Source organism: Setaria viridis, chromosome 3, assembly GCF_005286985.2.
Source record: "Setaria viridis chromosome 3, Setaria_viridis_v4.0, whole genome shotgun sequence".
Lineage (NCBI taxonomy): Eukaryota > Viridiplantae > Streptophyta > Magnoliopsida > Poales > Poaceae > Setaria > Setaria viridis.
In genome coordinates, this window is record NC_048265.2 from 14753037 (window position 1) to 14822698 (window position 69662).

At 46.7% G+C, this 69662-nt stretch overlaps 4 protein-coding genes, 1 long non-coding RNA gene and 1 other non-coding gene across 16 annotated transcripts in view; 5 read left to right on the forward strand and 1 right to left on the reverse strand.

Moving 5' to 3' along the window:
- The first annotated feature begins 30320 nt into the window (after positions 1-30320).
- On the forward strand, positions 30321-35266 carry LOC117850126 (BRCA1-associated RING domain protein 1). 6 transcript variants are annotated; one of them, XM_034731923.2, is made up of 15 exons: positions 30321-30562; positions 31189-31381; positions 31477-31662; positions 31751-31851; positions 32211-32403; positions 32487-32593; positions 32677-32772; positions 32867-32965; positions 33138-33230; positions 33315-33413; positions 33523-33621; positions 33739-33871; positions 34087-34252; positions 34449-34573; positions 34668-35266. In XM_034731923.2, the coding sequence occupies exons 2-15, from the start codon at positions 31193-31195 to the stop codon at positions 34998-35000; spliced, it is 2019 nt and encodes a 672-aa protein (XP_034587814.1). In that variant the 5' UTR covers positions 30321-30562; positions 31189-31192; the 3' UTR covers positions 35001-35266. The 6 variants fall into 6 exon arrangements, with proteins under 6 accessions (XP_034587814.1, XP_034587813.1, XP_034587816.1 ...); XM_034731922.2 differs by lacking the exon at positions 30321-30562 and having other exon boundaries at positions 30618-31381; positions 33321-33413; XM_034731921.2 differs by lacking the exon at positions 30321-30562 and having other exon boundaries at positions 30619-31381.
- A 401-nt stretch (positions 35267-35667) lies between these two features.
- Positions 35668-42518, reverse strand: LOC117850128 (probable NOT transcription complex subunit VIP2). Of its 2 annotated transcripts, XR_004639181.2 has the most exons (16): positions 42358-42518; positions 40001-40097; positions 39511-39616; positions 39256-39422; positions 38816-39176; positions 38165-38377; positions 37992-38093; positions 37504-37589; positions 37353-37424; positions 36833-37261; positions 36700-36752; positions 36587-36628; positions 36336-36480; positions 36164-36248; positions 35981-36075; positions 35668-35898 (listed from the first exon to the last, which is right to left on the reverse strand). XR_004639181.2 is itself a non-coding variant. In XM_034731927.2 (15 exons), the coding sequence occupies exons 2-14, from the start codon at positions 40016-40018 to the stop codon at positions 36165-36167; spliced, it is 1878 nt and encodes a 625-aa protein (XP_034587818.1). In that variant the 5' UTR covers positions 40019-40097; positions 42358-42518; the 3' UTR covers positions 35668-36075; position 36164. The 2 variants fall into 2 exon arrangements, 1 of the variants encoding a protein (XP_034587818.1); XM_034731927.2 differs by having other exon boundaries at positions 35668-36075.
- On the forward strand, positions 39511-39588 carry LOC117851087 (small nucleolar RNA snoR35). The gene has a single exon (XR_004639452.1). It is a non-coding gene; the product is annotated as a small nucleolar RNA snoR35 (small nucleolar RNA).
- Positions 42519-42751: 233 nt separating the features above from the next.
- On the forward strand, positions 42752-45281 carry LOC117850129 (uncharacterized). Of its 3 annotated transcripts, none has more exons than XM_034731930.2 (5): positions 42752-42908; positions 43028-43183; positions 43499-43550; positions 43635-43701; positions 44884-45281. In XM_034731930.2, exons 2-5 carry the CDS (start codon positions 43028-43030, stop codon positions 44972-44974), a joined length of 366 nt encoding a protein of 121 aa, XP_034587821.1. In that variant the 5' UTR covers positions 42752-42908; the 3' UTR covers positions 44975-45281. The 3 variants fall into 3 exon arrangements, with proteins under 3 accessions (XP_034587821.1, XP_034587820.1, XP_034587822.1); XM_034731929.2 differs by having other exon boundaries at positions 42753-42913; XM_034731931.2 differs by having other exon boundaries at positions 42755-42903.
- A 1183-nt stretch (positions 45282-46464) lies between these two features.
- LOC117850125 (leucine-rich repeat receptor protein kinase HPCA1) lies at positions 46465-52630 on the forward strand. The gene is made up of 19 exons (XM_034731920.2): positions 46465-47028; positions 47241-47364; positions 47503-47574; positions 48135-48209; positions 48303-48374; positions 48477-48638; positions 48751-48822; positions 48905-48976; positions 49094-49165; positions 49246-49314; positions 49418-49492; positions 49577-49648; positions 49746-49880; positions 49987-50477; positions 50578-50742; positions 50961-51100; positions 51253-51472; positions 51582-51814; positions 51930-52630. The coding sequence occupies exons 1-19, from the start codon at positions 46920-46922 to the stop codon at positions 52431-52433; spliced, it is 2934 nt and encodes a 977-aa protein (XP_034587811.1). The 5' UTR covers positions 46465-46919; the 3' UTR covers positions 52434-52630.
- Positions 52631-65524: 12894 nt separating this feature from the next.
- The window catches only part of LOC117849800 (uncharacterized), a 5317-nt gene continuing 1179 nt past the window's right edge, over positions 65525-69662 (forward strand). Inside the window, exons 1-3 of one of the 3 annotated variants that reach the window (XR_011897765.1) lie at positions 65558-66107; positions 66458-68985; positions 69164-69662. The exon at positions 69164-69662 is cut by the window's right edge and continues 1179 nt beyond it. This is a non-coding gene — a long non-coding RNA (uncharacterized lncRNA). Of the gene's footprint in view, positions 66108-66457 lie in introns of all 3 variants that reach the window. The other 2 variants (XR_004639092.2, XR_011897764.1) reach the window with 2 other exon arrangements.

A 69662-nucleotide genomic window follows, 5' to 3' on the forward strand; every position in this document is an offset into this window, starting at 1 on the left:
TCAACACCACAAGGCAGATTTGTCCACTGGCCAGGATTGCGACCATCTTTCCTCGACCGTGACTACGACTCGCGCCTCGTCGCCCATATAGACAACCTGCCATATCAAGAGGGCGTTCCACTTACATCCAACCATGAAGAAAGCTATACAGAGATCGCTACGTCCAGTTCCGGAAGCTATTACCCGGACAGCGAGATACTGGTTATCACTCAGAATAACAACCCGGGTACTAGCTAGAATAGAACCCCCAGGCGACTAGCACAAGTCGACAACATCTCTGAAGATGAATCTACAGCCGACAATGAAACTCCCGAACAGCGCAACCAACGAAGGGCGCGCAATACCACTCGAGCTGAGCGCCGACAGTTGATGGCTACAAATATCCCTGTTACAAACCTTGAACGGGCTTTCAACGCAGTTGAGGCTCAGGAGCACAATACTCCACTCGTGGCTATCGCTTCAATCAACCTTTTGACAACACTGATGCCTCAATATAAGGATAACGCAGCCACAGCTCAACTCGTGCAGCGTGGCAACAGACTAATCGCACAACTCGCGGAGCAAGCTTACAAGCTGCTTGACAAAGAATCACCAATCCCGTCCGTTCCTTGCATTACGGACGGAAGTAGGGAGGTTGCCGATAAAAATGTCGCCCCTCGAACGATCATGCAGTCAACCAACCCCGGCAACACAGCCAAGGTCCAAGCAAGCATAAAGCTCCTACTCAACAGAAGGATGTGGGTGAAGCCAGCTGTACCAACTCGGTTAAAAGTATTCGCCCCACTCGGAAAATTCGCGAGATGTCCAACATCAGCGATCTACGAGAAATCCTCAACAGTCGGCGCGAACGGGAAGTCGACAGCTACAACCACTTTCCTGCTTTCACAAACCGGGTAATGAAAACAAAATTACCCGAAAAGTTCAAACCGACCGGCATTACCAAGTACGATGGCAAGCAAGATCCAGTTCAATGGCTCCGCTGTTACTCACTAGCCGTCCAAGCAGCCAGAGGCAACAACGACACCAAAGTCATTCATTTCCCCATATGCATGGAACCCGCACCACTGACCTGGCTCGAGTCACTCAAACCCAAGTCCATCGACTCCTGGGAAGACTTGACAAAGGCTTTTACCAACAACTTCGCCGGCTCCATGGCTAGACCAGGCAACAAGATCGACTTACAACAAATTAAACAGAAAGAGGGCGAGACCCTGCGCGACTATCTATGACGGTTCTTCGAAAAGAAGGCTACCATAGTAGACATCTCCGAAGCAGACGTCATCGAGTGCTTCCAAAACGGACTCTATGATCGACGAACATACCAAGACTTCGGTCGCCGACGGCCAGCCGATGTCAAAGAACTCAAACTCATGGTGCAACAGTGGGCCGATGAAGAAGACAAAGAACGCGAACGGTTCGGTTCCCACCGTAACCGTGGATGCGACAACACCCACAACAATGACACAGATAAAACTCGTCATAACGATGCTCGGAATTCCTATCCAGGTAATCATAATCGCAAAAGGAAGCCCGACAACACTGTTGCTGCCATGACCAGCTCCGGGAAAAAGGGACAGCGCAGAAACGACGACGTACCAACCTTCACGGAGCTACTCAAAAAGCAGTGCCCATGGCACCCGACTAGCAAGCACTCCGCACTGGACTGTTACAGCATGCGTCGAGTCATGCAAGACTTGCCCGCACCACCAACTCCTGAAGAGTACGCCAAAAACAGAGATAAGGGTAAAAACAAAGCCTGCAACGATGAAGATGAGGACGGTGATTTCCAACCAGCCTCAAAAACCGTCAACGTCATTTTTGGTGGCATTCCTGGCACAGCATCCAAGCGAGCCAACAAACTCGTACTTAGGGAGATCATGGCCATCGAGCTGACGGACCCTACACCGCTAAAGTGGTCGGAAGTTCCAATTTCTTTCAGCAGGAAAGATCAATGGACAAAATTTTTAGAACCCGGCCGTTTTCCACTAGTCTTGGATCCGGTTGTGGCAGGTTCAAAGTTAACCAAAGTACTCATCAACGGCGGGAGCGGCCTCAACGTTATCTTCGCCAAAACATTAAGGAAAATGTGCCTCGACGTCACTAAAATGCTTACCCCAACAGACTCACCTTTCTACGGTATTGTGCCTGGAAATGCGCCCATACCACTGGGACAAGTTGTCCTTCTAGTCACCTTCGGAACTAAGGAACATTACCGCACCGAGTACATCAGATTCGAAGTCGCCGACTTCGAGACTTCTTATCACGCCATACTCGGACGGCCAGCACTAGCCAAGTTTATGGCCATACCTTACTATGTCTACCTGGTACTCAAGATGCCAGGTCGCAAAGGAGAGCTCACGCTACGAGGAGATCTCCGGAGATCCTACGAATGTGACACCGAAGCCGTGGAAATTGCTGCGACTACTCAATCTCCTAGTCCCATGCAGAAGGTCTTCAATGCTTCAAAGAAACTCCATCCAACTGAACTCGAGATCCCGGAAAACAAGTTGGGCTCCACAAAGGTGAAACCCGCCAATGAGCAAGACTTCAAATCGATCGACCTCCAGACCGGTGATCCTTCCAAGACAGCCCTGATCGGAACAGGGCTGGATCCTAAATAGGAATTCGCGCTCGTCAGTTTCCTTCGGGCTAACCACGATATCTTCGCTTGGAAGCCGGCCGACATGCCAGGTGTGCCCAAGGAACTGATCGAGCATTCTCTCAACGTCGATCCCAAAGCTACTCCGAAACGGCAACGACTACGCTGGTTCGCTCAGGACAGACGCGATGCCATCAAAAAAGAGTTAGCCAAGCTACTCGCGGCAGGATTCATCAAGGAAGTTTTCCATCCTGACTGGCTCGCCAATCCCGTGCTTGTTCGTAAGAAAAACAACGAATGGAGAATGTGCGTCGACTACACCGACCTCAACAAACACTGCCCGAAAGATCCTTTTGGGCTACCCCGGATTGATCAAGTGGTTGACTCCACCGCCGGGTGCGCCTTATTATGCTTCCTCGATTGCTACTCCGGCTATCATCAGATAAGCCTCAAAGAGGAAGATCAAGCCAAAACCGCGTTCATCACGCCCTTTGGAGCTTTCTGCTACAAAACAATGTCCTTCGAACACAAGAACGCAGGAGCAACTTACTAAAGGGCTATACAGATGTGCTTCGAAAAGCAGCTTCATCGCAATGTCGAAGCTTATGTTGATGACGTCGTCATCAAAACAAGACACCGGGAGGAACTCATTGCCGACTTGGAGGAAACTTTCTCCAGTCTCCGCGCTTCCCGATGGAAACTCAATCCTACCAAGTGCGTCTTCGGAGTACCTTCCAGCAAACTACTCGGGTTCATCATTAGCCATCGCAGCATTGAGGCCAACCCGGAGAAGATATCTGCCATTACAAACATGCAGGCACCAGCCAGCATTAAGGATGTGCAAAAACTCACAGGCTGCATGGCCGCTCTCAACCGGTTCATCTCGAGACTTGGAGAACGGGGACTACCCTTCTTCAAGCTTCTCAAATGCCAGGACAAGTTCAAATGGACGGAAGAGGAAGATCAGGCTTTCACACAACTCAAAAACTTTCTGTCAAAGCCTCCTGTACTCACCGCTCCCTCGCCGAACGAAGACTTGCTCCTATACATCTCCACTACTACTCATGTCGTCAGCACGGCAATAGTAGTCGAACGGTCTAAACCGGGCCACGCTTACAAGGTCCAACGACCTGTCTACTTCGTCAGTGAAGTACTCTCGGACTCCAAAACTCGGTATTCACCCATACAAAAGCTATTATATGCTATTCTGCTCACCTCCCGGAAGCTGCGCCATTACTTCCAAGAGCACAACATCACAGTCATCTCCGACTTCCCGCTTGGCGAAATTCTCCATAACAGAGATGCCACGGGTAGAATCTCCAAATGGGTAGTCGAACTCAGAGCTCTTACTTTGAGCTTCAAGCCAAGGACAGCCATCAAGTCTCAGGCTTTGGTCAACTTCATAGCCGAGTGGACCGAAAACCAAGTTCCAACTCCAGTCGAACGACCGGAGCATTGGGTAATGTACTTCGACGGATCCCTCAAACTTGAAGGGGTCGGCGCAGGCGTCTTACTCATCTCCCCCAAGGGAGACCAACTCAAGTACGTGCTGCAGATATTCTGGGAAGCATCCAATAACGAAGCCGAGTACGAAACACTGCTACACGGCCTTCGCCTCGCAATCTCCCTCGGCATCAAACGACTACTGGTGTACGGCAACTCCCTAGTCGTCATAAACCAAGTCAATGACGAGTGGGACCGAAACAAGGACAACATGGACGCTTACTGCAAAGAAGTCCGTAAACTGGAAAATAATTTCTTCGGCTTGGAGTTCCATCACATCGTCCGTGACAACAACGTTGCCGCCGACGTCTTATCCAAAATGGGCTCAACTCGTGCAGAAGTTCCAGCAGGAATTTTCGTACACGAACTACGCAAGCCATCCATACCTGAACAGGTCACACCGCCAGTAGTCCCGACTAATGACGTCTCCTGAGAGATCATGATGATAGAAGTCGACTGGAGGACACCCTTCATCGACTACATCAAAGATCACCAGCTACCATCCGACAAGAATAAAGCTGAGCAAATCTCCCGATGAGTAAAGAATTACGTTCTAGTCGGAGACAAGCTCTACAGGAAAGGTGCATCATCTAGAGTACTCATGAAGTGCGTCACCAGAGAAGATGGCCAAGAAATCCTAGAAGAGATTCACCGAGGAATCTACGGCAACCACGCCTCTTCGAGGACACTAGTCGACAAGGCTTTCAGAGCAGGGTTCTACTGGCCAATGGCTCTGGCCGACACCAAGCAACTAGTCCAGAAATGCAAAGGTTGTCAATTCTTCACAAAACAGCAATATGTGCCGGCTTACAAACTAGTCACAATACCTCCAACATGGCCATTTACCTGCTGGGGGCTCGACATGATTGGCCCGTTACCAACTGCGCCAGGAGGATTCAACAGAGTACTCGTGGCAATTGACAAGTTCACCAAATGGATCGAGGTCAAACCGGTCACTTGCCCCAAAGCAGACCGAGTCCTCGACTTCTTGGATGAAATCGTACATCGCTATGGTTTTCCCAATAGGATTATCACAGATCTCGGGTCAAACTTCAATAATCACGACTTTTGGGAATATTGCGAGAACAGCTGAGTACAGTACACCCGTGTCCCTCAGAAGACGAGTACTCAAACAGCATTACGACTACATGACACTCGGGACTACTACAAGCCAAGCTTAGCCTACATGTCGGGGGCTCCGACTACTCCGACCCCAGGACTCGGGGTCGGGCGAGGCGGAGTTCCACCCTCGAAGGGTCGGGCGCATCCGACCCCAGGACTCGAGGTCGGGCGCGGAGTTCCACCCTCGATGGGTCGGGCACAGCAGAGTTGCAATACTTCGGGATTCAACAACACTCTTCGCAAGACAACGACAACAAATCCAAAAAGCTTGATATTCAAAAGTATCAACATACTCGGGACAAGAACAAGGGTACACACAAAAAGCTCAAAGTTCTTCTAAGGAGACGAACTCCGACATCTTGGCTGCAATGGGCTCTGCCTTCTCAAGGTACTGCGCATAGGCCTCCTCTGTGCAGTTGCGAGCCACGCCATCACCAGCTGCCGCCAAGTCTGCCCTCGGGTAGTAGAACTTCACAACTGCAAGAACCTGTTTGCAAACATTCTTGCAAAGTCCCGCTACTTTACTCGAGGCAGCTCTTAGTCGCTCTACTAGCGATTGCGGTCATGCGCCTTCCTCCACGGGGGCTATGGCATTCACCAAATCTTCGGTCGCTCCAGACAGCTCTCGGAGTTCGCCCCGAAGTTTTCCCAAGGTCTGGGCATGATCTCCGCTCGCCACCATGGCCATGGCAAGCATCACACCATTTTGCATCTTTCGGTCTTGTTGATGCTCGCAAGCAGCCTGTGCTTCCATGAGCGCAGCCCGAAGATGCTCGGCTTCATCTGCCACTCGGTCATGAGCGTTCCTCCAATCAATAACTTGGCTCCTTGCAGCCACCTCCTGCTTCTTGAGCTCTACAAAGCACAAGAACTCAGGTCACATCCAACTACATTTGGACACACCCAAAGTAGTCGCCATGCTTACCTTGATACTTCTTGTTCAAGGACTTGTAGTGGCTCTCCAGTTTCTCCTGCAGAACGGCGTGATCCGCGTGTTCCACGGCAAAGGACTTCGCCCCGACTTCATGAAATCGTAGTGCTTCTGTCAGACGGGCGCATTCCTGCTCCAGCTGATGGCTTCTTTCCTGAAAAGATCCGAGTATGCTATGGTGAGTTTCACGCCTCACGACTACTCGGGTCATGCAGTAACATCAGCAATATCCACCTGGACGCCCCGGAACACATCCATGGCCCTCTGGAGCTCCAAGTCAGAAGGCGGGCTGAGTACTGGCCTTTGGGTACTCTCCACAAGATGAGGAATCGCACCCAGAGAAGCACCTACAACATTCACCATATCAGCTACCGACTATGATTACAATAACAAATTACAGACACTTACCTGGAGCAGTCGATTGTCTGGATTTCTCAACAACAGCCAGCACTTTGCCAGAGGATGATGATAGGCCGGCGCTCCCCGAGCCTGATGTAGCAGCGGGTTCCTCCACTGAGCGAATCACGTCTCGAAGCATCGACATAGTAGCTCCAAGACGGCCATCATCAACCTCGGGTATTTCTTCAACAATGAAGTCCTCCAGCGAAATAGATGTTGTAGTCAAAGGTTTCGGCACTATCCCTGTCTCTACAGGAATAGTTTCCTCTGCACCTCTGCACCACAAAAGTGTTACTACATGAGTTCAAGACACTTCAACATCATTCAAAAAGAAAAAGAAGGCTCACCAGGTTGAACGTGGCGGCAGTCGCACACGCTTCTTCTCGGCGACAGGCGGCCGAGTATTCGGAGCCGCAGGAACAGCCGCTGGCACCGTCTTCTCACCAAGACCTGCAAAATCGAAGTCAAGACCAACAGTACTACTCAATTGAAAACAATCAGAAGAGACAACGCTTACCACTGGCGATCACATTAGACAGCAAAGTGCCAGTAGCAAGTACTGGTGACACCTCCTTCGCTCCGCCAGCAGGCAGCCCAAGAACCGCTTGGTCGGCAATGGGCGGCATGGCAGCCGGAGGAGTTGGCGCAGTTAACTCGGGGGCTACCATAGTTTCTGTTGATGGTACCCTCTCCAGCACCGTGTCAACAGCCGCATCACCGACTTCAGGGTTGGACGCGGCTATTTCTTCAGAGACAGCCTCATCTACAGTCTTCGCGAACCAAGACAATATTCACCACATCAATAACGCATCTCAAGTTCATCAGTAATATACAAGTTATCGACTACATACCTTTGTACCCCGAGACTTTTCAGTGGTTGAAGCAGACTTAGCTGCAGCCATCATGCGGACTACTCTGCGTCTCTTGACAGGAGGAGAAGGCTCGTCCTCCGACTCCTCGACAACAGCTTCCGACTCTTCTTCCAACTGTGCCACGTAGCCGGCAAGAACTCGGGACTTCTAAACAACAAATCGGTGTCAGCAACAAGAATCACAAGTCAAAAGAAAACAAGTCAGGAGGGAAATACTTACCACCTCTGGCTCGTACCAGGATTCATACTGGAGAAGGGCTGCAGGGATTACTGGTACTCCCTAATAGTTCCTGAAAAATTTAGTCAGCAGCGCCTCCACGTCATCGTCAGATATGTCCTCATCAGACATACGAGATGGATCCTTCAGACCTCCGTACTCACTTCCCGAGTGAGCGCATTTTTGAAGTGGCTGGACCCTTCTCTTCAGGAAGCTGGCTGCCACGTTGATCCCAGTCAAACCGAGTACCTTCAACTCGGTGATCTGCTGCATCAGAAGATCAAGCTCAGGGGTGTCCTCGGGCTCGCTTATCCAATTTTCCGCATGCTTGGGCACGTGACCAGTCACCACAGGCAAGCGAGGATCATGGTTCCCGATGTAAAACCACCTTTTCTTCCAATCCCCATGGGAGTCGGTCAGATTATACTCAATATATGCATTCGAGTTCCTGAGTTGGAACCCGGCGCCTCCAAAGACTTCCGTCCGCTGGGCACTCGGCTGAGGCTTGCAACGGAACAGTTTCCTAAATAGCTCGAGACTTGGAGGTACTCCCAGAAAAACTTCGCACAGATGTACAAATATAGACATGTGCAGTACTCCATTGGGATTCAAGTGGACGAGCTGAAGATTGTAGTACTCAAGAATACCTCTGAAGAAGTCGGAGGTGGGCACGTCCAGTCCCCTTTCCACGAAGTGAGCAAGCATCACCGTCTCGGCGGGATGTTCCTCAAACTGCCACGCATTGGGAAACGCGGGGCGCCACTGCACAATTTCCTTCGGCTGAAGGAGCTTGGCATCAACTAGCGCCTGGACTGCTTCCTCCTTCATCACCGAGTGTTGCCAAGTTACCCCAGGAGGCGGCGGAGCAGTCTGGTTCGTCGGCCCCACCTTCGGCGCCGGCAGCACCAACTCCTTCCCCTTCTTGGATCTGACCTTGCCCATCGCCGGAGCCTTGCCTTGGATCTTCTCGGGTTTCTTGCCCATCTTCTTGGAGCGCATTCGATGGACTCAACCTTAAGTTAAGGAAGAGGCTTCCACTCGGATCTAACTCAAAAACAAGCGGCAATGGTGGAGGCGGCGGCACTGGCGGCGGCGAAACAGCGAGCGAAGGCGCAGAGGAGGAGGAAGAACAAATCTAATGCCCCTGTGGCGTCACAGTAACAAAAAAGGGCCTTTCCAGATTTATCTCCGCCAGCTCCGGTTTTGACGCGTCAGTTGCGCAACGGCTAAATTAATCACGTATTAATCACAATAAACACCCAACGGCTACTGCATTCAACGGATTGATGACCACTTCAATGACAGGAATCGCCTAAGTGCTCGGGGGCTGCGGGTACCGTACCCGTTGGTTAGTTTTTTCTTTTTCAAGATCTCCGAGGGTAAAATGGGCAAAAGCTGGTTTGACCCTAAGCCTGAGTCTTCGACTCAACCTAAGGCTCGGGGGCTACTCCATATGGAGTGCGATTGACATCGCACTACCATATAAAAATTACTCGGGACGGAGACAACTCGAAGCTGCAGAAAGAGTACCTTCCAGCCACGCGACAGTACTCGAGCACTTCAGTCTGCAAAAACTACTCGGATAGTGCCTGCAGTGCCCAAGACTATGGCGCACGACTACAAAGTACTCGGGGGCTTGTCGGGACTACTCCTCAGACCCACGAGTAGGCCTTGGACAGCCCACTAAGGGATTTACTCGGACATGATCAGAACAAGGATAGCCGTATCCTTCTCGAACTAGTCTTGTATGTTTATGGAAAACTACTCGGGCCGTTACCGAGTAGAACTCTGTAATAGTACCCGACTAGGACTCAGACTTGTAACCCTACCCTCCCGAGTATATAAGGCCGGGCAGGGACCCCCCTCAAACACGAATCCTCAGGACTAGAACATACATCAATACAAACCAACACACAGGACGTAGGGTATTACGCGATCTAGCGGCCCGAACCTGTCTAAATCGTGTTCCTTGCATCACCATTGATTCCTTGATTCTCGACGACCCTTACCGCATAAAAGACCACCTAGGGAACACCTAGGCGGGTTGCCGGTCTAAAACACCGACACCATCCTCCTGGTGATGAGTCCTCCAAGAACTAGAACATGCTATTACACCTAATAGCTAGTAAAGAAGCTGGTAATGAAGATTACATAGTTGCTTGGATCATCACAGATTGGTACGCAGACCATTAAATACATTAAAGTGACAACACATATGGCTCCAGCCGTGTTATCGTACGCGCGACACGCAGGTCACGAATGAGTTACACACATGCATCACATTCACAAAGGGGCCATACTGATCACAAGATACATACATCCTGCAAAATAGAGTTAGGCGTTCTAACGTTCCAAACTTTGGAGGCCCGAAACTTCATCTTCCAAGCCGAATTTGGGAAATCTAATTTCATCAAAAACGATGAAGCGGTTGAATTTCATGTGTAACTTTTTCTGTAGATCAATTTTCATATAAAATTTGCCCCGATCCGAGATCGTACCGAAAAGTTCTGGCTGATTTACCGAAGCACACACACACGGCAAAATCCCAACCCGGTAGTAGATCCAATCTACTATAGCACATCTCATGCGCCTAGTGTATGAACCTGGATTTCGTTTCGACCAATCACATTGATCTTCGCTCGCTGCAACTAGTATTACGTGTATCACTTAACTCCGATGGCGGAAATTCGACCGGTAGGAGTATGTCGTTACACAACCATTACAGCAAAAACACGAAACCAGGACATAGATCAAACTAAAAACTCGCATATCTCTATATGCACATATCTCAAATCCAAAACTAAACAGCTATGGCTCTGATACCACTGTTGGGATACGAGGTAGACTATACTAGCGCAAATCAAAAATTTTCTACTGCGTAAACTAGGAAAACTGTCGTATAAGGATCACGGGATTACCACTCGACGCACTGATGCGGAAGAAGTAGATTTGCGTCGATGCAGCGAAGTTGATCAGCGTAGTCGTACGTAGACGATCATGTTGACGTCCAGCATCTCCTCAGCAGCTCGTCCACGTGCAGCAAGATCACCCTCGTGCCGCGGCTCATCGTCGTTCATCGGCGGCTCGTCCAAGTGTTGCAGGCGCAACACCTCCAAGGTATCCACACGTGCAGGGAGGAAGTGTCGCAAGCTGGACTGCTAGGTCAGCAAGTTGCAACAGGTGAGGGCGTGAGAGGCGCAGTAGATGTGTTTCGCCAAAAAGGTGTAAACCCTAGGGCGCCCTCACCCCTCTATTTATAGAGGTTCCTAACGGGCCTCTGGGTCCGAGGCCCATTAGTACTTCTAAACCTAATCCGACTCGGATCACATCCGAATTGGGCTTCCAACCCCTTAAGTGTGTGATCCTATGGGTTCGGATATGTATAGACATGGCCTGAGTACTCCTACTCGACCCAATAGTCGGTAGCAGCCTCTAACAAGACGTGCCAACTCCTATACGCACACAAAGATCATATCAGACGAACCGTCACAACATTATGTACATGCTATGCCCTTTGCCTCATGATATTTGGTCTAGCTCCAAGCCGACCGCTCTTTCTCAATCCTTTGATTCGAAATCCCTTTGTAGGTTAACTCTTAACCGTACGTAGCATGGCAATGCATTTTCGGATCCGATCACTCGAGGGCTCCAGAGATATCACTCTCAATCAGAGAGGGGCAAATCCCATCTTGATTGAACATGTCTCATAGCATGCTTTTTGACAAACCTGAAAGCTACCTTTATAACTACCCTGTTACGGCGTAGCGTTTGATAGCCCCTAAGTAAGTCGATCCACATCTTGAGTACATGCGACAATCTCAGGTCTAAGGACAAAGCGTATATGTTGTGTAAAGGGAGAACTACTTCTCATGTTGAGTCAGTCCTAGCACATGTCTCCACATCTGCCCACATTATTAGTTCAACATCTCCATGTCCATGACTCGTGAAACATAGTCATCAACTAATACATGTGCTAGTCTAATATTCATGTGTGTCCTCACATGAACTCCGACTAGGGACGACTTTAGAATAACCATACAAGTAAAGAGTTTCACATAAAATTCACATAATTGCAAATCAATTCAAGTAGCCTTTAAGGGATATTCAAGGAACACAATATAAATCATGGATACAAATGGAATATCATCATCTCTATGATTGCCTCTAGGGCATACCTCCAACACAAATAATGCCACAGATCGAAATGTGAGGGAATTCCAACATATGCTTCACATAGATGGATGAACTCAGCAATGTCAAGAACGGACTTGGGATTAAGGTGTACCAACTCGATATGGTGGTAGTGGAGAAGGCCGCGGAAGAAGTTGCCATACGAGATCCCGAATCCGTGCTCGAAGAACAGCTCGAAGACCACTGTCTTCGTTGTGTCCTCTAACGGGAACTCTTGGCCAGCGGTGGGCTTCCACTCGAGCAGTACCTGCGGCCCGAGGAGGCCACGATTGACGAGGGCTTAGATGTGCTCCTGTGTCATGACGGACTTTATCCAGATGGAAGATGGCTCCGGGGCATTCGCTTGCGCCCTTTCTTCGAGCTCTAGGCCTTGAGATTTGGATCTAATAAAGGCTAGGGTTTTAGTGCGCATATGGCGGTGCGGTGGCTCGGGCAGCGGCGGCACGACGGCTCGGGTAGCGGCGGTGGTGTGCGCGCGAGCGGAATGAGGATTGCGGCGGCGCGACCTAAGGTTCACGAGCGCAGCGGCGAAGTGCTCAGTGGGCTCGAGCTGGCGGCGCTGGGAGTGTTCAAGATGAGATTGAAACGGCTCCGTGACCCCTCACGCTTTTGAAAGGGATGATGGCGTAACTTACGGACGGAAATCACGGGCCTCCCGTTATCGTGGTGCAATGTGCCGGGCAAATTTTGCACCTTTTTCCGTTAGCGTTACGTGTGTGGTATGGAATTTGCGGGATCTCTGTTACGCTTTTAACGGCGTGCCTCTGTGGCTCTGCCAGTCCTTGTCCTCCGGGGCTGGACGCTTAATTCTAGTCAGCGTGCCTACACGGCTCTGCCAGTCCTCGTCCTCAAGGGCTGGACGCTTAATTCTAGTTGGCATGCCTCCGCGGCTCTGCTAGTCCTCATCCTTGGGGGATGGGTGCTTAATTTTACTCGGTGTGCCTCTGTGGCTCCACCAGTCCTCGTCCTCGGGGGCTGAGTGCCTAATTCTACTCGGTGCCAGTCCTCGTCATCGGGGGCTGGGCACTTAATCTACTTGACGTGCCTCTGTGGCTCCGCCAGTCCTCGTCCTCGGGGGTTGAGCGCCTAATTCTACTCGGTGTGCCTCCGTGGTTGTGCCGATCCTCATCCTCAGGGGTTGGACGCCTAATTCAAGTTGCTTCGCCTCCGTGGCCCAGCTACTCCTCGACCTCAGGGACTAGACGCCCAGTTTTCAAGTCAATATGCCTCTGTGGCACCTTAAGTCCCCGAAACCAAATGCAAGTACATAATCTTACTCAGCAACAATTTTATTCCCTGGAAACATCACTAGCAATACATATTACAAGCGACTGTAAACAGCTCTGAGATAACTGACATCCCAGGATAAGAAGCTACAATGCAGAAAAAGAAAAAAACACAATACAAGAAAACCGCGTGAGACACTTCCCCTAGCGGTCTCCTGGACAAAGTGCGGAGTTCACGATACAGCCTCCTCACAAGGATTCTTCTAGCATCGTTACCTCCCGATTTCACCGTAGAGACTACGAAGGGAAGGAGCACCCGAGTTTTCTTCACGAGAATTCTTCTGGCATCAGGCTTCTGGGCGGGTGTCACTCCTATCAAAAACAACAAGCTTCAAGCCTATGAGTGCTATTATCTGGGTCATGGCTCTCCGAACATCCAAAGTGGTACAGTGGACTCGTGAGGGTGCACGACAAGGCTTACCCATATTGGTACAACTCTACAGTATTCATGTGATGCTTAGGCTGACCCACAACTTCTGCTAGGAATCTTGAAGTCGCACAGATGGAATAGTACTCCCGTGAGCAGGAATCTTTGTCGCTTACCAATCATTGCACGAGTCTCTATCTCCAGAGATTCGGACATGTACTTCTGGTCGGCAGGCCTCTGTGGCTGCACCCATCCTTGTGCTCAGGCACTGAGATCTGATTTAAGGGACAATTTCTTCTTCTTCTTCTTGCGACGCCCTTTGTAACCTTCGCTTCTACCTGCTGGATGCCAGCATCCATCAACTTGACACTTATCTTTGCTCTGTGTGTTGGATCTGCACTCACTCGGATTTTCTTCTTTTTTGAGTACCGCGCAGCCTCTCCGTCACCATGACGCCGTCACAGGTTCAGCCGACCTTATTTCAAGCTTTGCTGTGATGACCTCAAGTGCCTGTTCACCTACACATCGCTTGGGGGATTGAGGGATATGGGTATCTCATGGGTCCCCACTGACCAGGGTATTGGCTGGACCTGACAGGTGGGCCCGCCCGACCAAGGCGTGCAGGCCAAGGACATAAAGTTACTTGGAGTACACGTCAAGGCACCAAGACAGCCTGAATCTACCCGGAAATCATGGGACGCGTTTTGCAATCCGACTTAGATTGCTTTACATGTAATTACCGAGTAGATAAGATTCAAACCGACTTGTAACTCTTGGTCGTCAACCCATATTAGGTGGCCAAGGGCACCCCCGAGGGCACCGAACCTCAGATCAATCCTAAGCAATACAATCCACGCACATAGGATGTAGGGTATTACTCTCCGGAGGCTTGAACTTGTCTAAAACCCTCATGTCCCCTTCGTGTTCTCACGATCACCTTCGAGTTCTTGGTTTTGCAATTGCCCTCTCCTACAAATCAACCACTTGGGTAACCCCCTAGTGGATTGCTGGGCTTATAAATCCGACAGGAACACCCCAAGCCGACCGACCTAAGGGTGGCTAGGCCAATCGATGACCTCTGTTTCCCCTTCTTTTTCAACGCACTGGTGGTTGTCTCAAGGTCTTGATTTTCATAAAAACGCACTGAATAATCTTCCGAATCTTCATCAAAATAGTTTCCATACTCAAATTGGGTTGTGGTCAAGAAGGTAGTCACAAAAATGATATATTTGGGTTTAGGTTTGGATACCCATTGAGGTTTGTGAGATTTTCAGTGTTAAAATTCACAATGCATGGACAGAAAGGCTAGCAATAAGAGGTTACACAAAAAGGAATGACCAGCTTCTAAGTCTCATACCACAAAAGTAGATCCTGAATCAATTTACCTAAAAATAAATTTTGCAATCTACGTACCATAAATATTTGCCTTTGGATGGGTAGAGCAATTGCAAAAAGTATTATTGACAAGGTCAGCATGAGCTGTAACAAAAAATAAAAGAGCCTTTGATCCATTTAAAAGAGAGAGCAATAAACAAATATATGGGTCTAAATTATCATAACCTCCACAAAAAGATAACCCGGTATTTATGTCAATTTCAGCTTGTGTTAGAGAGAGCATTAGTTCAATGGTGCAATAACCAAGTACAAAAATTAAACAAAGCAGCAACGATCATCATCTTTCAACATGACAGAACGTTGCTCATCATCTTTCAACATGACAGAACTTAAACCATCACAATTAATCACATATCATTATGTTCAGGTGATGCATATTTTATTTAAGCATGGCATGGTGAAACACACGAACTGAAAATAAATATAAAATAATATAAAATAAAACAGAAAATACTACGCACACACAACACACATGTTGAAATAAATAAAAAGAAAAGAAAAGAAAACTCAAACCCATTGTTCACCTAAACAGCCGTTTAGTCCGTTTAAACAACGTTTAAATGCTAAACAGAGGCCTCCCGTGTTGTTTAGGTCCTAAATGGTGAATTAAACGGTTGGACCGTTTAAACCCGTTTAAACCGTTAAAAACTGTCTAAATAGAATCGAGTTAAACGTGATTAGATGAGCTAAATGACCATTTAATTCATAATTTAGTCAATAGGAGGATTACAACTACCACAATCAACACTAAACTAATAAACATCGTAAGTATATGAAGTGTTGTGGGATTTAGATTTCTTCCAAAAAGATTATTGGTAGAATACTTACATTTTACATTTGTAAATATGTAGACTTTCTAGCATATTTGACTTTTATATACATAAATATGTATATTTAGTAGTATTATACAAAACCGTTTAGGTCATTTAATCCCTTTAAACACCATTTAAATGGCCTAAACGCTAAACAAAGGGTGACCGACTGTTTACCGTTTAGCGTTTAGGATAACATTAGTCAAACCACACATGTGTGTTTTTATTCGTCCCCTTCAGTCTCTAATCTAGGTCATCTTGTTGTGGGTTATAATGTGGCTCTCCCTGCAGTGCATCTGCTTGCTGTTGGTACTCATGATACCCCTGCTCGTAGTGCTCCTACGCTCCACCTTGATACTGATCTAGAGGCACAATCCCCATCATGCCGAACTGATAGGCGATGGTCACGTTGCTATCCTCAATTCTGTCGTTGGCTTGCCTCACAATACATGCATCTTGTAAATTTCTTTGTATATACGTGCCTATGATGCGCGCACTTCTCTGTGGTTGTGATAGGTGGCTGAACTGAGTAGATAATGGAGCATATGGTGGGGGTCCCTGAAAAGGAGGTGACATGCAACCATGGAAAGCATATGGTGCTGGTGGAGGTGGTTGCACCAGCTGCTGAAATTCCGATCGTACTGGATACGCCTGCTGCTGGAGATGTGGTGCATATGGACCTTGTGCCCACGCTTATGCCGGTGCCTTCGACCACTGTTCTTGCTGCCATCCTTCATGGACTGCCTTGTAACTTGGTGCATTCTAAAACTCCGTCTACCAGTAGCTTGAGCTAAGTGGTGGCACTAGTATTTCTGGAGCTGCCTGTGATGATGAGCCTTCTTCTATTCTTTGTCCTCTCTTGTATTTCTTTGCCGAAAATAAAATTCCTTCTTCCCGCCAGTTAGTGACTCCAACTATATATCCTTTCTCCCCGTTGCCACCAATTAAGTGTGTATTTTTCATTGTCCTGGTATCAATGCTTGCTCCTTTAATGAACCAATCAGGGTCGCTTTCAATATCTAGCTTCAAAAATGATGCGATCATAGTTAGGTAGCAACCTGATCCAACAGTTCTGATCCCTGATGTAGCTTCAGCAAGCCATCTGTTTATCATCACCAAAGAGGGGTTAGTTACTTTCTTTCGTACTACCGCACAATAAAGCCAGTTTATCTCGGAGTCATTAATTTTAGTCTCCTTCATTCTTTACGAGACGCGGTGGCTCATCCAAAAATTAAATACTTGCATTATGGGATTGCAAATATTTTTTCGTTGCCCGTTTCCTCCTTTGCAATTTTGTTTCAAAATTCCTTTAAGTCTTCTTCTTCCACTTCTCCATATATTGTGGATTTTGGATTGAAATCCAACAGTGTTGCGATTGCTCCATACATAATAATCTTTACTTCATCCTTTATTCCAAACAATAGGAATGGAATTTCTTCATTTGTCTTCTTGTTCCATTGCATGACCTTTTTCATGGTCATGAACATCTCCACGGCCACATTCTTGTATACACTGACAAGGCCATTAAGAGTGAATTGCATCCACCCAATATTTCCCAAAAGCTTGTAAATATCATCATGAAATCCAATATCCTGAAGAAAGTCATCATCGAAGTCATGGTTGGCGACGATTCTCCCTTCAATATTCTTCAACCGCTCTTCCTCCTCCTTGCTCGGCATGGCTTCGGGAATACCACATGGTTCATCGAACCGCATGGAGGAGCTTCATGTGTTCATCCCACCAAGCAACATACGATCATTGTGTGGTGGCGTCGCGTCGACGTCCATGCCTCGCGGTAACTCGGAGACCGAGTGCTACCATGAAGCGCTCGATGTAGATGATGCTTTGATCGATGAATGAGACTTCTTGGACTTCCTGAAAATTGTTCCAAAGCTCTTCATGGCTACACACTCAAGAAAAATGACTTGCTAGGGTTTCTTGCCGATGAGAAAATTGCACAAGAGCAAGGACTAGCAAGAGGCGGTTGCTGAAAATTTTTTAGTAGCTGGAATTCTTTGTATGATTGGAGTTTCAAAAGTTTTAGAGGCTATTCAGAGGTGTTCTTGGTGTGTTGGACGAAAAATATGATGAACAAGTGAGAGAGGGAGGTACATACAAGGGGGACGGTGCCTGGAGGCTTAAAAAGACATCAGGCTGATCGGCCCGAGGCACACAGGCCGATCAACCTAGTGTCTTCCTAGCTCCTTTCCTCCTCTTCTTTCTTCACATGCATCTTAGAAAATAATTGTACTGAAATTTCAGCACCTCCAATGAAAGGCAACGTCCAAGTAATCTCCTCGACTCCTTTGTGTTGTCACTTTATTGAAAATCATGCACCTATGTGTCATAGCCTTATTGTTTTCTCAATTTCACTCAATGCTATGTCCTTTGTGCTGCAACAAACAAGTATGGCAGGCCACTCTTTATTTCTTTATGCATGTGTGGTAGGTGAGAGTACCTCCATGATTGTTCCCGTGATCACAAATCAAATCATTAGTGTAAATGAAGATCATAAACCCTCCAAATCACGTTTAGATGCTTAATCCTCCTCTAATTTCAAAAATTAAAAATCACCCCAGAGTTAACAATGACTTCAAATAAATATTAGAGGAGTTTTGAAGCATAAAAACATTTGTAAGTCGAAAGGATTTCCGACTACATTAATTTTGGTTGCACCGGTATCATTCATTCTCATGAATTGAGATGAAGCAATTTTGATTTCAACTGCGGGGTAATAGGTTTAGGTTCTAATTTTGGCCAAAAGTGAGAGAGGGATTTTGAAGAAAATAAATAAATATGGCTCAGAAAAATTCTAATTCTCAGAAAACCGATGAGTCTTTCAAGTTTAAGCAAACCAAAATCCTATGGTCACGCGAGCCCTAGCATGTGTAAAAATTTACAAAATAAGAACAACACGGGCTCTATTCGTGTGTTTATCATGAAAACAAGTCAGGCTAAACATCATGGTCAAGATGAAAAATCTGATAGGATAGGGATATGTGGTTCTGGTTTTCCAAGAAAAATCAAATATAAATTGGGATGACTCATGTTATTGGTTTATGAAAAAGAGAGGAATAGAAAATGACTGAGCGAATAAAACTCCAAATATTGTCTTGACCGAAGGTTCCACTTATTAAATGTTCACTAGGTATGACGTAGCCAAATCTGCGACTCACTTACTTGAAACTTCAAATTACTTCAGGGTTGTCCTCCAAGTAGCTTATTTTTGACTTGATGATCGAGTTGCCTCCTGCAAAATGCTTCGTTTATAGTCTATACCTAGACTCTTCAATTCTTCACTTCGGACTAGTGCTCGGTGTCGGCGCTGCAGTTTTTGGCACCCACTTCTTCACCATCTTTGGCTTTGATGCAGGCATAGGCTTGGCTATCCTTTTGGTCTTCACAGGCTGGCGTTCTTCCTTCTTCTGGACAATAACAACTATTTTTGCTGGCTTCTTTTCTTCTGCCTTCTTGTTCTTCTCCTCCTGCTTGACACGACGGTGTGGTGGTATATATTTGCTAGAAATCATGTTGCATACCTCAAAGTGTGGGTGAAACTTGAATGCGCTCATAGTGCCATTAATATCAAACTTGATCTCTCCCTTCCCAACGTCTATGTTTTCTCTTGCGGTCTTTAGGAACGGTCTTCCTAGGATGAGTGAGGATTTAGCTCCTTATCCCATCTTGAGTATCACGAAGTCAATAGGGATAAAGTGATTCCTGATCTTCATAGGTACATCTTCAGCAATGCCTACAAGATAGCGAATGGTGTTGTCCACCAACTCCAGGCACATAGCAGTTGGTTCTAGTTCCGGCAGGCATAGCTTCTCGAACACAACTTTAGGCATGACACTCACACTTACGTCAAGATCACATAATGCCCTTTCGAACATCAGCGCTCCAATTGAACATGGGATGGTTGGATATCCAGGATCTCTTTTCTTCTTAGGAGCTTGGTTAGCGATTGCAGCATTGCACTCTTCTGTCATCTTGATGTGATCTATAGTGAACTGCGAAATCTCTTGCTTGTTCGTCAGGATATCCTTGAAGTAGCGAGCGTAGGTTGGAACTTGTAGAGCCTCCAACAGTGGCATTTTGATGTTCAACTTGCGCACAACTTCCACAAACTCTTCCAATTGTTCGTCAGTTTCACCTAGATGATGGTGTGGTTTCTCTAGCAGAATCTTTGTGTCATCTTGATCAACCATCTCAAACTCTAGCTCTTCTGTTTCAATCTCCAGAGCTGGGGTAGGTGTCTTCTCCTTTGAACTCATATCTGCTTCTGCAGCTGGTTTAGGCTTCCTAACTCCCGCCAGACGTTCTGGATCTTCTATTTCCTTGCCTGAGCGAGTTTGAATAGCTTTAGCTGACTCTAGATTCATCAGTTGTCCTGGAAACTTCCCTTGATTACTTATAAAATTCCCAGCTAACTGTGTAACTTGAGTCTCAAGCATCTTCATCATGTTCATCACTTCCGACCTCTGTCACTTTGCTATCAATATTTTTCCATAATCTTGTCCATAGCCTTGAACTTAGTGATAGTGTCTTTGTTGATCTTGCCTTACTCCTCCATGAACTCCTTCAGCTGAATGTGTAGAGGCACTGTGTCCTGGCGTTGCCCTCGTGGACCTAGTGAATGGTGGACCATTGCCAAGCAATCGTGCGCTCGAGGGAGGTGAGGCCTGGGAATCTGAGTTTGAGGAAGCGGCGAAGAGCATGCTCAGCCAGGGAGAGCGCACGCTGATCTTGTGCTGCCTCTAAATGGAAAATCACCACCTTAGCAACCTAAATCTGCATACGGATGCTACCCATGAATTTGGTACTCCACCGTTTTAGTTCTTTAGCCGTCTCACGCAAGAGATGATCAACTATGTGAAGCGGGTCCGCATTTGGCCTCGGCCTGTCCCAAGTAGTAGTGACCGCATCCAGGTACCCTTCAAACCATGGCCAGAATGGTTCAAATTGAAAAGGTGCTTGGGGTGGAACCCATCATCAAAATGCAGCGACAACGGTGCATGGTCAGAACATCTAGTCGCAAGCACCTGTAACGAGCATCGAGGGAAGGAGCATTCTCAGTCGAGGGAGATGAACGCTCGATCGATATGCTCTAGAGTCGGATGCAGGTGTTCATTACTCCAGGTGAAGAGACGACCTTGCAAGTGGAGTTCCTTAAGATCCAGATCGATAAGGAACCTCCTAAAGTGACCCATCATTCGCCTAGATAGGCGATCATTATTTTTATCTGCGGCTTGATAAATCAAGTTGAGGTTGCTGCAAAGGAACCATGGGCTAGCCAAAGTAGCTCAGAGAGAACGAAGTTCCTGAAGGAACACAACTTTCCCCTCATCATCTTGCGGTCCGTAAACGGTGGTAAGCCACCAAGACTGCAAAAGGTTGGAGAGAGGGGCGACCTTGATCACGACAGAGTTAGTGCCTAAAGCCGAGTTGGAGATCAACCAAACGTTGACATTCCATGCAATAATAATGCCCCCACGGGTGTGGGTAGCCGGAAGTGCGACATAGTCAAACTCCAAACCTAACATATCCAAAATTAGTTGTTTGTTTACAGAATCAAGCTTGGTCTCTTGCAAGCATAATAACGAGACCTTCTCCGACCTAGCAAGCTCCATAATAGTTGTGTGCCTAGCTCGATGGTTCAAGCCGTGCACATTCCAAGTAATCAAGTTTTCATCCATATCAAACATACAACAACGACCATGACCAGGAACAAACAACCCTACTACGAGCACTGTCCTCCGACCACTGGCTCTTCTGGAGATAACTCCCTCATAGCCCCCATGAAGCTCCTCATTCGCAACAATGCAAATCCATGTGAAAGTCGCAAATCGACCACCAAATAGCTCTTGGATAGCTTGGCAGTGGTCATCTAAAAGTTTGACCGCGAACACCTTAATGTACTCCTGAAAAGAGGCTACATTTGGCACTTCATCATTCCCTCCAATGCCCAAGCGCCGCAGGATGACATTTTGGGCATTGGTAGCCGAGTTCGAACTGCGCCCCTTGGAGAGCGTTGTAATGCTGCTGCTGGCGTATGGTGAAATCGGAGGGTGGTGCCTTGGCGCAACGCACGCGTGGCCTTGCCGGTACTACTGGCTCCTGCACAGGCTGCTTCAGGGAGGAGCAAAAATCGGCAACGAGCTCACATAGGCTACCTGGCAAAGCCCAACTGGTATTGGTGATGTTGGTGAGGTCGATGACGAATGGTGGGGTGGAGGAGGGCACCAGGCTTGTGGCGGTGCCCGCAGCAGCGCCTGCAGCAATGCCTGGGCCCGGTGATGGCAGCAAGACAGGACCCTCCCACACAGATTGGGAGGGGGGATCGACCTCCGGGAAGTGCACAATCTCCAAGATGGGGCCGGCAATGGAGGGGCAGCCACGACGTCAGGCCAAAGAAGTTAGAAGTGATGAGAAGCGACCAAACACAACCTGAAGGGGGACATCCCTAAATGTAGTGACCTTTGCACAAGGGGGCGCGAGATCAGCCTTGGAAGACATAGGGTCAAAGGACATGATGGGCAACGGCTCATGCTGCACCGTCGAGTCCGGTTCCAAATCCAGAGGTGACCGTGGTAGGGGAGAAGATTGGAGGGAGTCGGACGCAACCGATTATGCGAGCTTCCCCCTTGCCAGACGCGCCTATGCCACCACCAGCCGCGTGCGTGGAGGTGGCATCCACCGCGAGGCTTGCTGACTAGGCCGTCAATATAGTGCCACCTGCCATACCGTCTTCACCCGTGATGACGATGCTCGTGCACGCCAGATGTGTCGCCCTACGATATGAAGGATGGGGCCATCGCAGAAAGGGCGCCACGACCACCGCCATAAGAAGCAGGGGCATGGATCCCCTGCAACCGCCAGGCCGAGTAGGAGCTATGTTGCGGATTGGGTGCCTGAGTGGCCACCATTGACCCAAATGCAGAGTGCCCATGTTCCACCACCCCGGAACCGGCGCGGCTGCGAAGCCCAAGCAGCCCACTGGGAGCAGTAGCTGATGGCGTGCCCCCACCATTGCCCACGCCGCTGGAAGAGGTCCCACCGACGGGGTTGACACGATGGGGAGCACCACCATCATTGTCAGGGACCCAAGAATCGCCCGACCATAAACCGATGACCTCTCGGATGTTGATAACCGCCCTATAGCGAAGGAAGGGCTGGTTGTTGGGCTTGTTGGCTGGCACCGAGGCGACCATAACTTTCTCCAGAAGCAGTAAATTTGGGTGTATGCAACCCACGGTGACCTTGAATTCCTTGAGGCTTGCTTTAGATTCTGTCTCCGGTGCTAAAGAAATGATATTGCACGAGGAACCGAGAATTTCCTGCGCAGTGCTCTGCAACCAAAGGTGCGACAGTACCCCAACCAAGCCGACCTGCAACCTGAAGTCCATCGATGTGATGCTCGCCCATGCGTCCTACCACCAGCGTCGGAAGACAATCCTGAGGCCACCATCTAGAGCAAGACTGTGAAGGACAAGGAGCATAGCATCAGCATCCCTAAAGACGACCAAGAAATCCTCAGGGTAGTGAGGATAAACAAGGAAAGACCCAAGCTCAACCCCAAAATGGTTCTCCAAGTAGGCTCTAACTTCACCAGGAGAGGTGTCTGTCCTGGAACCAGTGACCAAAGCGACCAGGGCTCTCTCGAGTGCGACCTCATTAGCAACAATCTCCGGCATGCATGGGATCACGCAGAGCTCCACCCTAGCATGCCGGCATTTGGCCTTAGGAGGAGGGGATGCCACCATTGTTGCAATGGGTTCTAGGCTTGATAAAGGGGTCGCCCGCACCGACGGCAAGTCCGGCGCGGGAGGAGTGGTGCACTGGGTGTTGGAACCGACGGCTGTCGACCCAGTCGTGGAGCTGCCACTATGCTGGCTATCATCATATGCAGGATGTTGGTGATGAGGTGGCGATTGGTGGTGTTGAGTGACCTGAGTTGGAGGCTGGGCAGGATGGCCTCGCGGCACCCCCACCCACTGCTAACGAACGGCAACGACTTGAGGAGCCCCGTGAGGGGAGAAGGCAGCGACTTGAGGTGCCCCTCGTTGCAGAGGAATTCCTCGACGACCATCCTGATGGACTTGGAGGCGGCGAGGTGGGCGGCAATCCTCTGCCCGGTGCCCAACCACATGACACCTGTAACATCTCGCCGCGCTTGGGCAACGAGTAGCACATGGTCATCCCCGAAGCAATTGAAGCACAAGCCGACAAGGTCAGCTGACACCGGGTAGTGGGGGTGGGGGCGGCAAGCGCATCGCCCTCCTCTTGCGCGGTCCGGTGACCTCCCACACATCCTCATCCATGGCCGTGGTGCCGCAGGCATGGCCATCGCGCTGAGCTTCTGCCATGAAGCCACCTGGAGCAGGGGTAGGCGAACCAGCCCGTGAAGGCGTGACCTTGGAATTGCTAGCAACATCACGACCTGCCGGTGACCTTGGCTATGCGGAGATGGCCCGAGCTGGCCGGCCGCCGCGCCGAGCATCCACCGTGAAAACACCCACGGCAGTCGGTGGCCGCGGGACCACGACCAACCGAGGAGAGCAGGGTGACACGACCCGGGAATGAGTGACCTTGGATGGATCATCGATGGCCTGGGAAGGAGCAACCTTGGATGGGCCAGCGATGTCTCAACCCACCGGCGACAAGGAGGGCGCCGAAGTCAGCCGTGCGCTGGGAAGAGGGAGAAGTAGAGTGACCGCCGCCGCACAGAGGTAGGAGTGGTTCCACCATGGGCCACCCTCCCAGGGAAGGGGGCACCACCTGCAACCGCCACCGGAGAAGGGCCGGAGCGCCGCAGAAGAGCAGGCGAGGACGATGGCGTCCTCGGGGGGATGGGGACCCTAGATCTGCAGAGAACCTCGCTAAAGGTAGGGGAAGGGGAGTGGACCGGCGACAATGGCGACGCGGAGGTGGGTGACCAAGAAGAAGAGTATGCCAAAAGGTCGCGGGCGGAGGGGATGGAAGGCCCCGCCTCTGACGACCCTGGCTCCGACGACCGCATCATCCCACCGGAGCTAGGGTGGCGTAGGAGGGAAAGGAGGAGGAGGGAAACTCTGGTAGCTCCAGATCCCGATCTAGCCCATCTAGATCCGGCATGTGAGGGGGGAGGGTGAGGGCTGGGCAGTGGAGGGGCAAGAGAGGAGGCCACCGGAGCTGAAGTGGTCGCCGGCGGGAGGCTCTAGATGCCGGGACCGGAGTGGTCACCGGTGGGGCGAGGGGGCGGCTGAGGGGAGAGCTCTCCATGTCACTATCGCCCATGAAATTCTCCATCAAACTCAATACATTCCTGATACTCCCTCTAGATTTTCTTACATGTCACATTAGGTTTGTCCTAAGTGAAACATGTTCAATTTTGATCAAGTTTACAATACCTAATTTGTTTCGTTGAATGCACCTAGGAATATACTTTAATAGCGCATATGTTTGGTAGTATAGTTGTTGTTGTAGTTTTCTATAAATCTGATCAAAGTTGGATAGGTTTGATTTAAGACAAACCTAACATAACATGTAAAAAAAATCGGAGGGAGTAGCCATGGAGCAGGGCTCTAGATTTTGTAGTAGCTCTGTTGACCAACCTAGAGCCGGTGATTAATGGAAGGTGATCTTTCCGTGTAAAGGAAAAGAGAAGTACGTAGTGTGTTGACTCCTGCCAAGAAACGATCCCCAGTTCTTGGGGAATACTCCGAGAGATAATTCTTTATTTGACACTAGACAAATGACCCGTTTCTTCCTTGGCCCTCAAATTTTTTTCCTTCCTTATTTGACACCAAGTTCAACTTTCATTCCTTATACGACACTCTATTGGATTTTCCATTCATGAATCATTAAATGCCCTACGAAAAGACATTTTTGCCCCTGTGGGCCCCACCACCCTTCTCCTTCCTCTCCTCCCCTTCTCCCTCCTCTGCTCCGCACCACACGGGCCCTTCTCCCTCCGCCTGGTCGTGCCTCCCCGTTGCTCCACACCGCCGCCCTTGATCTGGCCGCGCCTCCCCTGTTCCTCCGTGTGCAGGGGCCGGCGACGTCATCGGAGCGGTCGATGCAGTGGGACCGGGCGACGCCGGCACCGTCGTCGCCGGACATGACGCTGCCGGCCGCACTCGACAGCTGCGTGGTTGTGGATGCCAGGGGCAAGCTCCGGCCGCGCGAGATTCGGACCTCGTTCGCCCCCCATGGCGTGCCCCCGTCCCCGTCCATGGGGGACGAGTGGCGATCTCCCAGCGTCGTCGCGCAGCTCATAGGCCTCGACGCGCTCCCGCACAGCCAAGCGGCGGTGGTGGGGGACGGCGCGCACTCAGATGCTACCAGCCCAGCCGCGCTCCAGTGGTCGGCGTCGGAGCGGGTGCCAAGGGACCATCGCACTTCTGGTTCATCGACCTGGCCTTCTTCGAGCGCCTCGCATCGCCGCTCCCACCGCTGATGCAGAGGCTGTTGCCGTCAGCGGCGGCTGCGGCCACGGAGGCTGCGATGATGCAATGGGCACCGCTGAACTTGGCCTACCCGCACGCGTTCTAGAGGCGCAGCCGCATCGACACCCACGAGGTGTTCCTGGACCTCACGAGGCGTGCCGACCGAGAGGCCGCCGGCACACACGGCGAGATCGTGCAGTGTGGAGCAGAGGAGGGAGAAGGGGAGGAGAGGAGGGAGAAGGGTGGTGGGGCCCAAGGGGTAAAATCGCCTTTTCGTAGGGCATTTAGCGATGGTCGGATGGAAAATCAAACAGAGTGTCAATTTGGGAACGAAAGTTGAAGTCATTGTTAAATAAGGAAAGAAAAAATTTGAGGGCCAAGGAAGGAACGGGTCATTTGTCTGGTGTCAAATAAGGAATTATCTCATACTCTGACGTGCATGTGTGAACCGCGTACTGCTACACGGGCACGCGGTCGCTGGATACTCGCTGGTCACCGCTGCTAGTAAGCCCTACTAATTGGGCTGTAACCCAAGTTGTAACCCCATCAACCCATTCTCACAAGGGAAATAAATATAACCCACTCCAATTCGAACCTTCACAATCAGACACCATACCACCCCAACTTTCTAGTGCATAAGTTATATAAACTGATGGCCAAATATGATTACAACCCAATAAGAACCCATTAGGTAGCTGCTAGTAGCCAAACAAGTTGCAGGGTATATAGTTGGCTCAGCCGCACAGGGGAGTGGGCAACACACGCATCCAACAGTGAATCAGAAGAGCAACCATGAACATGATGATGTGCCGATACAAACAGGTTTGGCCATGCTGATTCAGTTAGCTTATGGCATATTGGCATGCAACAATAGTATCCATCGAGTACTGTATAGGCGACAGGTGCTGCTAAGAAGAGCAACCACACTACATACATGTCTAAGCAGTTAGTCTGACAACAGCAACATGTGCTACAACTCCTACACTTCTTCTACTCAATTACCCAGCATCCTTGGCTTAAACTCCTCAAAGCTCACACGTCCATCACCATCCATGTCTGCCTCCCGCATCATCTCCTCCACTTCCTGGTTAGTCACTTTCTCTCCTAAGTTGGTCATCACCTAACAAAGCTGCAGTTAAAACACAAGGGTAACGGACAGTTAACTAGTTTTTCTAAGCCAAAGACTACATCAAATGTATTGTAATGCAAAATTAGAAGATTTCTGAAGAACAAAATTATCTTAGTAACATGACAACTCTGATAAGCTCACCGCACCAAACCTGTAAACTGTGAAGATGGGGCAGAGTATTTAGGCGAAAAGGCATATAACCACACTTTTCAAACTTGATCCTCATGGTTGCAGCCAGATCTTGTAGTGCCACACTTGTCTGCCAAGAAGGGTTATCCATGGCATCCCGAATTGAAACAATCAAAGGCAAGAACATGTATGAAGTTGGTTTCCTATCAGCTGATATCGCTTTTGTAGCCTCTTCAAAAGTTTTAAGAAACTTATCAGCTATGCTCCATTCTTGTTCATTCGGAGAAATTTCTACATGTTGATTTGCATAGCTATTCAGGATGGTCTTGTACTTGCTTGCTTCTCCAACCATCTTGAAGGTGGAATTCCAACGGTTTGGTATGTCAAGAGTAATACCACGTTTTGTTGGAAGACCATTCACCACTACAATTTTATTAAAAGCTTGAATTCTTGAGGGCGAAGAGACAATGTGCTTCAAGAGCTCCCGAATCTTCTTTATCCCCTCATGAATAATTTTCATCCCATCTTGAACCAAAATATTCAGGATATGTGCACAACATCTCACATGCAAATGTACACCCTCAAACATCAACTCATACTTGTGAGCATCTACCAACAGGTCACATGCAGTGTTGTTGTTACTAGCATTGTCCACTGTTAGAGTAAACACCTTGTTTCATATGCCCCATTCAGTCAAGCAGCTCACAAGTGCTTCTTCGATAGCAAACCCTGAGTGTGGATATTTGACCTCTTTGAAACTTATTATCTTCTTCTCTATCTTGAAGTTAGGAGTGATATAATGAGCTGTTACAACCATGTAGCCTAAGTTTTGAATTGATGTCCACAAATCCGACGTCAAGCACAAATGGGAGTCTAGACTTTTAAGTTCATTCTCAATATCTTGCTTCATTCTCTAGTACTTCTTTAGACAATCATTGCGAATAGTTTGTCATCCCACACCACTTAGAGTTGGATGCATGGACTGAACCTATCGTTCGAAGTATGGATCCTCAAACTTGTTAAATGGGATTTCAGCATGTATGACAAAATCTATCATACGGTCACGACTAAGCTGAGGGTGAAACACAAAGTTCTCTATGGGCTTCTTTAAGGTTGCTATGAATCTGTTCCTCTTGGCTTCCCCAATTGCATGGCAATATTGAGAAGTGGGTTCTAAGGCTACTAGTTCCAGATTTGGTGCTTAACTGCATTCGACAATACTTGCAAACAGCTCTAAAACCATTATCCACTTCCACAAGATTCTACTCAAAATGTTCCCAAACCTCGAAACTTTTTGCACGCGTTTGAATTGAATTAGAGTCATCAGAGCTTTCCGATGTGGTAATAGACATGTTCACTAACAAGCTCATAGTTTTCTCTAGCAAGTGTGCCCTGGAATACACGGACACATTCTATGAAATACCCAAATGGCTTATTAGTGTTAGGTGACAAAAGACAAGGGCTGCTGATTCAGTCTACAGGCAAACAAAACGTAGAGGCAAGCAATATGGCTAGAATGCCAACAAACAACCAACTAGACAGTAGACAAACAAGCTAACCATAGTCTGTTCATTCAGGACCATAGCAGTAAAAAAATTAAATAGCTTCAGAACTCATCTCTTAAAATAATTCATTAGAAACTTTTGGCAATATAGGTTGTTCAAACAACACAAGCTATATGGGTTGTTCAAACTAAAATCATATATATTAGCAATTCACTTCCTATAGTAGATTGCAAACTATTTGGCAATAATATCCATTAAACCAGTCAGATTTATTCAGAATTGAATTTGGGAGGCTAATCCTTGATATCACGGAGGGAGGGAGTCACTAGCAAGAAAAGAAGGAAGAACACAGTTACTTTACTACTCATATCGACAAAAGGAATGTGTAGCCAGGCCCAAATACAGTATGCTCCTTGCACTAAGAGGTGACAAACTAAGAGGCAAGCTCTAAAGGAACGGAAAGAAGTGGATCTTTACCTGCAGCTGCAGTTGGCTGAGCGCCGAGAGCTCCGTGAGGTGGTAGAAGAGAGGCGTGGCTGCTACAGTGGTGACAGGGGGAAAGGAGGGAGGCGAAGCGAGGCCACAGGCGAGGCGAAGGTTGAGGTGTGGCGGCTGCTGCGGTGACGGCGGGGAAGGGAGGCGTGGCTGCAGCTGCGGCGGCGGCGGAGGGAAGAAGGCGATGCGAGGCCGTTGGTGCACCACGCACCCGCCAGGTGGTGAGGGTTAGCACTTAGCGGGTTGCGAGCCTGCGACTCGCCTCCAATCCATGTTGTCGTAACGGTGTGTAACCCATGGGCTGAAAGTCATTTGGATCCAAAACTAATAAATACACTCCAAATACACTCGAGACTACTGCTCCAAAAATCCAAATCTTACCGGACTATTTGATGGGTGAGCTCACTGTAGACTAATCAAAACAAGCTCCGGGGAAGGGTCACATCGGATATTGGGATGCTAATTAGGAGGACTAAACATGAGCTAATTACAAAACTAATTGCACAGATGTAGTCTAATTCGTGAGACAATCTATCAAGACTAATTAATCCATCGTTAGCACATGGTTACTCTAGCACCACATTGTCAAATCATGAACTAATTAGGTTTAATAGATTTGTCTCATATGGTTACTCTAGCACCACATTATCAAATCATGAACTAATTAGGCTTAATAGATTTGTCTCGCGAATTAGACTCCATCTATGCAATTAGTTTTGTAATTAGACTATGTTTAATACTGCTAATTAGCATCCAACATCTGATGTAAGCGGTGATAAAGTTTAGCAAGGGTATAAAAAATCCACCTCAATACAGAAACCTATCCATTAAAACTAATAAAACCAAACTGTGATTAGCAGGGCTAGCTGCTAGTAGAGCACGCGAAACGTTTCTCCCGAGTCCAGTGCCCGTGCGCCACGCGTGCGCCGCGCCCCCTGACGCGGCCGGCCACCACCAGGGCTCCCGCTCTCCGAGCCCTTTCTCTTCTCCCTGTCCCCCCCGCCATTTATTGCAGCCGCCTCGCGCACGGCACGCCGAAAGCTCGCGTCCTGTCAGTGGCCTCTCCCAGTGCGCAGCGGGACGGAACGAAGCCCGACCGCTGCGAGATTTCAAACACTGCGGCCGCGTCAAGCATCGTCTCGCCGCGGATGCGCGAGCGTGATCGTTCGGCCCGTCACGTTCAGGTGAGCTCGCTCGCGTCGCGCAGCACCCCGCGCTTGGCTGCCGCGCGCCTCCGTTCCTCTCTCTCTCTAGCCGCCTCGTTCTCCCCACCACCAACTCTCTTGGCGTGCGTGCGGTGCGCGGAGGGGTGCGGCCCCGTGTCTCCCGCGTCGACCGCCGGGTCGGTGGCGGTTCCTTGGTTGGCGTTCCCTCCTCCATGTCGCCTCGTCTCCTCCTCCGTACACGCGTGCTGCCTCATGGTCTCGTGTCGCCGGCGCCGGCGCCGGCGGAGGAGCACCGATGGCTGAGTCCAGTGCGGGAGCGAGATCGATGTGGATATGCCGGACCGCGGCGGCGGCCATGGGAGGCGTCGTCTAGGTTACAGCTGCAGAATTTGTGAAGGGGTCACCGGTTCTTGCCCGTTTTGGGGGCCCTTTTCACCTGTTTGGTCTTTACACCTGCAGAATTATGTATTATCATTTTTCTTTCTGACGCCCTTCACATCTGATTTCATCTAGCATGCCATTACCGGTTAATCTTGAAACAGACCTACTCCGCACATTGTTCGAGCTAAGCTTGTTGTAGCCACCACTCATTTATAAACAGGCTGACTTACGCTCTTTGATACCATGCCTGCTACTCATGTCAGCGTAATGGTCAAGACATTCGGAGAAATGGATAGTGGTACTGTTGATGTCCTTAATCGAGGCCAAATGCAGAGCCAAGTCTTTAAGCGAGGTCAAATGCGGAGCAATGTCCTTAAGCGACGTCAAATGCAGAGCGACGAATTGACCAGACAATTTAACTCTATAACTAAACCCAGCCTTGCTGGGGCAACAAAGGTTCTTACATTTATTCTTTTTTACTTTGGTTTATAAACTAGATGCCAGGATATCTGTGCTTTCGTTGATATATTTTATGCTGCATATTTATGAAGGCATCGCTGTTGAAGCGAAATAAGACAGGGCCAAATCAGCTTTCGTATAGAGAAAGCAATGTATCTACAAAACATGTCTTGTCCAAAGACATTGGAGGTACTACTGAATTGAAGAGACTGCAAACTCCAATCAACTTATTTGAAGATGAATGCATTTTTTGCCATTCGTTTAGAACGGATGAGGAGGTAATATGGTTTACATTATTTAACATCTATTGCATCAGAACTGATGTGTTGAAGGCATCACATTGGCATTGTTTTCCTCCTATTTCAGATTCATGGTCCGATGGTATATTATGTAAAGGGAAGACTTGTGTCCATTGAAGAGGGCAACTTATCAAAGGCCATCTACGTCCATAAGAAATGCCTGATGTGGTGGGGTTCTGTCTTTTGTGTAGACAGTGTTCAACTCTTTATACTCCGTTTCAAATTGTAGATCGTTTTGGCTTTTTCAGATACATGATTTTTGTTATGTACTTTGATATACATTATGTCTATACATATCAAAATCTATGTATCTAGAAATGCCAAAACGGCATACGATTTGGAACGGAGGGAGTACTAATTTACATAATTTAGGTTTATTGCATGCCATGCCATTTCAGTGCAGATTTAAGATGCAACAATGTTGCCCTTTTTTAATCTGTTCAGTTCAATGTTAACCTAAAGGACTGTATTTCTATGGTGATAAGACATTTCATGTTCTGTTCCTACTGACTTTTTTTTTTGTTAAGGGCTCCTGAAGTATGCTGGGACTTTGAGTCTAACATTGTTGAGAACTTGGAGTCAGAAATTAGGCGTGCTTCAAGACTGAGATGTGCAAGATGTGGACTCCAGGGAGCAGCCCTTGGTTGTTATTATAAACATTGCAGAAAGAGTTTTCACATTCCATGTGCAGTTCAGATAATTGATTGCCGCTGGGATGTTGTAAGCTCTTTTATCTTTGGTCCAATGGTTTGTATTTTTTACAATTTATGTGATGTTCTGAAATGCTTTCTTTTACATGGTAGGATAAACGTAATGTGCTGTGCCCTAAACATGTTTCAAAGACACTACCATGTGATAAGCTGAGTACACATACAAAGGAGAATGACCATTCTTCTTCCTTGTGTCAAAGGTTTGTGATCTTTCATTGCCCTCCTTGGAAGATATGTAGATGTTGCAAATTTTGTAATCTAGGTTTTGTGTTTTTTATTCCAGCCAATGTTCACAAGAAGATTATCTTTTCACTGATTTCGAAGAGGAAGGCCAACAATCTGATCAGCTTAAAACCACATGTTCATTCTTGCCTGTGGGGTACAAGATATTGCTCACCTTTAGATATATGTAAAAGGTTCATAGTAATGTAAGTAATCACCTATATTTTATTTGGATAATTTTGAGGTTTCAGCCAATGTACAGACAAGGAAGGGAAAATTGATGATCATCATAGGGAAAAACAACAAACAGATCAGCTTAACACTTCAAATGCTTCATCGTTGCCTCAGAGGTATGTGATTTTGTGCAAATACATACAGATATTGGAGTCCATGTGACCGAATACAATCTCTGTTTTGTAGTTTTGTATCCACCCCCCCCCCCCCCCCCCCCTCCCCCAAGTGTAAAGGTTCATGGTAATTTTGTTAATCACCCATTTTCACTCCTGTAATTGGTGGTTTCAGCACATATATAGACAAGGAAGCTGACAATCATCAAAGGAAAAATCAACAAACAGATCATTTTAAGATTTTGAATCCTTCCTGCTTGCCTCAGAAGTATGCGATTTCTTCTTCTTTGTTGGGTGATATTTAGATATTAGAGTTAATGCGATCAATATCTGTATTGTCTTTTTTTCCTAGCCAAAGTTCTCAAAAAGAAGGAACTTCCACCAATAGCTCAAGGGATGGCCAACAAATAGATCAGCTTGACAGCTCAGGTTCCTCTTCCTTGCAATTGGGGTATGCCATGTTTCTCCACCCTTCCTAAGATATTATAAACTTTCCTGGTTTTGTAATTATTCACTAATCTTTGATTTCTGCAATTTTACGTTGTATTTCGTGACTCTAGTCAGCATTCAGACGAGGAAGGAATTTCTAAGAATCATGAAAGGGATGATCAACGAACGCATAAGCGTAACACCTCAAATTTTCCCTCCTTGCCTAAGAGGTACATGATCTTTCGTAGGTCTTGGCCCTTCTTGGGAGATAATGTACATATTCTTGGTCATTGAACAGTCACTACTTACTAATTATAATTCTCTTCTCCTGTATCCCATCATTCCAGCTGTCATCCATATGAAGAAGGAATTTCCAATGTTTACAAAAGGGAAGAAATAAAAGCATATCGGGCTGACACATCAAGCTGCCCTTCTGATCAGTTGGTTTTGCTTGGTTTGTCTTTAAGCGCGTCAGAGAAGGTAGCATAGAATAAAGTAGCAAAATAAGCCACTTCAAGGATGGATAACATGTTTTCTATGTTCCATTTAAATCTGTCTTTATGGATAAATTTGACACAAGAAATTAGTTGTTGCATACATTTTTTTTAACTAAAGTTGCTGCATAGTGCATACATTACTAATGATTTCTGTTCCATTCCAGCTTGTGACCAATTTGCTTCACATGTGTTGGACAGGATTCCTTGCAGGAGTTTGTACGTTGGTCCAACGGGAAGCTGATGAAAGAGTGGGACAAAAATGTGACTCATGTCATTGTGGGCAAAGGTCCTGGTAGCTCATGGAACAGATCATTTGAAGTCCTCATGGCAGTACTGCTGGGGAAATGGGTTATCCATTTTGAATGTGAGTTCTCAATCCTTCTCCTGTAGTTCCATATACGAGCTTTTGTACGTTTTGGGTCTACACTTTAGTTGTTTGGACAAGTTGCTGAATCTTACTCTTATCTCCTTCATATGTACATATATGTCCAAGAGGTAAATTGGGGAGATCAGCAGAGCAGTTTACCTGGTACTGATGCTTTTGACCTTTGCTCTTATAGGGATCATGGACTGCTCCTCAGAGATGCGTCCACGTCCAGAAGCTTCTTATGAGGTAACATCCAGCATGGATTCACTCAAAACAATGGACGGGCCGAAGAAGGGAAGAATCCGAGCAGCCACAGGGGTACGTTATCCGGCCCTCATTCATTCAACAAAGGAGTTATATTCGTGAACTAAAAGCTGAGCGCTGCGTTTCATTCCTCACTTCTTGGTTGCAGGCACCGAATCTGTTCTCGGGACTGCGCTTCCGCCTCAGCGCCTACATGAACCCTGACGGCAGGCACCGCGTGCGAGACCTCATCGCAGCCGCCGGAGGGAAGGTCCTGGAGGGAGGATTTCTGGACCCGCCACTCGAATGCTTTGACGGCTCTTCTTCGGTGAAGCCGTACTTCGTCTTCGACGGCGACGTTCCTGGAGAATTTGCCCTGGGCACGCTGCTGAAGGAGGTGGAGGAGGCGAGGAAGCACGCGGCTGCGGGTGCGCGGGTGATCAGCCACCAGAGGGTGCTGGATGCCGTCGCGGCATACGACGCCGAGATCCTCAACCGCTGAACGAGGAGAAGGATGGCTTCGCGTCGTCGTGAATGACTGAATGTGCGCGCGAGTCGGGGGAAGTCTTCGGCGATTGCAAAAGTTAAGAGTACCCTTTTGTTCTGCGGGAGACGACGAAGGCTGGTCGATGAGTATATTGATCGGTCCATATGGACTCTCCCTCAGGTCAAGTCAGTACGCTTCAGAAAATGTGAGTTCGGGTGTTGCTCGTACTGTGTATTGTTCCGTCAGTCACGAGGCCGGCGCATTTGCCAGCGTTCCTCTGAGAGACAGACGCTGTCGCCCTACTCGTGCAAGATGATCCGGTGCTGAACACAGCACCAGCGCCTTAAGAGTACGTGACCCGCGCCGCCCGGCTCAGCGGAAGCGACACCAGAGGCCCAGGTCTCCAGGGGCCAGGGCTGACGATCTCGCGATGTGAAATGGACAAGCCATCCTTGTTCAACTAAAACCAGCGGTATCAGCTCACATGCTCTATAGTACGCTACACCTTCATGCTTGAAAGCCTTTCTCCGTGTTGCACCGCCCAACTTTGAACCGCACAGGGACCAGAATTTCACTCGTCTGACAATCCAACGCAGCTAGACTCCAATAGCCAAACGAACAAGAGATGAAGCTCACCGTAACAAAGAAAAACAACGAAGCGCCACTTCTCAAATCCAAAGTCTGAAAAAAAAATTTATGCGACTCAAAACGACCAAAACATGTACAGCCGTCACGGGGACCGCATCACAAAACAAAAGCAGGGAAAAACTCAAAACATAGTTACAATAAGCCCTACTAATTGAAAACAACGAATTATGAAGCGCACTAAATCTCAGCTACATGTCTACAGCTGCAACCTGGCAGGGCTGCCGGCCAACAAAGGGGCGCCATTTTCCAGAACAGCATGCATTTCCTGTTCAGGGAGGAAAATTATTTTTGCGCCAAGAAATTAATCTGGACATCAGCTACTGAATCAGTTTGCCAGGGGAGCTTACAGAATGATTTTCAATTAACTCATTCCGTCTATGACATCAGCTACTGAAGACTGACCAAAACAAACTAACTTCAAATGCAGGAGAACCTAGGGTAGCTGCGATTATAAAACAGCGCGTCAGCGAAGCAAGTCAAACATATAGAATAATTATACTTTCTTTTCATACATAGTAGAAGAATGCTACCTTATAATTCTCGTCTAAGATTTTGGGCGGCAGAAGGAAGGACAGGTCTCTTCTCCACTGCTTCATAATGGAGAACGAAGTTGTCCTGCAAAGCAAAAGAACCCTCAGATACACTTTCCCTGCTAATAGATAATGCTAGAAAGTCTGACATGTTTGATTCAGATAAGAAAACCTTATGGACAGTATCCCAGATGTTTGGATCAAAACAAATGTAGGACCCTCGTTCATGAAGTGGAGTTTTCACAAGAGGCGCGGAATTAGGAGCTCTTGTGAGCCAGACACGGTACTCTTTGTGGTAAAACCACCCTTTACTGTATCTGAAAAAAATGGACCAGCAATTTGCTCATACAACATGGCAGGGTGCAAGCTATATATCAAGGGTACAAAGAGTAATACTGCAAACTGTGAAGTTTCAATGCTTACAGTTCATTAGCAGCATACAACTGAGCTACATCCTTAGGCATGCTGCACAAGGAACAAAGTCAAATGATGCTCAGCCTAGTTACACTCAATGATCAGTTAAACTAAAAAAATACCTGTAGAAGATGTAGAACAGTGTCAAGGGGTGAAACTTCTGAAAATGTAATGGCTGCACATAATGAAAAAAATATGTAAAATGTAATGTCAGGAAGCAGGAGGCTACGGTAATTAAAATGTCGAGAAGCTTACTTGTAGTGGTGGTGGTGGCTCAGCAGAGAAACAAGCTGGGATCTGATAATCAGGTTCTCCTTTAGCTGGCTCATTTGACCATGGAGAGCCAAAAGTCTTGTAAAGATTATCTTGGGAGTTCAAATTCAACCCTAATGATGTCAAATCAATCCCTAAAGCAAGAGCTGTTGGCCCAGGCTCTTTCAATCTTATTAAACTCAACAATCCAAGTAAACTATATGGATCTGGCACAGCTGGATTTCCCTGCACAGGTTTTTGGCTCTGGTCCTTGAATGATTGTGGGCCTGAAGTCGCCTGCAACCTAAGTGAATTTTGAGTCTGCGGTTGATGGTACTGCTGCATAAATTGTTCATAAACTCCTGAATTTGATGACGGACTTGGGGAATTTGCAGTCCTTAATCCAATATTTTCCAGCCCAGCATTTTGAACCTAGTAAAGGATCATTATGGTTAATAGTCCACATTCAGAAATGTGAATTCCATCTTCACATGATGTAAAAGAAACCAGTAGCATTGCTTACTGAATTAGCACTCTGCTGATGTTGACGGGGCGGGTAGCTGCTTCCCAAGTTGAAGCCAGATGATCTAGCCATCTGTATTACCAAGTGTGTCAAAATATAAGAATAAGTAGATATAAGTGCTCAGGAAATCAAATGGTAAAACCAAACTCACAGGATAATGTTGTGCTTGCATAATGTTTACGTTCTCATGAAGGTGGTCCTTGTGATGCATATCCATACCATAATCTGAGGAACTACCTTATATTCCAAAGAAACACATAATTAGATAATACTCTGAAAAAAAGAAAAAAAAGAATGACCAAAAACTCAATCAGCATAAACCCAACGAATCTCTCCATATTAATTTTAGTACATGACCGGTGGAAAGTTGACTAGAGGATCAGGACATCAAAATATGTTTCAAACAAGAAAGAAAGAGAAAATGAATTAATAAGGTATCACAGATTATCATGTAGTGCTTTATCGCATATACTGCGAATGTAATTGTCCAAATAAAAAATAGAAATAATAATAGATGAAATGCAAGTGCACAAAGCTAAAAAAATTGGACTGGTAACAGTCATGCATATCATAACAAACAGCGGTAAGAGTTATCTACGACATGCATAATGGGATCAATGCTTCTTTGTGAACACGCACCTTTATATCCTGGTAAAGCTGGAAAATCTTCGTTCTGAATGCTGAATTCCTGATTTTGTTGCACGATGGCATTCACACTTACTCCATGCTTTCGCAGTGACCCTTCAAATTACAGAAGTCAGAAGTTATATAATCTAATATCATCTGAAGATTTGTTAGCATTGCAATGTTACCATATTGCCCTTGACCACCTCCAGCGGAATTAGGTCGTCCAGTTAGCTGAGGGAAGTCATTTATATCAAAAGGGGCATTGTCACCCGAGCTTCCATCATGTAGCATTCCAGAAGATCCTAAAGAATTGTTTCCTGCCTGTACTTGGTTCTGAGACAATGACCCTCCAGGTGTTGGGTAAGAACTTCCAAGTAAGTTCATGAATTGCGGAGATGCTGGCAAATAAACCAAGTGAAACATGAATTATTACATTAAAGCCACTGTATTCATACCTTTTACAAGAAGTTTTAAACTATTCATAAAACCAGTTCTATGCAATATTAGACCCATAGATTTAACACAGTAGTTTTGTTTTGTAATATATAATGACCTGGGTTACCACTTCAGTTCCCCTTGTCAGTTTTGAGTCAAAGTGGGCCAAGTTAAAAGCTTGCTCTTTGAAACTTAAAAGCAAAGTGTTTCCCCCTTCCTCAGCCTTCTTACTAAGCTTAGCATTTTCATATGACTGAAGTGTACCTATCGAATTATAACCAAACAATCATTTCACTATCCAGCCAGAATGAAAGATATAATGAGAATATACGTACACAGATTCATCAAACAAGCATGGGAAGTTCAACCAAGCGACATATTCCACAATGTCAACCACATACCTTGTTGAAGCATACTACTCATCCGGTTGGATCCTTGAATATTGATAGCCCCACTTCCAGAGTTGCCACTTAAATTCATCCGAGACGCTATACTGGGCATAGACAGCCCTGCAGAGCTTATACTTCTCCCAATATTGCTCCCACCCACAATATTCCCAGAACTTGTTATTCGTGGGCCTAAATTCCCCAAAACTGGAGAAGCTGCCAACCCAGGAGCAGAATTGCGGTTACCCACATTAGCCAAGTTTGAGGATAAACCTTGCATGGAACCACCAATAGCATTCATGCTACTACTAAATCCAGGATTTCCCCCAACGTTCATACCTCCTCTGTTGCTGATCCCAGAATGCCCATGAGGAATCTACAAAGGGGGACAAACAATATGAGAACAGCAAGAAATATCCCACTTTGAACAGGAATGTAGATGCTGGGAAAAGAACCTGAGACATGGAGGCTTGAAGATTATTTGAGGGGAAACGGCCACTGGAAATACTACCACCAGGTTGTTGAACCCCTGGTGACGGGATACCCGCCATTGAATTATTTCTTGGCGCTAATGACCCAGAGATATTTGTGAGGTTGAGATTTCCATGAATGTTGTGTGAGCCTTGCAAGCAAATTCAAACAAGTTAACAATAAAAGCAGGACAATGAAACGCATCAATGGACTAACAAACTACTGTAATCTTCAACAACCTGAGTGATGGAAGCCCGGAAGTGATCCAGATTGACCGGCAAAAGATGATGCAAATGACCTTCCTGTTGAATCTCGAAGGTTTGAGGTGGCCCCACTAATGTTTGACTGCAAAAGTGATGAAAATGTGTTCACCCGTCAGAGTATATAACTGGGTGACTTTAAGATGCATTTGTAGTTTAGAGGATACAAAAGGTAGAATAGTGTGAACAAGATGCTGTTACACTAATCAATCAAGCAGCAAATACCTTAGAAACAAGAGAAAACAAGACATGTCTGCTTCCTACTTACAAGATTTTTATATCTTAGTCATGAGAAGGAGAACTAAACCAAACAAAAAATTACCATATCTACAAAAGGACAAGCTACAGGAGCCATTGATAATTGATAACATCCAAGTGGATCTAAGAAACTGGACTACAATGGTTTACTAATTAAAAAGAAGAAGGAAATACATAGCCATATTAGTTTTGTATAAGGGTGAGGACGTACGTTCAGTGGCCCTGACATTTTGATGATGTCCAAAAATGAATGAGCCTGGAGCACCTCGAATATTATCCACCTAATCGCATGATATCGTTTATCCAATCTGAAGCATGAGAAGACATAATACATGTGCAAGTTATTTATACAGCAGTATTCTTTCAACAAAATGCATTTTACTCCGAATAAAGAAAAAGGAACAAGCACAACACTTGAGCATGTTTTATCAGTGAACATGGCCAGATTACTTAAAAAAATGCAAAGTAGGACCAGAAGCAGATTTCTAATTTGAAACAGTGCATGATAATAAGACATGGAGGCTCTATTTGGAACTTCAGTGTAATACTAGTTTACTGCTTGAAGCAAGGTGCTAGGCGCCTACAGAAGTTTGATACTATTAACCGAATATAGGGTGCGTGCGTTTGGTAGAGCTCCATCTGATTCTGATTCTCTATGGGAGCTGATTCTCTGAGAGAAGTGATTCAGTGGCTGAAAGTGATTCGCTTTGATTCTCTAGCATAAACTCTTAAAATTAGGATGGAGAATCACTTCACAGAATCAGGAGAAGCTACTTTTTTCAGCTCCTAGCCTCTTAGTTCATTTCAGAGGATCACTTCACAAAATCAACAGAGAATCACTTCTCTCTAAAAAACTGTTTGGTAGAGCTCCTGCTGGAATCAGCAGAGAATTAGCTCTGGGAGCTCTGCCAAACGCACCCATAGATATCCAAAATATGTTATAACGTGAATGATACTCATGCATAACTAGATATTGCATAGCAAGATTGAAGAAACTAAAACACACTACCAAACTATGAAGATAGAAACAAAAATATTCAGGATGGAGAATCACTTCACAGAATCAGGAGAAGCTACTTTTTTTCAGCTCCCAGCCTCTTAGTTCATTTCAGAGAATCACTTCTCTCTGAAAAACTGTTTGGCAGATCTCCTGCTGGAATCAGCAGAGAATCAGCTCCGGGAGCTCTGCCAAACGCACCCATAGATATCCAAAATATGTTATAACGTGAATGATACTCATGCAGAACTAGATATTGCATAGCAAGATTGAAGAAACTAAAACACACTACCAAACTATGAAGATGGAAACAAAAATATTCAGTCTGTTCTAGGATAATGAAGCCATGTGTAACCTTTAGGTTCAAATTGGTATTTTGAAAAATGCAACTAGAACTTTGAAAATTATAATTTTCAAGAAAAAAAAGACTTAAAAATCTTAGATATGATTATCTCCCAGTTTACTACAACCTGAAGACTAGCTGATTTCTAGAAGGCAAACCAAAGGTTCTAAGAACTTACAAAAACAATTTAGTCAAAGAAAATACTGAGCATAAGAAACAAAATTACCAATGGCAAACGAACACATGAAAAGCAGACAGAGGCTAGAACTCATGACTTGCCAAAGTCTAGGACTATATACCACTAACTATAGTGCTCAAACCTTATTATTTTTGGATCACACAACTGGCTCAGAGGACACTTATGCTTGTGGGTCTCCATACAAAGTCTATACAAAAAAATTACCAAAGTGGTACTAAAGCCAATAACATGTTAGGATAAGCATGAGTATCCAGGACAAAGAAACTTCCAAGTTCCAAAACCAGTAGGTTACTTCGGAGTATAGATGGCCAGGATCAGTCTACTTGATATAAGTCAAGAAAAACAAGAAAATTGACTTATATATTCATGGCTTCTTCCTATAGTTTCTTTCATCTCTACAAGCATCAAGTTTGTGCAGGCCAACACAAATGCGTTGTTTTGCTGGTTTTGTTGCCCATGTGGTCTCTCGATAGAAGGTCAAACTTACACGATTATCTGATTTGAGATTTATAACCCATCATGTCTCCAATTCAGAATCTAACTCAACAATAAATAAAACTGCAAGGTCTACACGATCTACACAGGTTTGTACTCTCCTACAAACACCCACCAGTCACAAACGTCTACAGGCTCCAACACTAACTACAAAATTCAGCCACTACGACTGCTCTGGTGCTCCTCATCGCACTTAAACCCTCGATCTGAGGTTGCGCAAGCCAAATCACCCAAAGCACGAGTTCAGATCCCATCCGGCCACGATTCCAAACAAATCGCCGCTCCAAATGTCAAAAGACCACCGCAAAAATCGAATCTAAGCTAAACCCAACCCAACCCAGCCCAATACGACGCGCAACACTTCCTCCAACCCGCCAGCGAGCTCGACACATACGCGCGCCCGATCGACACAGATCAGCTGGCGAACCCGAGCGCGGGCAGGGCGGCTGCCCATTGCCCTAGGAGACGGTCCTGTGAACCGCGGCAGAGTCGATGGAACACGAAGAAAAGTCGGGTGAGAGCTGATGAACTGACCGAGGTGGAGCGCGGCTGTGCGGCCAACGGCGGCGGATCTCTCGGCGTTGAGGCGGAGGACCGGCGAGATGGAGACGACGGCGACGGGGAACTGGAAGCGGTGGGGGTGGGAGTGGGAGGAAGCAGCGGACGGGGGCCGGATGGGGAGGAGAATGGGAATGTGAATATGTGATGTGTGTGGAGAGTTGTGGCGTCCACCGTGTCAACGCGGCCCGAACACCTCGGCTCCGCCGGCCCATATCGGATCGGATCAAGTGTGTGTTTTGAACGGAAGTCAGAAATCACCTTATATGGGCCATCGTCTGAGCTACTATATCATTATTAGGCCCATACCGACTAATACTATTTCGTTTTAGGCCCAAACTTACAACCGGCCCGCGGCCACATCATTGACTCTTCCCAAGCGATTCGACTCGGAGACGGCATAGATCTCAATCATCTCGCGAGATCGCTGAGGAACAGGGGAAGAAGACGAAGGAGTTCCGCAAAACCCTACTCCTGCGTCCTGCCCGTGCCCTGTCGCCCCAGATCTGCGATCCGGCCGAGGTGAGGTGAGGTGAGCGGCAGTCTCTTCTTGCGGGGTCGATTGTTTTGCTTTTCAGAGATCTGTCGCTCTGGTCTAGAAGAGAGGGAGGGAGATCTGTCGCTGATCTCTCAGTCCTGTTCTCAGATGGCGAGCACGGGGCGGTCGATGCTGCTGTCGCTGCTGCTCTTCGCGGTGACGCTGTCGCTGCTCGAGATGTACAGGGCCAAGTTCGCCTCATCGGAGCTCATGACCATCGCCGGCGGATTCATCTGCTCCCTCCTCTTCCTGCTGCTGCTCACCGTGCGTTCCCCCTCCTAATCCATGCTGTTTTTACCTTTGTTTCTCGTTCCAAATGGTGCATAAGACATTTCGTTGTTGTTCCTCTTGCTGATTTGATAAATTGAAGTTGTAGAAACTTGTACAATATAGTGAAGATATTGCAATACACTTAGTTGGTCCATACATTTGGTTGCCACCATCTTATGGCTTTATGTTATAACTTACAAAATTAACCAGTTCTGCACTCATCAACTCTTTGTCAACAAGACAACAAGTGTGTGTTGCTGCCTGGAATTTCGCCTCATGATGAATTAATTAGCGGAACAACTGTTGCAGTTTATTGGGAACTACCAAGAAGCTAGTGGAGATAGAACTGGGTGGGGTGCAGGTATGTGTGGAGTATATCTCATTCTCGTAGCATCGCGTAGTCTTTATTTGGCTTCAATTCATCTATGTCGCTCTTCTTGTGCAGTTGTTGTAGCACAACTTGTTGCTCTTATTGTAGCTGGTACTGTCCACCGCGTCTGTATCACAACATGGTATGTTACCTTCAACACACTTCGCTGCTTTTTCAACCAGCCGTTAGCATTTATTGCGTTGAGATTGTCAAGAGGGCTAGTCCCAACATTCTAATGGAATGTTTGCTTATGAGTTTTTTTTTAAAAAAGAATCCTGTGGAAAGGAATAGACATAACATTTCAGATAAAAGAAAACAATCCACTTGTTTGTGAGTAAACGAGTTCAAGTTTAAGTTAAATCATTTGCACTACTGAAGCTTTTTTTTATTTAATATGTTTTCATTTGAGCCTGGGATTTTTTTGGTGCTGTTATCTTAAGGTCAAAATGCACGGTTTTCATGTTCGATCTTAAAACTACCCTTCTATTGTGTGTTGATCAGAATTGATCTCTGGTCATCTGCCAGAAAATAAAGTGCAGTACCTATGTCCTATATGCAATATCTGCCTCCATTCGCTTTAGTATAACTATTATTTTTGCATGATGTAGAAACTACAGAAAATGCTAGTCACACCACTGCTATTCATGAGTTTCATGTTGTTGGATCCTAATAGATTCCTCATGTGGCCAGCACGATGTTTACATTTGTAAGTTGGATGGCTACTGGGCTAGGAGCTGGGTAAAATCCATTTTTATACTAAATGTTACATTAGTGATTGTTCTGTAATCTCTCAGAGTTACAGTGAGTTATTATTGCTTGCAAACTAAAGCACACTATTTTTTATTTTATTTTATTTTATTTTGGCAAAACTCAGCCACCTAACAACCATGACTTTTATGAGAATGCTTGCTATTTGACATTGATAAATCATATTGTAGGGCTATGTCGTGGTAAGATTTACTCTGTCCACCACAGTTTTGACATAGCATTGCGATACTGACAATCCATTAGAACTTTCATTTCTCTGGTACTTAATGAATCAGCATTTTCTAGTTTTATTCGTGTAGCAAGAAGGGCAATGCCCGGTAAATGTGTGTTGGTGGAACCTATATATTATAATGTTTGTGGTTATTTTCTCTGAAAGATCAGGTGATGGATAGACACCATTGTCACAATATTATAGAGTGCTCATCCAAGACCCTAGTGCACTTTTGCTTGTTTTGGTGCTTATCCTCTCCCTTGACCATAATTCTGCAGTTTTTTCTGCAACCTCATGCCGCAAACCCTGCGAACAAACTAACCCTTTTGGCCCACTCTGCTGCAGCTTCCTATTTTCCGCTGGACTCCTTTACGAGGTTGACAAGCTCTCCGGCATGATCCTCGCGAGGAGTGAGTCTAAAGTGAGGCGGCACTGAGCACAGAAGAGAAGATATCCATATATTCATGTACGATGACTCGTTTGTAGATCGAAAAGCGAAATCTCCGCAGTCCAACACCCTCCTTCGGACTTGAACCCATTCAGCTGTTTTGCCAGGCATAGAGGGGCTCTGAATCCTGGATGCTGGTGCGTCCGCACCGAGGTCTGATTCTGATGTTTGACTAGGTAATACTATGTACTATCACCTTTTCTTTTTGCCGGATATCACTTTCCCTTTTGACAAACTTCGTGGTGCCTTGCACTCCGCCCCGCCTAGTCGAGATGTTGCTGTGCGCTTTCGTTTCTGTCATGCTTTGTCGTTCAGCTGTTTGTCCACGCCGGGGGATTTCTATTCTTTTTTTTACTTGGGTGTAGAAGCGCTGTGAGACATGACGCTGTCAATACCTAACCCAGGAAGTTTTCATCGGGGTGTGGCGCCGCCGGGTAAAAGTAAAACGCCTGCGGCGGGCGGCTGGGTGACGTACGTGCGGGCGGGCGATCGTGTTGCGCTGACCGCTTCCCCCCGGCCGTGCATCCAGCATCCCCGTCCTTTCGGCCGGATCGTCTGATGATGCGTGCAGGCATCACGATTCACGTCACGTAGGGCACGAAACCACCGCGAATCGAGTCGGCAAAGCGCAAACCGCTGGTCGTGTTCCCCCTGGCCGTTTTCTACGCAGATGCACCATGCTCCGCTGATTGGACTAGGATATTTTTGTTCGTCAGAGCTGGCTGATTGCGAGAGTAGAAGAAGCCTAGGATCGATGGTGACCGGGATAGCCCGATTGACCCAGGAGGCAAGGGCTGAACAACCTCTACGCTGTCCTGTCGCGTCCCTCGCCTCTCCCGGCCCCATGCGCAAGTACACCCAACGTGCCGTTGTATTATCCAATCAGGAAATCCTGTAGTGAGAGCTAGGAGGAACAGTCCCCATCCGATCAGAAAGTCGTCTCCATCGTGAGCAACTAAAGTATTGTAACTCCCCAATCAAGAGGAGGATCCAGCAGGGCAGGGCAAGCCGACTGACCGACCGGTCGTCGGCCTGAACGAGCTCCTGCATGCCCTTCTCCATCATCCCGGCCGTCCGTTCAGGAACCCTGAATGAACCCTTGACACCATGTCGACCGCGGGACGCCAAATATAATACGCGCCCGGGCCTGCCGCGCATTATTGCCCCGATCCTTCGCTTAGATTGGCGTAAGCTTAGCCGTCGTCCAAACAAGACGCGGCCGGACGTTGGTTGGTTGGACAGCAGCACCATCCACGAGCGTGCCCAACGGCACAAGGATTATACAAAAAGAGAGCGGACGATGCGGCGGACGCGGGTAATCGCTATTGAGTAGCGTGCAACTGCCAATAAAACCCTAAGCTGATAGGAAAAACCTCGCCCGGGCTCGTCTGCGAAGAAAGCAACGTGCCACCCAACAGTCGCCGAGCGAAGGATTATATCTAAGCGAAACGTCCTGGCATCAGCGCGAATCAGAGCGTCCCGGTTCGCGGTCGGCACATTTTTCTTGCATCCCCTTTGACCGGGCCGTGCGCAGCAACATGGATGTTTTTCTTTTATTTTTTGCTTAGTTCTGAACGCATGGGCTCGCGTCCGCCATTTTGCTTGGGTTGACCTCTTCCCTCCGCGCGCGGGGCGCTAGTAACGGAGGGGAGGTAGAAGAAGACTAGAGGAGGCGGTTGGTGCCCCGCCGGCGCACATTCATTGCACGTATAGGCAAATACAGCGCGGCTCGGTCGCGTGGACTTGAGAGGGAGTCGCCTCGCCTCGCCTCGCCTCGCCTTTACAAGTTGCGAGCCGCGAGTCACGACCATCTCTTCTCCGATTAGTCCTGTTGCCTAGTTGGCCTCGCGACGACAGAGAGGGAGGGAGGAGAAGACAGAAGAGGCGAGCCAGCGTGCTTCCGTGCTCCGATCGATTGCCGGCGCTCCGGGGGATGGAGGCGGCGACGCAGCGGCGGCCCACGCCGCCGCTGGTGATGCTGGTGCTGGTGCTGCTGGCGGCCGGCGTTCCGGCGGCCTTCTGCGCCATCAATCCTCAAGATGGTTAGTATGGCATGGTCAACTCTGCTTCTTGCAGCCCGGCCTGTTCATCCTTTGCTTTAGCTTCCGTTTTCATCTGGGTTTACGAACGAAGATGCCAGCCCAGGAGCCAGGGGACGGATGTTCAAGTTACAAACCATGTTGATCCAAAATTCTGAAAAACCTGTTCCCACTAACTTCTCCCTGTTTCTGAAAAACCTGTGCTTCATTGGCAGCTTCCGCGCTCAATTCCCTCAAGAGCCAATGGACGAGCTTCCCGTCGAGCTGGTCCTCGAATAGCGACCCCTGCGACGGGGGTTGGGACGGGGTCGAGTGCAGCAACGGCAGGGTCCAATCGCTGTGAGTGCCAGGCCACGGCCGGCCGTGCCGCCGCGCCCTCGCCTATTGATCACGCGTTGTTGCCACGCGACTCCGCGAGCGCCTCTCTGAATCAACACTGATGGTCCATTTGCGTGCTTTGTTTTGTTGTGTTTGCAGGAGGCTGTCAAGTGTCAACATTCAGGGCACGCTCAGCAACAGCATCGGCCAGCTCAGCCAGCTCGTGTATCTGTAAGTCACCTCTCGTCTGCTTTCCCGACCTGGCGATCATTAGCTGCGAAACACCATGAATTACAGCATTTCAGCTTGGATTATGCTATAGCGTTTCAGAGGATTCAGGATAGCATGGTGTCGGATTTAGTGACCGTTAGCAACAGGGAGTCGTGCCCGGATCCGTTGCAGTTGCTCTGAATCTGGAAGGTTTTCCAGATCGGGCGCCGACCGTCCAGTGTCCTGGTCGGTGGGAACCCGTGGGTACCCTTATCCCTCACATGGTTTTGAATCGGTCAGAACTCAGAACAATTAGTTGAGTTTTGCTTCTGGCTTCTAGGTAGCTTATAAACTCTGCTTCCTTTAGGCTTTGACCAAATCAAGATGACCAGGTTGTAGGTTCTGACTAATCTTCTAAAGCAAAGTAACATGGATTAGGATAAGGGCAGGTTATCCAAAATGTAACAAAAACCATATGAACGTATATTGCAGCAAAAAATGATCTGTTAATTACTTAAGCGACACTGCTTTATCTTCATTTAGAGAAACTGCGTTCTGGCTCACAACATAAGCATTTGCAGGGATGTTTCCTTCAACATTGGTCTTGGCGGTCCGATGCCCGCTTCGATTGGGAGCCTTTTGCAGCTTAGCATACTGTATGAGCTGCACTACTCTTGTTGTTCATCCTATCTTCCTTGTATTCACCAAACAGGCTGACTGACATCCATAATTGTGACTGTACTTGTCAGGATCCTGGCCGGCTGCAGCTTCACAGGAAGCATTCCACAAGAACTAGGCAACCTGCAACAACTCACGTTCCTGTGAGTACTACTAGCTTGTTTATTCGGACGAAACATCCATTTTATTTATCGGTTCTTGCTCTCAACAGACAATTAACTGGTTTTGTCATGCATTTACTCTAGAGCGCTGAACTCAAACAAGTTTACGGGCAAAATACCGCCTTCACTTGGTTTACTCACGAATGTCAACTGGTTGGATCTGGCTGATAATCAGCTCACTGGATCAATCCCAATCTCAACAGCAACCACACCAGGGCTCAACCTACTTACCAAAACACAGCACTTGTAAGTGATGTCAAATCTTATTTTCTTCCCTCGATCAGTTAAGCAAGATCAAAATGCCTCCAGCTCCTTTCGGTCTGTTTCATCATATTCATAAATTCTAATCGATGAACAGCCATTTCAACAAGAACCAGTTATCTGGAACGCTTGCAGGCCTCTTCAACTCCAACATGACTCTGATTCACATGTAAGGGCTCACAAGACTTTGTCTGTAGTTCATATCATATCTATTACTGTATCCTGCTAACTCGTCTTGTCACCTATGTCAGATTGTTTGATAGCAATCAATTTACTGGCCCAATCCCAGCAGAGCTAGGGAGCGTTTCAACCCTCCAGGTTCTGTAAGTATCTTAGAATCAGTGGAATTCTTGTTTTTTTCCACAGACATTGTTTTAATATATTTCCCTTTGTTTAACAAACTTTTGTCATATCTTTGATTCACTTTGTATCTTTGACAGCCGACTAGATAGGAACGGTTTCTCGGGAGCAGTTCCTTCCAACATCAGCAACTTGGTCAATCTAAATGAGCTGTAAGTGGCCCATGACCTTAAACAATCAGCCCTGTAAGAATGGTGGTACCCGGTACCTTACAAAAAATGATCTTGCGCAGGAACTTGGCAAGCAACCAGCTTACTGGATCACTACCAGATCTCAGCAGCATGACCAAACTACATGTCGTGTAAGACACTTACTATAATGATGCCCTGCCACTTTGTCGGTTCATATAAATTGCCTTGATAATTACTAGTAAGTTACTGATGAATCCGTTCGTTCATGACCAGGGATTTAAGCAACAACTCATTTGCTGCTACCGTAGCTCCAGATTGGTTCACGACTTTAACATCCCTCACCTCTGTGTGAGTTATCTTAGACTACTCACTCTTCAAATAATCCTCTCTGCGAAAATTTTGCACTCATTTTTTTGTCTTCTGATCTCTCAGGTCAATAGCTTCTGGAAAACTTACTGGCGAGGTCCCCAAGGGTCTCTTCACATTGCCCCAACTGCAGCAAGTGTAATGTTTCTGGCAATTTATACTAAAAAATGAGTTAATTAAGCAAAAGAAAAAACAACTTTCTGGAGCTGACCTTTTTTTATTGCTGATCATACAGTGTACTGAGCAACAACGCATTCAATGGAACGCTTGAGATCTCAGGCAGCATCAACAAACAACTGCAGACTATTAATCTCAGGGATAACCGTATCTTTGCTGCCAACGTCACCACAAGCTACAAGAAGACTCTGGTGTAAGAGCCTGCAAACTCAACCCCAAGAGCCACAAAAATTTGCTTCTTTTATCCGCCCAACCAATTCAGAAACACCTCATTTCATGTATGCTAAATCTCCATACAGGCTATCCGGGAACCCGGTGTGCAGCGTGGACCCGGATTTTTCTGGAAAACCCTACTGCAGCGTCCAGCAGGAGAACATTATAGCATACACCACCAGCCTGAGCAAATGTACCTCGACTCCTCGATGTTCCAATGATCAGAGTTTGAACCCTGCAAACTGTGGATGCTCATATCCCTACAGTGGGAAGATGGTCTTCAGAGCACCGTTCTTCACGGACGTGACAGACACGAACAGTGCCACTTTTCAGCAGCTCGAGACAAGCCTCACGACTCAGCTGGCTCTGCGTGATGGCTCAGTGTTCCTCTCCGATATCCACTTCAACAGTGACAACTACCTTCAGGTTCAGACGAAGCTGTTCCCCTCCTCAGGGGTGTCCTTCAACGTGCCCGATCTGATAAAGATAGGCTATAATCTGAGCAAACAGACTTACAAACCACCAAAAAATTTTGGACCTTATTACTTTATCGCAGACCCATACCTTCCTTTGGCAGGTACCTTAGTTTCACCATCCAAAACTCCCATCTGTATTTAAAAAAATATGAAAAATAAGTTGTGTGGTTGTATGAAACTCACTGTGACGTTCTGTGCCAGGTGCGTCTTCTCGTGGTGGTAAGAAATCACATATCAGCACAGGCGCGATTGCTGGAATCGCGGTAGCTGGTGGACTACTTGTGATTGCCCTTATTGCCATGGTATTATTTGCTTTACGACAGAAAAGAAGGGCTAACGAAGCAGTGACACAAACTGACCCTTTCGGTACGGATTTTGAATACTTACTTATTTGCATTTCAATTCTTGTCATGTTACTGACACATCTTTAAATAATCATGTGGAGAAGTGAACATAGAAAATAATTGTGATTTTAGTTTTGCTTAGTGCTTGTCACTGTTTGCAAAGAGTAGTAACCCGAACCAATCATGCCTAGAACAGTACTGTACCTGAACTGTGAACTGAATTTTATTGTAAAATTGCAGCCTCGTGGGCAGTTTCTCAGAAAGACAGTGGAGGTGCTCCGCAGCTGAAAGGAGCAAGGAACTTCTCTTTTACTGAACTGAGGAACTGCACCAACAGTTTCGCAGACACCCATGAGATAGGCTCAGGAGGCTATGGCAAGGTATCAAACAAAAAACAACTTACTATTGATGTTTCTTAACGAGGATCTGCACAAACAGTTATATTGGATCAAAATCCAAAGCTAGATAAATCTGTCTATACTTCACAAAGAAAAGGCAACTTACAAAATATCAAAATTGGTAAATTTAAAAGGTCTACAAAGGAACACTTGTGGATGGAACCCGGGTGGCGATAAAGCGAGCAGAGCGTGGATCAATGCAAGGCATAGTGGAATTCAAGAACGAGATCGAGCTGCTTTCCAGGGTTCATCACAGGAACCTGGTGAGCCTGATCGGCTTCTGCTACGAACAAGGGGAGCAGATGCTGGTGTACGAGTACGTCTCCAATGGAACACTCAGAGAGAACTTGCTAGGTAAGTCGACTGAGCTATCCCCATATAACATTGTCAGAAGTTTGCCATCTCTTGTTCAATCAAAAGCGATCAGTCAATTCAACCTGTGTGTGTGCACGGCCATATGCAGTGAGAGGGACGTACCTGGACTGGAAGAAGAGACTCAGGATCGCGCTCGGATCGGCGAGGGGGCTTGCGTACCTTCACGAGCTGGCCGACCCGCCGATCATCCACCGGGACGTCAAGTCCACCAACATCCTCCTCGACGACCACCTGAAGGCCAAGGTCGCCGACTTCGGCCTCTCCAAGCTCGTCGCAGACACCCAGAAGGGCCACGTCTCCACTCAAGTGAAAGGAACACTGGTGAGCAAGAGTAACCATGCATTATTTTGTCATTCGTTCATAAACTTTGCACACAGTGAAAACATCATAGAAACCAGAACATGTTTAATCGGTTTAACTTGGTGCTTGATGATAGGGTTACTTGGACCCTGAGTACTACATGACGCAGCAGCTGTCGGAGAAGAGCGACGTGTACAGCTTCGGGGTGGTGATGCTGGAGCTGGTGAGCGGGCGGCAGCCGATCGAGAGCGGCAAGTACATCGTGCGCGAGGTCCGGCTGGCAATCGACCCCAACGACCGCGACTACTACGGCCTGCGGGCACTCCTCGACCCGGCGATCCGGGACTCCGCGAGGACGGCCGGGTTCAGGCGGTTCGTGCAGCTGGCGATGCGGTGCGTGGACGAGTCGGCGGCGGCGCGGCCGGCCATGGGCGAGGTGGTGAAGGAGATCGAGGCCATGCTGCAGAACGAGGTGTCCGGGGCCGACGGCGCCAGCTCCGCGGGCTCGTCAGCCACCGAGTTCGACGGCGCGGGCGGCGGCGCGCGGGCGCACCCGTACAGCGACACCGAGATCACGAGAGGGTCGTACGGGGACAACGCATCCGAGTACATGCCCTACTTCGAGGTCAAGCCCAAGTAGAAATTCAGGGGTGTTAACGTTCTTGCCCCCACCCCCTTTTTGTTGCAGATTGTGAATGAGTTTTAGGTTTGTAAGTGATGTGTATATCCATTGGTTTTGTGGAGGTTAATTTTACGATGCTACTCGCGATCGATCCTGAGACGACAAAATGTACATGCCTTGAAATGTGCACTTGCCAACGTGCCAGTTAGATTTTACTCTGGATTGTCCAAGGTCTGTCTCCTTGATAGGTGGTTTCATGCATTGCTACTAAGGCTAATTCCAGTGGGAGTTTCATAGAGGTTTCATGCACATTAAATACGGTGACACATCAGCATATGTGATGACATGGCATGGTAGTTATGAAGTGAGAGAGGGAATGAGTTTCATCAGGATGAAACTGTGTATACACTGTTTCCAAGACTATGAAACCTATTGAAATTTGCATCGGGGGCTATAGAGTTTCATTTCATCTAACCATATCTAATCACATGCCCTCACAATTAAATGTCATGGGCATCCTATGAAATTGTGAAATGAAACTGTGCCATGAGACTCCTTGTTTCATTCATAAAAATACACCTCATAGGATGATGTGGCATCCTGGAAACAGTGCAATGAAACCTTGCACTAGGACTAGCCTAAGAGGACGTAACACACAATTCTACAATTAGCCTAAGAGGACGTAACACACAATTCTACAATAAGTTGTTTCAGAGTAATTGCTCAACCTCTTAGTGTTGTGCTTGAAAAAAAAAGAGAAATGGTTTAAGTTGCATCGCAGCAACAATTCACTTAACAGGACTATCCCTTCTTAAAAAAAACAAGACTTTATGAGGCGGATGATTCATGAAACAACCACCGTTTTCTCTCTCTCTCTCTTCTCGATATCATAAAAAATACCATATGAAACTCCTAGAGTCATTTGAGTCTAAGATTGATGCCTACATTTTCTTTGTCGTGGTGAGAATTAATTTCTAGGATTTACTTTTTGTAGCGCATCTTGTGAGAATTAACTGAAACTAGTAATGGTAAGATAAAAAGGATGACTTATATGTTTAACCTTTTTAAAAAATCAAGCGATTTTGATTTGATTAAAAGGCTTAGTAAGCTAAAGTAGTAGTATTACTATAATATAAAAACATAGAAATATAATTATAATTGAACACTACTATGAAGTTTGGTTGGCTCAAATGTAACGTGATCCGATTATTGAAGGTAATGAATCCCGTTATATATGTTTGGTTGCGGTGGTTTGTAATTGTCGGTGTTTAAACCCGGCAACCTACCGGGGGGGGGCCCGAGGTAGTGTTTTGGTTAGTGGGGCTCGTCAAGATCAGGAACTCGAAGGTAAACGCAGACACATGGTTTAGACAGGTTCGGACCGCTAGGTTGCGTAATGCCCTACATCCTATGTGTTGGTTGGATTGAATTGCTTTGGAGGGGGTCCCTGCCTCACCTTATATTACCGGGGGCAGGGTTACAGGTCGGTTGGTTACAAGAATACTAGTCGGATACGACTAGAGGAGTTCTAGTCTTATTACAACGAGTACTTTCCTAATCCTCGACTAGCTCATGTCTTTCCATATAGACTACGCCGTCCTGCGCTATGGTCTCCATGTTAGATGCGTCTCGGTGTCCAGCCCCATATTTAGGACTGTCTAAATTTTCTGGTGGGCCATAGATGTATGTACGATAAGCCCTCGAGTACTTTTTAGTCAAATGCAGCAGTTCCGAGTACTTTTGCAGACTTCACCGACTAGTTTTGGTGCTCTTCGAGTACTTCATCTGGTTGAATCTTCAAAGGTACCCAAAAACTGTCATGCGGCTAGAATGTGCTCAAGCCTCATTTAACTCAGTCTCATATTCTTCAATCTTGAATTTTATATGGAAGTGCGCCAAAAGTCACACTCCATATGGAGGTTGAATCGATAAATAACAGAGGAAGTTATTCTATCCATTTTACCCTTGCCATTTGCCTTTCCAACTTCCACACTTTGGCCCTAGCGCCGCCGCCATTGTTCGATCTCCGAACACTAGCGCCATCCTCCCCACACCAACAGCCCCTAAGTGTATGCGACAGAAGAATCTCGTGACATCAAGGATGGGTAGGAAAGCTGTTGCGTCCAAATCAGGCGAAGGCAAGAAGAAGAAAACATTTGACAAGAAGAAAGAGCTACAGTTGCCGACGCCCAAGTACGGGAAAACCGATCAGACCGCGCCGCCAAATCCCGTCCGTGCCTGGAAGCGGTCAACTCTGAAGGAGGAGGATATCAAGGTGCTCGTAACCGCCAATTTACTCCAAGATCAGGACTTCATCAATTGGCGATCTGCATATGGCAATGCCTGCCCTCTGGAGTCCTATCCCGATGAGACGGTAATTTTTGCCCACTTCATCAAGCGAGGCCTTCCATTGCCCTCTTCAAATTTCTTCTGGGGTTTACTGTATTATTATAAATTGGAGTTGGTGCATCTTAACCCTAATGGGATCCTCCGTACTACAATCTTCATTCATTTTTGTGAAGCCTTTCTGGGGACCACACCACACTTTCAATTATTTCGGATTTTTTTTCCGTGTGAAGCCACAACCCTCAAAAAATCATACTCTCTTGGTCGGAGGTGCCAGGATCTAGATGCGGGAGACAGCAAGCGGTCAGTATCTAGATTACGAGTTGATAGACTCCAATGTCGGGTGGAAGGAAAAGTGGTGCTACATTGGCAACCATGATCCAAAACTACCCAAACTAACAGAGCATCGCCCCTCATGGAACAACCACTGGCTTGATGAACCAAAACATGGAGATTGCCTCCAACTACTTGAGCTTATGGGTAGAATAACGTAGTTGAAACAAGAGGGTCTTACTGGAATTGGAGTGGCATTCAGCTTTATGAAGCGACGCATCCAACCCCTGCAACAGAGGTGCCACTATGGCTATCAATACACCGTCCTGGACGATCCCTCCAGGTTCTCTTCAAAAGAGATTAGCACTGATGAAGTCATGGCGAAGCTCAAATAGATGTTCAAAAATGAGGTGAGATCCCCACTATTGTGCGGGAATTCAGTGCCGCCAACCCTCCAAAGCCTGTAAGTACCCGTGGCCGTAGCCCCCGAGTACTTATTTGAAGTTGTTGGGTTTGCTAACTTATCTTTCTTTGCAAGAAGATGTTGCTTTGTACTTCTCCGCTCCTCCTCCTCCTACTGGATCTAAAGATGCTTGTGAAGCTGCCCCTCACGTGTTTACATGTGAATTTATGAGAGGTGATGCCTAGAAGGAGGAAGTAGTTGAGTGCTCAAGCGGCACTAGTTCTGATGCTGTGGAGAAATATGAAGTCAAGGCCTGACCATCTGCGAAGGCCGGATCATCCTCTGGGTCGAAGAAGCGCTTGGCTATAGATGAGCTTGAAGCCGTAGTCCCTCCGCCATCGAAGAAGAAACGGACCATTGTTGCAAATGAGCCGTGAAGAAATCCATCGCTGCGGATAATGTGCCTCCCAAGGTAATTACCTATAAGGACGGACAAGGTTCTGAGTATCATATACTCCCAAAAGGTGTCTCCAATGTCACCACCATGTCTAATTTAGATGATACTAGTGGTTTGCAGGCGATCGAGCTGGCGACGGACATGGAGAAGGCAGCTGCTTTAGCTGCTCAAGATAGGTCGCCAGTGAACATTGAAGTCAATTGAGATTGACGATGGTCCGTCATCTCACGGTGCTGCTAATGACCATTCAATTGGTCAAATGGTGGATCCTGCTGGTGCAAAAACAACTCAAAGATCAGAGAGAGTACCACAGGCTGGTCAAGTTCGCATTGTGGAGGAGTAGACCGCGCCCAAGGTACCCTCCCCGAGCATCAAGCCCTTCCGCTTAACGAGAGAGCTCAAGTTGAAGTTGAAAAGATCGTCCAGGTAATTCTGGTTCTCTCGCAACTACTTATTGTATCACGTTGTCTTCGCTACTCAACTTTGTGAGTTCTTGGTTTTGTAGGAAATCCTCGGACATGGAATTTTTGGGGCCTGGCGAAAAATCAAGTACTGATGGCCTTGGGCCCTCAACAAAAGATCTTGCCCCAGTGCCGCCAACCCATGCCTCAAGAGCAACCTGAAGGGACAACGACTACTCCGAGTGCAGTAGCCAATGTGGCTGCGTTAATGCACAAGGTAGTTGAGTTGGTGGCAATTGTAGAAGTGCCAGCCCTCGAGCCAATGCTCAAGGACCCAGTGAGTATTCCTGGCATCATGGCCTCTCTTGTAGCCCCTGAGCCAGTTGTAGAAATTGAAATGGCATCAGCTCTAGAATCCATGGTGACAGAATCTACCACGACTGGGCCATCAAGTAGTCATGCCTTGGTGCTGCAAGGAGAATTCCATGCAGAATCTGGAACTGAGAAGGAAATCCGTCTAGAAGATATTCAATTGATTGACGACCCATTGCTGAACCCATAGATGGTGTCATTTATGATGGAGTCGCATCGTCGACTGGGCAACTATATGCAGGTATATCCTCCTGCCCTTCTCTTGTTGGAGATAATTAATAAATTTGTGCTCATGAATTGACACAACTACTTATTTTGTGCTACAGGATATCATTGAGTGCTCCCACCGCAAGCCACACATGCTTGAAGTGTATGGTGATACAGTGCTTCGTATGGAAGCATTGGAGGAGGAGCTTGCCAAAGAGAAAGAATACTCATTGCAACTGCTTACGAAATTTGATGGGATAGCCGTCGAGTACCGCAATCACATCCAGGAGATTACTGAACAAAAGGATCACCTTATTGGGCAGAAGAGGTCCTTGAGCTAGAAAGTCAAAGGTAATCCTCTTCTCTTGCAACTTGTGTCTATTGATTCCACTCTGTAGTCTTTGACCCGTTTTGTACATCAATGTATAGCTTTGAAAAAGGCCAAGAAGGATCTCCAGGCGCAGATCGCGGATTGGAAAAATTCTTATTACCATGTGACCGACTAGCATGACAAGCTTGTACTTCACGTGGAGAAGCTGGAGCATCACCTTGAGAAGGAGAAGAAGATGCATGAGGATGGCAAAATCGACTTGGTCAATGGCATGAAGATCATCTAGGAGCGCAAGGCTGAGATGATGACGGCAACATTCACTTTGAGCAAAATTGTCAAAGCTGCCCAGCCAATTGCGGACATGATTGAGCCCCAAGTTGAAGGCGTGGAGTCTCGTCCTCTAGCATATATACTCAAGGATGTGCCGAAGAAGCTTTCCGGCTATATTCAGAAGATGGCCAAGTCGATATCCTAGCAAGTGTTGAGCTTCGTGAAGTTGTTCTACCCAAAAGCCGATTTGGCACCCGTTGTTAAGGGCATGGCGGACGACTGCACTGATGAATCCCTTCAACAATATATGCAGGAGATGGCCCCAATTGTTGAAGAAGTGGCTAAGCAATTGAACCTTGAGTAGATATGTATCAAGCAAACATTAATATTGTAAAAAAACGATTATGGATGCTCGATATGTAATATATACATTAGTCTTTGCACAATTATTTTTTGTTTTGCGACTTGTTATTTTTAGTGCCTCTCACAATTAATCATGATGCTTGCTCGTACGATTAATGTGAGTGTCTACGCACAAGGCTTCTTTTGTGAGCCTCATCAGATGCAAATTGTAGAGTACTTAGGATGTGTGTCCTTTTGTGGAGTGCGAGTACTAGAGCTATTTGGATAATAGGCTACTGGGCGAATAATCTCTTCAGGATTTCGACAACTAGAGCCTATCTTTACAACTTCCCTGAGTTGTATTGATGTTATGCTCTGGAAAGCCTAGAACTACAGACTTGTTATTACAAGCCGCGACTAGACAGATTTGGCTAGTGAATAGTCACTAAGGTAGTTAATTAACTTCTGAGGTGCCAATGGCTTCTTTTCTGGAAGCCGCCAAGGGACAGGTTTATCCAATGAGTTAACTAACTCATAAAGTTCACTGCAGACTTTGCAAGCCACGATTGGACAATTTTGTCTAGTGAGTTGAATAACTCATTAAAATTTTGCAGACTTGTTATTACAAGCCGTATTTGGGCAAACTTTGCCTAGGGAGCTGAATAGCTCGTTGGAGTTGTGCAGACTTGTTATTACAAGCCGCAATTTGGGTGATTTTTCCCAAGGTGCTAAATAGCTCATTAGGATTACTGCGAACTTGCTTCTGCAAGCCGCGATAAGGTAGAAATAAGTAGTCAAATTACGACGAAAATATGACTGCTTTGTTGAGTTGTAATTCTACAACTAGGGCTGATGGCCAATTTACATGAATATGCAAATCTAAATTAGGGATACAATCGATAGAGTTGCTCGATGTTCCATGAGTTGTCGACGTCTTCACCAGAGGGGTGTTGTAATCGATATGATCCAGGTCCATTGACCTTAGAGATGATAAAAGGCCATTCCCATGGTACGTTGAGCATGTGCAGCCCCTTGGTGTCTTGGATACGGCGAAGGACCATGTCGTCTATGTTGAATGATTGTTCTTTGATGTTTCGATCATGGTAGCAGCGAAGGCCTTCGAGGTATCCTGCGGACTGGACGGGTGCTGCGCAGTGAGCTTCTTCGAGGCTGTCAATGTCTAGACACCTTGTTTTTTCTACTGTGCCTTCCTCGTACTGCTTGACTATTGGAGATTTCCACATGACATCGGCAGGGTAGGACAACTTTGGATCCATAGACCAAGAAGAGGGTGATTGCCCTATAGGCTTGCATGGCTGGGTACGTAGCCCCAGAGTACATTTGGTAGCTCCTTGAGCCACTTGCCTCCCTTGGTGTTGGAGATGTCGTGTAGCCTTTTCTTGAGAGCGTCAAGCACCATCCTGTTGGTGCGCTCAACCTAGCCGTTAGCATGCGGATGAGCGACGAAGACGTAGCGGACATCGATCCCACTATTCTCGCAGTATTCCTAGAATCCATGGTTGTTGAAGTTTGAACCCAGGTCTGTGATTATGCGATTGGGGAAGGCGTAACGATGAACAAGCTCGTCAAGAAAGTTGAGTACTCTGTCTGCTTTTGAGTAGGTGACTGGCTTCACCTCGATCCACTTGGTAAACTTGTCAATGGCCATGAGGACTCGTTGAATCCTCCAGGAGCCATGGGGAGTGGGTCAATCATGTCTAGACCCCAGCACACAAACGGCCAAGAGGGTGGTATGGTGATTAGCATGTCGGTAGGGATGTGATGCTACTTGGCGAAGAATTGGCATCCTTAGCATCGGCGGACTAGTTCCTTAACGTCAGCGAGAGCTGTTGGCCAATTGAACCCTGCTTTGAAAGCTTTGCCCACGATTGTTATGTCCTTCTCATCTTACCGTGAGACACACTTCATGAGTACATCTGTCGATGTGCCTCTTCTATAAAGCTTGTCTCCGACTAGAACATAGTTCTTGCTACGTCGTAAGACTTGCTCAGCCTCTGTCTTGTCTGACGGTAACTTGTGCTCTTTGATGTAGTCGATGAATGGGACTCTCCAGTCTACGTCAGTCATCATGACCTCTCGATCTGGTGTGGTAGGACCTCGATCAGTGGTTGTTGATGGTGTCGGCTCTGTTATGGATGGCTTGTGTAGCTCATGAACGAAAACCCCTACTGGAAGTTGAGCACGAGTAGATCCAAGCTTGGATAGAACGTCCGCAGAAATGTTGTTGTCGTGAACTACATGGTGGAACTCCAAACCAGAGAATTTGTTCTCTAACTTGTGTACGTCTAGGCAATACGCATCCATGTTCTCCTTGTGGCGATCCCACTCATTGTTAACTTGATTGATCACCATCAGTGAGTCGTCGTAGACCAACAATCACTTTATGCCTAGCGGGACTGTCAGGCGGAGCTCATGCAGAAGCGCTTCGTATTCAACTTCGTTGTTGGACACTTCCCAGAAGATTTGCAGGACGTAATTGAGTTGTTTGTCTTTGGGAGATATTAAGAGTACGCCTGCACCAACGCCCTCGAGTTTGAGTGATTTGTCGAAATACATGACCTGATGCTCTGGACGCTCTGCTGGCATTGGTAGTTGATTCTCCCGCCATTCTACCATGAAATCGACTAGGGCCTAGGAATTGATTGCAGTCCTCGACCTGAATTCCAAGGACAATGCTTCAAGTTCTACCGCCCACTTAGATATTCTTCTTGTTGCATCCCGATTGTGGAAAATTTCTCCCATGGGGAAGTCGGTGGCAACAGAGATCTTGTGCTCGTGGAAGTAATGTTGTAACTTGCACGAGGTGAGCAGTATCACGTACAACAATTTCTGGATCGACGGGTATCTGGCCTTGGAATCTAACAACACCTCGCTGACGATGTAAACGGGCCTTTGTACTTTGTATACATAGCCTGGTTCTAGTCTTTCAACCACGATCATTGTGCTGATGATGTTGGTAGTCGCGGTGATGTACAGCAGCAAGTCTTGGTTGGGGTTTGGCGCCATGAGTACCGGTGGTTTTTGATAGGAAGTCCTTTAATTATTGTAGGGCCTGATCTGCCTCTTCAGTCCATTGAATTCTGTCTTGTCGTTTGAGTAGTTTGAAGAAGGGTAGGCCCCATTCTCCAAGCCTTGGGATGAATTTGTTGAGGGCTGCCATGCATCCAGTCAGCTTCTGGACGTCCTTGATGCCTGATGAGGCATGCATATCGGTGATGGCGGAGATTTTCTTAGGGTTAGCTTCAATGCCTCAGTGACTAATGATAAACCCGAGTAGTTTCCCGGAGGGCACACCAAAGACGCACTTTGTCGGGTTGAGCTTCCACCAGAATTCTCACAGACTTGCAAAAGTTTCTTCTAGATCTGCAATCAGGACATCGAGATTTCTGATCTTTATGACCACATCGTCCACGTACGCCTCCACGTTGCGGTATAGCTGCATCTTGAAGCACTCTTGAATGACCCGTTGATATGTGGCGCCGGCGTTCTTCAATCCAAAAGACATTGTTGTGTAGCAAAAAGTTCCATATGGGTGATAAACACGATCTTAATCTAATCTTCCTCCTGAAGAGCTATTTGGTGATACCCCGAGTAGCAATTGAGGGAGAGCGCAACTAGCTGTGGGGTCGATGACTTGATCGATCCTAGGAAGCCCGAAGGGATCCTTTGGACAGTGCTTGTTGAGGTCTGTGTAGTCAACACATATCCTCCACTCATTGTTATTTTTCTTTCATACCAAGACGGGATTGGTGAGCCATTTTGGATGATAGACTTCTTTTATGAAGCCTGCCGTGAGTAGTTTGGCCAGCTCTTTCTTGATGGCTTCCCTTCTATCTTGTGCGAATTGTCGTAGGCATTGCCTTTTTGTGTAGCATTTGGATTCACGTTGAGTGAGTGCTCGGTCAATTCCCTTGGTAACCCCGGCATGTCCGCTGGTTTCCATGCGAAAATGTCTCGATTGGACCGGAGGAAGCTAAAGAGCACGCTTTCCTATTTAGGATCTAGCCCTATGCCAATCAGGGCTGTTTTGGAGCTGTCACCAGTCTCAAGGTCAATGGTTTTGATGTCTACTTCACTTGTCAGCTTGACCTTGGTTGCCCCTGACTTCTTTTTTGGAATCTCGAGCTCTAACGTGGACAGCTTCTTGGATGTAGTAAAGACTTGCATCATTGAGTTTGGTACTTGGGTAGTTGCTGCTAGTTCCATGACTTCTGTGTTGCAGTCATACAACTTCTTCAAGTCTCCGCGCAGAGAGAGTACTCCCTTGGGTCCTGACATCTTGAGTACTAAGTACACGTAGTGCGGGATGGCCATGAATTTGGCCAATGCTGGTCTTCCGAGGATGGCATGGTACGATGTTTCGAAGTCCGCTACCTCGAACCGGATGTATTCTGTCTGGTAGTGTTCTTTAGTCCCAAAGGTAACTGGCAAAATCACTTGTCCGAGGGGTACAGCCGCATTGCCCGGGACGATCCCATAGAATAGAGAGTTCGTTGGGGTGAGCATACTGTTGACGTCGAGGCCTATCTTCTTCAGTGTCTTGGCGAATAGGATGTTGAGACCGCTACTACCGTTGATGAGTACTTTAGTAAGTCTGGAGCTAGTGACAACTGGATCCAGGATGAGGGGATACAGTCTTGGGTCTGAGAAACTAGTCCATTGGTCCTTCCTGGAGAAGGTAATTGGCACCTCGAACCATTTGAGGAACGTTCGCATTGCAGGTTCAATGAATATTATCTCTCGAAGAGTGAGCTTCTAGGACTGCTTAGTAGCAGTACCCGGGATTTCGCCGAAGATGACGTTGATGATGTTGGAGGGATTCTGGAACTTGCCATTGTCACCATTGTCTTCGTCTTCCTTGGCCTTACCCTTGTCTTTGGTGCTAGATAGCTCTAAAAGGTCCATTATGACTCTTCGTAGACTAAAACAATCTATTGCAGAGTGCTTGTGGTATGGGTGCCATGTGCACTGTTTCTTTAGGAGCTTGTTGAACAAGGGCTTGTCTTGATTCTTGCCGCCACCTTTCTTGGACGACTGCGAAATTCTTATGACAGTATTTTCTGGTTTGTGCTTGCGGTTGTGACCCCCGAGTAGTTATTTCGGTTGTCATTTTTGGGGCGATCATTGCGGTTCTTATCGTTGCGTTGGTCATTGTTCTGATTGTTGTTGTTCTAGCCCTTGTTGTTATTGGACTCGAACCTTTCAATCTCCCTATATTCTTCATCTGCCCACGTCTGTATCATGATCTTGAGAGATTTGACACCAGCGGGGCATCTTCTACCAAAGTCTTGGAACATCTGGCGGTCGTGGAGGACATTCTGGAAGCAGTCTATAACGTCACGCTCTGTGACATCCATGATTGTGGCCTTCTTGTCGAAAAAACACCGTAAGTAGCTCCGCAAGGTCTCGCCTTCTTGTTGTTTAACGTGAGATTTGTTGTTTAACGTGAGACAAGTCGATCCTGTTGCCAGGACGCTGCATTGCCCCTACGTAGTTGTTGATGAATGCTACCTTGAGGTCCTTACACGAGTCGATAGAGTTCTTATCCAACGATTTAAGCTATGTGAGTGGCGCCGCCTCCATGCAGATGGGGAAGCAGATGACTTTGGTGTCATCGTTTCCCCCAACTGCTTGTTTTGACAGCGAGTAGCACCGAAGCCATTGGACTAGCTCCTGCTTGCCATCGTACATGGTGATATCCGGGGGTTTGAACTTTTCAGAGAGAGTTGTCCTCCTCACACATCTTGAGAAGGTAGGGAACCCATCAGTATCATCTCCTGGGTGTTCGATTTCTTGCTCGCGCTCACGGCACCATCCGTCGATGATGGTACGGGCATCGCGGCTGGCGTTGATCTTGTTGCAGAGGTCTTCTACTGGGCGTTCAGGCTCTAGGTTAGCCCCACGGTGGCCACAGCCTCCCGAGGGTCCTGCCCGACTACCTTTAGCTCCAGCTTGGCTTGGTTTTGCACCTCCAAGTTGACTTGGTTTGGACGGAGGGCCTCTTGGCTGCTGCCATGTTGACTTCACTGGGATGGGGAGCGTTGGACTGACTATATTGGATTCTGCTGATCGAGTTGCTCGTACGCGCATTCTACCAGTTCAGCCAACTATCTAGTGTACTTGTTCTACGGCATCGCACGGGTGATAAGATCAATAGACGCGATAGTGGCAAGGAAAGTACGATGGTGACGCGTTTGAACTGCTTCAAAGGCGTTATCCAAGTTCATGATTGGTAGGTCTACTGCAAGGCGACATCGGCGCTCTGTTCTTGCAGCATTCCTTGCTCGTCGTCGAGTTCTTTGAGCATCAGTCTCTTCTCCAACAACGTTGGTGATGAGCTCATCCTGCAAGACGTCATCCGTGTGACGCTCATATCGCGGGTTTCTGTCCTGTTGCTCTTTTTCATTGTCCTCTTGTCCAGTAATGAGAGTGAAGAGTTGTCATTTTAAGGAATAGCTTTCTGATCTTGAAGTGATGACCTCCGTGGTGCCACCTTCCCTGTAGATAGGTGATAGAGGAGCTCCCTCTTGATACGAGAGAGTGTCGAGGTAGGCGATGAGGTGCGAATCATTGTCTTTGGCAAGAGCAGGTGGCTTCATGTTGGGCCAGTAGACGAATCTTCCTTGGGGAGTTGATGTGATTACCAGGACCTGCTGCGGACCTGATAAAGGAGTCTCCTCATCCGGATCCGAGCAGTAGTCGAGGTTCTCGATTGTATCCGTATTGGATTGTGATCTGGACAGGGTAGCCTAATGAATAGTGGCTGCGTTGCGGAGTCCCAACGGGAATCAACTCTAGTGGTAATCCAACTTGCACAATGGCTTATGCGCCGGCTCATAAAAGTCAATCCGACTGGTGGAAGAAGTCGAGTTGTACTCGGACTCGTCCCCTAGCCTTTGACTAGGTCAGAAATTGAAAATTCGCCGAAATTCTCGACGAGATGCTCCAAAGCTTGGTGCTGGAGCTTCATGGTTTGCTGCTTTTTCTCTGGGTCGACGCAATGTGGCGGTGGAAATTTCCAGCGCTATCTGCGATGTAGACCCAAGAGCCAAAGATGACGTCGCCAGCTTCAAGCTTGTGCCATCGAGTTCACTAGTGGATTCTTGGCGAGTACCACTACATGGCGTGCCAGCTATAGGTGTTTAAACTCAGCAACCAACCGAGGGGGTGCCCGAGGTAGTGTTTCGGTTAGTGGGGCTCGTCGAGATAAGGAACTCAAAGGTAAATACGGACACATGATTTAGATAGGTTTGGGCCGATAGATTGCGTAATATCCTACGTCCTGTGTGTTGGTTGGATTGAATTGCTTTGGAGGGGGTCCCCCTACCTCACCTTATATTGCCAGGAGTAGGGTTATAGGTCGGTTGGTTACAAGAATACTGGTCAGATATGACTAGAGGAGTTCTACTCTTATTACAACGAGTACTTTTTTAATCCTCGACTAGTTCATGTCTTTTCCATATAGACTACACCGCCCTACCCCATGGTCCCCATGTCAGATATGTTTCAGTGTCCAGCCTATATTTAAGACTATCCAAACTTTCTGGTGGGTCCATATATGTATGCACGATAGTATTCAATTACTAGTCTATTATGTAAAAAAGGTGGCATGCTTTCTAAAACAAGAAAAATACACGATATCACTGTGACAGAAAGAGTTTCAGTCTCTACTCTAAAAAAACCAAAGAGGAGAAAAAACTTCATACGTCGGGGTTCCTCCGCTCCGCTTCCGCGTCCACCACGCACCAGCGCCGTCCGCTTCGCCTCCCTCCGTCCCGCGCTTTGCGGATGGCGCTCCGATCTCCAGCGGACGCGCGTCCGCGAGGCACCAGCATCGTCCGCTGCGCATCCCTCCATCCCGCTCTTCGCGGTTGGCGCTCCGATCTCCAGCGCGTCCGCCCTACTCCTCCTCGGTCGCCGTGCGCTGCCGCCGCCGCTCGCCCTCCTCCTCTCCTCGGCTCGGTCTCCCTGCGCCCCTCCTCCATCTCCACCTCACGTCCTCGCCTACGCAAGCCGCTGCACGCGAGGGAGCCCCCAAGAGGGTTGCCGATCCAGCCCCAGCCGCGCTGACGATGACACCCGCGCCGGTGGGGACGGACACCTTTGTCGCTGGCGGTCCAAGCCTGGTCACGCCGATCTGTTTCTACGGCATGCTGCTTCTTGCTGCTCCTCCCCGACATCATCTTCTTCTCTACCAGAGGCCCCCTCCGCTCCTGTGCCGAAGACCATGGCATCGCTGCTTGAAGGATTGCTTCCAGCCTTCCAGGAGGTAAGTGACGAGAAGATAAGCAGCAAGCTGTTGTCTTTCAACATATCTCTTCTTAATGTTGATGTCTAAATATTAATTTATTGTCCGTCGTGAAATCAGAATGTGCTAAGATGTGATTCACCCTTCTGATGCTTTTATTCGTGCTAAATTAAGTGTGATGTTAAATAGTACCAGGATGCTAACCACTTGTTTTTCTACTGGCAGGAGGCAAGTTCTCTGATATATTTTCATATAGGTTTCCATTAATTTTAATTGTCACCTGAAATTCTAAAATGCCAGATAGCTTTTATATTAATATAATATGTCTTATTGATCAAATGGATAATTTTTTGGAGGTTTTTGGTTGACAGATTGATGAAAGAGGCTCTGGAATCGAAAGATATAGGTGGCGGTGCAGAATCTGAAGGAGGAGGTGGCGGTTTTTCCTGTGTGGTGGCAGTGGCTTAGGACCGTCATCACGACAGAGCGAGGCCATCATCAAGGTGCAGAGGAGCATCACAGTCCTCACAGGGCCATCATACAGCAGGCAGGCATAAGCATCTTTTGATTCAGCGGGCATTGGCAACACCGGCATATAGGTCTGCTACGTCCTTGCATACCTGTTGGTGACAGTGCGCCGTTGGTCATGGCTCATGGCGCATCTGCAGCGAGCCAAGTCTAATTGAGCCAGGTTTTATAGTGTGAAAGGTAAAATCAAGAATTTCTTAATTTGTAGGACTGTAATCATAGGTAAAATCAAGAACTTCTCGCTGTTCATGAAGCAACGCTTAAGGTTCCAGGATCATTTATTATCATAGTTTTATGAAATTTAACACAATCAATACCTTCCCTCTCCTGTTTACTAGAGCATCTAACAACACAAGCTTATGTTATTTCACATTGTCACATTGCAATTAACAAATGCAAATGCTAACTTCGATAAGGTAGTTGAGCTGGCAAAGCAGCTCCAGGTTTTTCTTTGTTGTTGACTCTGGTTTTGCCCGGTTCATGTTTGGGAATTAGGGCTGTTTGCAAGTCCTGTTACATGATTTTTAGTCAATACATATTGGTGATTCTTAATCACTCCCTTTTATCTTGCCGGTGAATTTAGCTTTAGGACAGAGCTTATTACATTACATTGTGAAAGCATATGTTTTACCTTTACTCCTTACATGGATCAAGATTATTTCAACTAAAATTTGAGCCAATTCAGTTATACTACCTGCGGAAATATAGGTCACATGACAGGTTGCAATTAAGTAAACATATTGCGTACAATTTGGACATTTAAACTACTAGCAGAAATAGTCATTTCACTCTGTTTAAAAACATAGAAGGGGAAGGGAGTCCTTTCTATGGTAAGTCAGCATGGAGTACAATTTTGATAAAAAAAAATTCTTGGGAGGTTGGCAGGGGTGAGCAAGTGTTTTGTACTTCAGTGTCCAGAGCTTGTGTCATTTCTTTTTCTACCCCTGTTTACAGGGCTTGTAATTTGACTTTCTTTGTCCTGCTTAATAGAATGACAAGTAGTTAGACTTAAATTTAAATTTCTGTACTTTGATGCCCCTGAAGCTTGCTGTTTTTAATTTCTTAACCTACACCTTCTGGCATGTAAACCATTCAAGGTATCCAGTTTGAGACCAACTATGAAGCTGGTCTTCTCTCCAGGCTGATAATTGCTTACTGTCTTGTAGGAGCCAGAGGGCCAGAGAAGTTCTACAAGTCAGTATTACATATTAATAGTATACTATCGTATAGACTTGAGCAATTCCAAATTCAAATTATGCTCTAATGTTAAATCTGCTATCTGGATGCCTTATTTTCTCATAATGCAGACCATAAATAGCAAGAATTTTGAATTTTAGAGATAGGGGATTGCAGCATCCAAGATATAGGTAATTTTCTAAAAAACTAATTGAGTAGAGATATTTTTGGGCAAACCATATGTTGCTCTTAATTAGGTTAATTTTCAACAGCTCATGAGTGAAGGAATTGACCCTAATTTTTTCACATAAAATATTGTGCTACAATTTTTATTCTTTAGTACTCCTGCCACATTATATCAACACAAGATTGGTACTCCTTTATTTGTTCCCTCAGTATCTGTGCGAAAATATCGCTTTAATTCTGAAATTTGCGTTTAGCATCTTCTACCATTGCTGTAGACTTTTAGTGACTGTGTTCTAGATTTGCTTGTAGGAAGACAGTGTGCTTACCATACAGAGTAGTGCTTGATATTTCAGGGTGAAGTGCATTTCTCTGATGGTTTTATTTATACCTAATCATAAGTTTTCCTTGTAGCTAATTATAGGTTGCAGGTTATTTTGCTAATTTCAGTAATTTGCAACATGCTGCCTTGGAGCAACTCTAAATCTAAAGTAAACAAACTGAACCTATGTTTCTAGGTTTCTTTTTTATAAGAATGTGTATTGTAAATTTACAAGAAACTAATATTTACCAAAACATTTTGTATTCTACCAAAAGTTTTGAGAAGCTACACAATTTTCATTTGAACCTGCAAGGTTTACATATAATTATTTTGTTTGTTTTCTCATGGGATGATGACTTTAATACTACAAAAGGCACGATATCTGTACTTGCCAATTCTCTGCTACTGATCATTCTACTCTATATTATTTCATTCTTTTCTACGGACCAAGTGTACCAGCCGAGCTGTATAACTCATTGCTTGCTTGTGGTCTGCAAATTGTATTTCATGCCATTTTCTACTTCTTCTCTGCTGTTTTGATTCTCTGAAATGATTGAATGTGCACTATTATGGTCATTGTATATAGACGATTGTGCTAAGAGAGCTGTTGTTTCAGCCTGACAGGAAAGATGAGCTCACAAGGATTGAGCCCACATGAGGGAAGTCATCACTGGGGTGGCCAATGAGCTGGTATACTTCATTTTGTTTCAGCCTGAATAGATGAAAGCTTCATTTTGTTTCAGTCTGAATAGATGAAAGCTTCATTTTGTTTCAGCCTGACTAGATGCTTTCTTCAGATGTTGGACTGCCTTGCTGGCATATTTATAGGCAGTGATAACTTCTTATTCATATTCTTTCAAACACCTAGGTGTTAATTGATCCTTCTGCCCACCTTCTCACATGCTGAAGACTCTAGCTCTGCTCGCTTGAGCTATTGCTGCGGCTGCAGCTGCATCCTACCTATACAAAAGTGCTGTAGCATTGAACTAAAAGTGGCAGCAACAACCCTGAAACAAACACGCTGTCTGAATTGAATCTGCATTCCAATATTATGAGTGCACTCCATCTGATTATTTTGGAAAACTGTAACAAATTACAGGTAAAGATGACAATATTTACTTGTTTTTTTTTGTGGTTGTCTTTTGAAACTGTTAACTTTCTTTGTAGCTTTTTCCAGCTATTATTGATGGAAGGTAAAGCCTATGATACGACAGTATATTGATTGGTCCCATATTATTTGCCTCTGCTTCCTTTTATGTGTTCTAATGTGGTCTATACATTATTGTTTAGTACGGATTGGTGAAAAAAATGAATACTCTTCATAGCTTATGCTACTGATGAGATAGGTATATAGAAGATCAATCAGT

What these genes read in the sequence shown, in the direction of transcription:
- LOC117850126 (XM_034731921.2), top strand. Translation starts at nt 31,169, where the DNA reads ATGCCTGCTACTCATGTCAGCGTAATGGTCAAGACATTCGGAGAAATG. An exon ending in TTGATTGCCGCTGGGATGTT is followed by an intron (nt 32,404 to 32,486) that starts GTAAGCTCTTTT and finishes TTTACATGGTAG; the next exon opens with GATAAACGTAATGTGCTGTG. An exon ending in CCTTCCTGCTTGCCTCAGAA is followed by an intron (nt 33,231 to 33,314) that starts GTATGCGATTTC and finishes TTTTTTTCCTAG; the next exon opens with CCAAAGTTCTCAAAAAGAAG.
- LOC117850128 (XM_034731927.2), bottom strand. An exon ending in AGGTGGTCAAGGGCAATATG is followed by an intron (nt 38,094 to 38,164) that starts GTAACATTGCAA and finishes TGTAATTTGAAG; the next exon opens with GGTCACTGCGAAAGCATGGA. An exon ending in AGCCACCACCACCACTACAA is followed by an intron (nt 36,753 to 36,832) that starts GTAAGCTTCTCG and finishes CATTATGTGCAG; the next exon opens with CCATTACATTTTCAGAAGTT.
- LOC117850129 (XM_034731930.2), top strand. Translation starts at nt 43,028, where the DNA reads ATGGCGAGCACGGGGCGGTCGATGCTGCTGTCGCTGCTGCTCTTCGCG. An exon ending in TAGAACTGGGTGGGGTGCAG is followed by an intron (nt 43,551 to 43,634) that starts GTATGTGTGGAG and finishes CTTCTTGTGCAG; the next exon opens with TTGTTGTAGCACAACTTGTT. An exon ending in CGCGTCTGTATCACAACATG is followed by an intron (nt 43,702 to 44,883) that starts GTATGTTACCTT and finishes ACTCTGCTGCAG; the next exon opens with CTTCCTATTTTCCGCTGGAC.
- LOC117850125 (XM_034731920.2), top strand. Translation starts at nt 46,920, where the DNA reads ATGGAGGCGGCGACGCAGCGGCGGCCCACGCCGCCGCTGGTGATGCTG. An exon ending in CTCAGCCAGCTCGTGTATCT is followed by an intron (nt 47,575 to 48,134) that starts GTAAGTCACCTC and finishes AAGCATTTGCAG; the next exon opens with GGATGTTTCCTTCAACATTG. An exon ending in TTAACATCCCTCACCTCTGT is followed by an intron (nt 49,493 to 49,576) that starts GTGAGTTATCTT and finishes CTGATCTCTCAG; the next exon opens with GTCAATAGCTTCTGGAAAAC.